Raw genomic sequence first — 72,089 nt, forward strand, 5'->3', positions numbered from 1 at the left:
ATATATAGTGGAGGGGTGGGAGGGCAGCCGCACCTCTTCCCTGGCGCAGCCCTCCCTCCTCATACACCTCCTCCTCCTCCTCCGTAGTGCTCAGCGAAGCTCTGCCGGAGAACCACGAGCTCCATTGCCACCACGCCGTCGTGCTGCTGGAGTTCTCCCTCAACTTCTCCTCTCCCCTTGCTGGATCAAGAAGGAGGAGACGTCCCCGGGCTGTACGTGTGTTGAACGCGGAGGCGCCGTCCGTTCGTCGCTAGATCGGATCATCCGCGATTTGAATCCCTGCGAGTACGACTCCATCAACCGCGTTCTTGTAACGCTTCCGCTTAGCAATCTTCAAGGGTATGAAGATGCACCCCCTCTCTCTCGTTGCTAGCATCTCCTAGATTGATCTTGGTGACACGTAGGAAAATTTTGAATTATTGCTACGTTCCCAAACAATGTTTTCAAATTCAAGTACTGTCATTCTACTCTGTCGCAATGCCATCTGCTTAGTTTGGACATCATGCTTTTGAATATCTTATGCATTGTTATTCATCAGTATGTACTTCATCTGTCTACCATACCATGTTTTTTACATTGAAGTGATGTTCTAGTGGTCTGTTGCAATGCCATCTTAGTTTCCCAATCATACAAGCATATGTTGCCTTAGTGTTTTTCTGTATGTATTCCGCTATCATACAGTTTTACATTCAACTAGTGTTTTTTTACTCTGTTGTCCTGTCGTATCCATAGCTCTTACATCATACTCCCTCCGTCTGGATTACATGTCGCAGAAATGGATAAAAATGGATGTATCTAGAACTGAAATACGCCTAGACACATCCATTTATTTCCGGATGGATGGAATACATGTCAATATGTCATGCCTTTCTATTCTTCAGTACCTATTCCATCTCTCTGTCATAGCATGTTTCATAACTGAAGCACCATTCTTTTATATAAGGCATGCAAGGGGAAGATGGCTATCTTAGAATCTGAAGGGTTACAAACAAGGTCTTTGCAAAAGATCGAAACGCCAGGTGATAGTAAACCAACTCCAGTGTTCATAGATACTTCTCTAGCACAGAGAAACCCAATTCCTAATGATAATAAGAAGATTCAAGTGGACAAAGAACTAGTCCGCTCCAGTCCAGCAAAAATATGTCAACTCCGTTCTAAAAAGCATGTGTGTATCCTCACATCATGAAATTTTATAGCATTCAGATCATATTTTCTACATGTTTCTTACCCATATCTCTTTTATAAAATAAGCTTGAAGGATAGAAGACTTTCTAAACTGGGATCGTGTTCGAGGAAAGTATCTTACGGGAATTCTCTGTGCTCCAATGCTGATGTAAGTACCTGTTGTACATCACTAAATTTTTACATCAGCATGTATTCTGTTAATCGGCGTGAATCCAACCTTTATCTGATCTAAATTTACTTGTAGAAAAATGTATAAATAAAGGCAACAATGTTGGTTTTTATAAGGAAAATTGCCTGGTAGTTTTGCATACCGAGTTGCATGAGTGTACTATCTCATATCATGCACATTACTAAATTATAGTGTTGTTCTGGTTGCCTAATCATTCATTGTGTCAATGTTGCTTTCCTATTACCTTACCTGGCTCATGATAGTTGTGCCATATTGTGTTAATTCGGTGTAGGCCGGTGTGGTCCGGTTGCTCAAACGTTCGTTGTGTCAATGTTGCTTTCCTATTATCTGACCTGGCCAATGATAGCAATGCTAGTGTGTTAATTTGGTGCAGGCTGCTGAAGATAAGAAGACAAACTCTGAAAATAGCAAGGTAACCCCATTGTTTCTTTCCAATTAATCTAGGCCAGGTAATATGGCAATAACTCTTGATTAATCCGTTCGGTTCCCCTCCTAATTTATGTTATGATGCAGTGGTCAAGACACTCTCCACTATCAATAATACAAGCCTACCAAAATCGCCATCCGAATCTGTTGAGTTTCCTCCGTCTCGAATCCAACGGAAAAAATTATGTTTGTGAACGAATTACTGGATGAAGCAATCATGGAGGAATCAGAGGTGCACATTCTTGCGCAACAACAACTGATCAATGTTTTCAGAGACAGTGTAGCAAAGAAGGAAGAACTTGCTCACATGCTTATGGGCGTCATCCGCGCTGAGGTTGCAGATTGTGAGGTTGTAGATCGTTAAGTTATGTTAATCTATTTGCACTAGCATCAATCTTTGATTGCCCAGTGGATGTAATTTCCTGTAATATATGCTGGATGTGCAACGTTTTTCCTTGTATGCCGTACGTTTGCTTAGTGCGCCTCGCATTCCAGCTAACTCGCTAGGAAGGCAAAAAAAGCAGTGAAATTATTAGTTAGCACGAACAGTCGTGGGCCCAAATGAAGGAAGCGGCCCACTGCCCTTAATGGGCTTTCCTATTGGGCTCGCAGGGGCCAAAATTCTCATAGGCCTTTGATTGATCGGTTTTTGTCCTGTCCATAATTGCTCATGGTAATGGGCTCAAATTATAGTTGGGCCAGAATCGACGTTATCTAATTGGGCCTACAGACATGTTTCAAGTCTACTGGGCCCATTATGTTAATGGGTCGTAACCAGGCTGAAAGCTCTATTGGGTCGCTATATTGAAACGAGCCAACAGTTAATGCTCGTCCATGTTACCTCCCGGGTCGTTAACAGGCCGACATCAAAGCAGGCAATAAGTGGGCCCATTTGATTTCACGGACTGTTAACAGGCCGATACTAAGGTCGAGCTATATAGGCCCAACTGTATTGTGGGGCTTTAGCAGGCTGAAAGTGACAGCGGGCTCGTACTCGACCATGAAGAGCATGGGCTGCTAAGAGGTCGAAAGTCAGGCCGGGCTGTATATGGCCCAACTATGTTGTGGGCCTTTAGCAGGCCGAAAGAGAAACTAGGTTGGTATTGGTCATGAAGAGCATGGGCCGTTAAAACTCAGGACCGACTGCAAATGGCCCAACTCATTTATGGGGCGTTAACAGGCTGAAAGACACACCGGGCTGGAAATTGGCCCAACACTTAAATGGGTCGCTAAAAGGCTGAAAGACGTACATCCAGAAAATTGGCCCATCCCTTGAATGGGCTGTTAATAGGCCGAAACTACATGGGGCCGATATTGAGCCCAAATATATTGCGGGCCGTTAACAGGCTCGAACTGATGATGGGCTGCAATGGTGTCAAATAGTTAACGGGCCGTTAACGGGCCGAATTGGCACATCCTGTATGGGTTGTGGGCTTAAATGGACCAGACACCAGTAGGCCCCATATGGGCCGGCCTGCTAATTTTGACTGGGCCGGCCTCTTTCACCTAAATGGGCCACTGTTGGGCCTTGCCACGTGCCAACGTATCATAGGCGCCTCTCGTACAATGAGTGGATGACATCTGTCCCAACGCTGAGCCTACACGTGGATCCTCCGGCGAGTAAGAATTTTACACGTGGAAAATCCCCATTGGTCGGGGTTGTTAACGGGTTATTGGATCCAAACCAGAACCCGGTAGCTTAACGGCGACCCGTTGTCGTGGATGCCACGTGTCGGTTACCCTTGACAAAAACACTTCCATGATGCGCCATTTATCGTCATGGAAGTGGACACTTCTGTGATGATAATTTTGGTATTACCATGGAACACTTCTACGACAGCACATATATGACTATCTTGATTCTGTCATAAAATCATCATGGATGTACATGCATGACAGAAAACATGACCTACTGTGACAAACACGTATCATCACGGAAGTGTTTTTTTGCAGTGGGTAGTCCCTAGAAGTATCGGTTAGTCCATTATAAAAGATATCAAGTATTTCATTTTTCTCGAGAGGATGATCACACAACACATTAAGTAATTGGATAAGCCTCCCCCAAGCTTGAGGGAGATTCTCTTCTTCAATTTGCACAAAGTTAAATATTTCCTTTAAGGCAGCTTGTTTCTTATGAGCAGGAAAATATTTTTTAGAGAAGTAATATATCATATCTTGGGGACTACGCACACAACCAGGAGCAATAGTATTGTACGAAATCTTAGCATCACCCTTTAACAAGAAAGGAAATAACTTAAGAATATAGTAATAGCAAAATTTTTCATCATGAGCAAATAGGTTGGCTATATCATTTAATTTATTAAGATGTGCCACAACAGTTTCAGTTTCATAACCATGGAAAGGATCAGATTCAACCAAAGTGACTAACTCAGGATCGACAGAGAATTCATAATCCTTATCAGTAATAAAGATAGGTGAAGTAGCAAACCTAGGATCATATTCCATTCTAGCATTTAAAGATTTTTCTTTCAACTTGACTAACAATTTTTTTAGATCATGTCTATCCTTACAAGCAAGAAAATCCCTACCTACCTCTCCATCCATAACATAACCTTCAGGTATTTTAGGCAATTCATATCTAGGAGAGCTAGGTCGAATAGGTGTTTCATAATTTTCAATTTCAATAACTTCATCAGTTTCAGTAATTTCATCAGTTTCAACATTCTCAATTTCTTTAGCTCTAGCAAGTTGTTCATCAAGACCTAGTGGCACATTATAATCAAGCAAAGTACTAGCATCACCAATAGCATCATTCATAGCAGAAGTAGCATCATCAATTACCTGCGACATATCAGAATTAATTGCAGGTGGTGGTGTTGCAAGCTTACTCAAAACAAAGGGTGAATCAAGTGCAGAGCTAGATAACAGTTCCTTACCTCCCCTCGTCTTAGAGGGAACGATCTTGGTTCTATCATCCTTAAGATTCTTCATAGTGATCAACAGATATAAATCCTAAGTGACTCAACAAATATAGCTATGCTCCCGGCAATGGCGCTAGAAAAAAGGTCTTGATAACCCACAAGTATAGGGGATCGCAACATTTTTCGAGGGTAGAGTATTCAACCCAAATTTATTGATTTGACACAATGGGAGCCAAAGAATACTTATAAGTATTATTGGTTGATTTGTCAATTCAACCACACCTGGAGACTAAATATTCACAGGAGAGTGATGAGTAGCACAGTAGTATGGTAATTTGATAGTAGTAGCAATGATAGTAACAGTAACAGTAGTAATTTTGTAGTAGTTGTGACAGTAGCAACAACAGTAGTAACTTAGCAAGAAACAATATGTGAAAAGCTCGTAGGCATTGGATCGGTGATAAGTTGGATAATATTCATCATGTAACAGTCATAACCTAGGGCGACACAGAACTAGCTCCAATTCATCAATGTAATGTAGGCATGTATTCCGTAAATAGTCATACATGCTTATGGAATAGAACTTGCATGACATCTTTTGTCCTACCCTCCCGTGGCAGCTGGATCCATAAGGAAACTAAGGGATATTAAGGCCTTCATTTAATACAGAACCAGAACAAAGAATTAACACATAGTGAATACATGAACTCCTCAAACTATGGTAATCACCGGAAAGAATCCCAATTACTGTCATGTGGGGGTATGCGGATCATAACACGTACAGGTGCATATAACTTGCATGGTAGGATCAAGAACACAAATATATTCATGAAAACATAAAGGGTTCATATCTGAAATCATGGCACTCGGGCCCTAGTGACAAGCATTAAGCATAGTAACATCAATCTGAGAACATAGTGGATACTAGGGATCAAGCCCTAACAAAACTAACTCAACTACATGATAAATCTCATCCAACCCATCACCGTCCAGCAAGCCTACGAAGGAATTACTCATACCCGGTGGTGAGCATCATGAAATTGGTGATGAAGGTTGATGATGATGACAGCGTCAAATCCCCCTCTCCGGAGCCCATAACGGACTCCAGATCAGCCCTCCCAATGAAGATCAGGAGGTGGCGACGGCTCCGTATCGTAAAACACGATGCTTCCTTCTCTCTGATTTTTTTCTTGGTGAATAGGTACTTATGGAGTTGGAGTTAGGGTTGCGGGGGCTTCTAGGGGCCCACATGCCTGAGGGGCGCGCCCTAGGGGATGGTCACGCCCTGGGCTTGTGGCACCCTAGTGGCCCCTCTCTGGTAACTTCTTTCGCCAGTATTTTTTATATATTCTGAAATAATTCTACGCAAATTTTCAGCTCCATCCGAGAACTTTTATTTCTGCACAAAAACAACACCATGGCAATTATGCTGAAAACGGCGTCAGTCCGGGTTAGTTCCGTTCAAATCATGCAAATTAGAGTCCAGAACAAGAGCAAAAGCGTTTAGAAAAGTAGATACATTTGGGACGTATCAACTACAACAGCCTCCGTGGCCATTGCCACCTCTTCTCCAACCTCGGTGTCTCTCTTCGACTCCCCCAACGAGAATCTCATTACCACCCCAAGTGCCTCATGGCAAAAGGCGTCAACAAGATAACCTATAACATCAAAACTTCTATCTCCACTAATCCTTCCTTGATGGATTGTGTGGATGAAAGTGAGGGGGTGAGGGTGGATGAGAATGAGTTTGCTAGGTTCTTGGGTAAGCTCAAAGGTGAGACCAAGAAGCACTTTGTTGCCCTCTTGGAACAACTAGGGAAGGCCAATGATATCATTGAGTCCCACGATGAGACCATCACTGAGATGGAAGGGCATAGTCATGATTATGCCGATGAGATTGCAGAGCTTTCTCATGCTCTTGAGGAAGGGTAAGGTCTTCGAGTGGCTCTTGAGGAGTCACAAAATGATGACCTTGCTAAATTAAAGAAAGCTCATGATCATGCTCAAGTTCTTGCACGTGTGCTTAAATCCGAGAATGTTGAACTTAGGGTTGGCCCTGCTATACTCAAAGAGGAGTTCGAGTTACTTGACAAGGCTCACAAGGCTTTGAAAGTGCTCGTGCTACACTCAAGGAGTCTCATGATCAACTCCAAGTGAAGCTAACTAAGGAGATAGTCATGTGTCCTCCTTTTGTTTTAATTGATAATGCCCATGCAACTAACCCATGTTGTGAGTTGTGAGCATGTTCATCTTGTGGAGGAGAATGCCAAGTTGAAATAGCAACTTGAGAAGGGACTTGTTTCGTGCATTCAAGGTGGGAAGAACCTCAACAAACTTTTGAGCAATCAAAAATAAGTTGTGGCAAAGGAGGGACTTGGGTTTGCTCCCAAGTCAAACAAGAAGAAGCCAAAGAAGAAAAGCAAGACCACGCAAGCTCTCCCTCTCAAAGAGGTATTTGTAAAGGAGGGAGAGGGTGGTCCTAAGGAGAAGAAGAACAAGGTGGAGGGTGGTGATGCCAAAACGGGCAAAACCAATCCTTCCAACAAAGTCGGCGACTTTAACCCTTCTTATGTTTTATGTCGTGCTAGTGATGGGCATGTTTATGCCAAATTTTTTTGTTCTCCTTATGAGTACATTGAGTGTTCTATTTGGGTTCCTAAGACCCTTGTTATTAACATCAAAGAACCCATTAAAAATGTGTACCTAAATCCAAGCATTGATCTTATGTAGGAGTTTGCTTCTGATGGAGTGTTTTTCTATAGTGGAGAAACAAATCATATGACCTGGAGCAACGACTTGGTCGTGGACGTGAAACCAAGCCCATCTATGCCCACCCATGTCCAATTTGGTGATGCTTCATTATCCAAGGTATTGGGTCTTGGCAAGGTTGTCATTTCTCAAGACTTAACCATTGAACATGTTATGCTTGTTGAGATCCTTGCATACTATTTACTTTCCGTTCGTCAACTTGCACTTATGGGCTTTGCTACATTCTTTGATCTTGACACCGTGTCCCTTTTATGGAGCAAGACTCTTAAAGTAGCCTTTGCTGGGCATGACGAGAATGGTCTCTATGTGGTTAACTTTACGGAGAGACCCACTAAGACCGCAACTTGCCTAATGGCTAAAGTTGATGTGGGGTGGCTTTGGCATCGCTATTTAGCCCACGTCAATATGAGATATTTGCAAAGTATCCTCAAGGGGGACCATGTCCATGGACTAACAAATGTTAGTTGTGCCAAAGATCGTGCTTGCAGTGCTTGTATCAAAGGAAAGCTACATGAGACGACTCACTGACCCACGACTATTATATCATCCAAGAGGCCTTTGGAGCTCCTTCACATGGGTCTCTTTGGGCCTCCACCATTTGATAGTCTTTGGGGAAGAAAGTATTGCTTGGTGATTGTGGATGACTACTCAATATACACATGGGTATATTTCTTCAAGAGGAAGAGTGAGACCCAACAAACCGTCATCGACTTTACAAATGAAGGTCAACGTAAACATGATGCAATGATATTGATGATTAGAAGCGACAACGGCACCGAGTTCAAGAACTACACCTTGGATGAGTTTCTTAGTGATGAGGGGATCAAGCACCAATATTCCGCACCTTATACCCCTTAGCAAAATGGCGTGGCGGAGAGGAAGAACCGTACGTTGATGGACGTGGCAAGGACCATGATGGCGGAACTAAAATCTCCGTACAACTTTTGGGCCGAAGCCATCAACACCGCATGTCCGCATGGCATGCATCCAATCGGCTCTACCTCCGCAAAGGCTTGAACAAGACTCTTTATGAGATACTTACTGGTAACAAGCCCAACCTCAACTACTTCCGGGTGTTCGGTTGTAAGTGTTTCATTCCCAAGAAAGGTGCTCGTTTTCCTAAATTTAAAACTAGAGCTCAAGAGCGCATATTTGTTGGTTATGCTACAAACTCTCATGCTTACCGTGTTCTCAACAAGTCCAATGGAGTAATTGAGGAGACGTGCAACATGGAGTTTGATGAAAATAACGGCTCCTGAGTGAAGCAAAGTGGTCTTTGTGATGTAGGTGATGAAATTCCTCCCCAAGCCATAAGAAGATGGGAGTTTTCAAATCCTACTCCTTGAGGAACCCCTTGTGGTCGAAGGAGAAGGACAATGTTCTACGCAAGTGGAATCATCACCAATACTTGACCCACAGGCTTCCAAAGAACAAAGTGAAGGTCCTCAACCAAGCAAACAAGATCAAGAGCAAGATCAACCTCATGATGAAGGTGATGCACCAAGTGATGCCCAAGATCAAGTTCATGACTCTGAGCAAGCTCAAGTCGATGCTCAAGATGATTAATATGTAGCTCCTCAAATTCCACTTGAAGAGCAATTGGAGTATCGTGCCGCCAAGATAGCTTCCAATCTCAAGCATAAAGGCCACGTCTTGGAGAACATCATTGGAAGCTTAAGAAAGGGGGTATCTACTCATAAACAATTAACAAACTTTTGTGAGCATCATGCATTTGTTTCTTGTGTTGAACCCCAAAAGGTCTATGAGGCGCTCGAGGACCCGGATTGGCTAGAGGCCATGCATGAAGAACTCAACAACTTCTAGCGCAAGAAAGTGTGGCAATTGGTGGAAAGGCCAAAGGATCGTAATATCATCAGAACCAAATGGATCTTCAAGACCAAGCAAGATGCGCATGGGATTGTCATCCGCAACAAGACAAGATTGCTGACTCAGGTTACTCCCAAGTCGAAGGTGTTGACTATGGTGAAACCTTTGCCCCCGTTGCTCGCCTTGAATCTATTCGCATGTTGCTTGCATATGCATCTCATCATGATTTCAAGTTGCAACAAATGGATGTGAAGAGTGCATTTCTTAATGGTCCTATTCATGAATTGGTGTATGTCAAACAACCCCCGGGGTTTGAGGACCGTACGCCATTGTAGAGGCGATCAAAGACATTTTTTCGCATCCAGAAGCACCAACAAAAATTTTCAGTGAATAGGGCATTGGGGGAGAAGTAGTCATCCATCAGCGTCAAAATGGCCCCGTGCCTTGTTCCAATTGAGCACTCGATGACCCTTCATCGAATGAAATTGAGAACGTACTCTTCCGCATGCTTCACGTCTGCAAGGACTGCCTGCATCATCACCATGTCATCCGCATGGTCCTTCTCGTCGGACGACTCAACGTAGTGCTCATATATGTACTGCATGTCGGATCCATTGCTTCAAAGAAGGGACAGAAAATTTAGCACATGCATTTCTCCAAACACTTGTCGGACGTGGTGGCCCTCGTAAGGGCGGATGGTACCTGCACGGCGGACATACGAGAGGTGTGGACCGGCGGTGGAGGACAAGCGACATGGAGGCCGGGTATAGTGGTGGAGGTCGCAGAGTTCTAGGAAGGGCTTGTCGGGTTGGCGAGGTGGTTGAGTGGTGGCAGTGACGAGAGAGAAAGCAGATGAAAGAAGGAGAGGATGAAAACACGGGTCCGATGGTCGGAGTCCTACGTGGCTGGTGTCCGGAAAACGGACGTCTGAACTGGTCCACGGACCGATGCGGGACTACGTTGAATGGCGCACTGCGTCCGAACATGTTCGTCCAGACGCTTGCGGAAGATTTGATGGCCCACTTTGGAGATGCCCTAAACAACTTGTTGACTCACTCTATATGCAAAGTAGCACTGGCCATGTAGGGTCCAAGTTGTGAATCTTGGCGTCTGCTACCTAATGTCAATGGAGACAGTATATTGATGTCTTGGTCTCTCCATTTTCCTTGTGAGGTCATTGTTTGACGAATTAATTTGTAATAAATGATGTGATAAGTGAGGCCATATGCATCTATAATGCAGAGGCGGGGGTAATACAAGCTTTTATTATCTTAGAAAAATACAAGGTGTAAAAAACTTTTAAGAGCTTTTGGCCGACAGGAGATACTACCTGCTTTCTGGTTAAAAAGGCTCACATGTACCCCTAGGTCAACAATTTAATCAAAGATAACACGAGTTATATATCATAAAAAATATATCATGGAAAACCTCAAATGTTATATTCTCTAATGGTATATATTTAAGTTATATTGATCAAACTGATAATCCAGAGACGCAGTGGGTCTTTTAAACCAAAAATGAGGAAGTATGTGATTGAAACTCGTTGAGTTGATTAGGGTAAGTGGTCCACACATAGTGAGATAGTGAGAATGTCCTCCAATAAAAAAAGTATATGTGGTTGCGAAAACGATACGAACAAAACACATGCCAAAATAAAAGCCAAACACATGCCTATTTTTTTTCCTAACATTTGCCAAATTGTTTATTACACCCGGCATTCTCCTGAGCCCTTCTGTATTTCCGGCATATGAGCCCTTATGACTGCCCAGATGCATGTGATTTGTTGGAGTGTCAAGAAACTCCAGGGCATGTTCCCTACAACTTACAACCTACATTGCCATGTGCTGCCCTTTTTAACAGCACGTGCAACAATTTTCAGAGCAGCAGCGACACATAGAAATACTATGCATACAGACAAGGTTCTAAACACACGAGAACTGAACGCAGTAAAATGATAAGCATTAGATTTAGTCAAACACTGCCTAGTTGCATTGCTAGTAGCATGTTAATCAGTCCATCAGCTAATCCCATAGAAAACTAGAGTAACAAGATTCATAAACAACTAGAACAGTTCAGCAGTTAATATGATGCCATGTGACCATCTTTGTAGACCACATTGTTAGATTGCTACAAGCCCATTCGTCTACTGTGACACTGGGTGATACTGATCAAGCTGGCTGCCACTGGGCTGGCTCATTACCTCCGCCATCTCGTCGAATTTGCGTTTCTTCTTGTTGCGCTTCATGACCAATTTCTGCCGATTCTCTTCGGCTTTTCTTATCTTGTTCTCCACCGTTTCCAGAACACTCTTCTCTGCGTTCATCTTTTTTACTTTGGTGAACACATCCTCAGGGTCTTCCAGAATGTCGGGAGCATCAGGCATGACAGGAAATATGATCTCCGGGTCACTGTGAAATGATCAGATGATAAGTATGGACCGCATAGATGATGTCACAAAACATCAACGACAAAAATTAAGAGCGGATAGTTCATATTTTAGTACAAGTACAACTCATGGTGAAATATATTTATGAATGCCAAATCCAAACCAACTAATGTCGAAACAGTCGAAGGTCAACCAGCAAACTGAGTCTCATTTGACAACCTGATTAATAAATGGGCAACTTGGGAGAAAATCACCAGTTCATTCTGCCTTTGTTCAAAAAACGTAAAGTTAACTGACCTGTAACCAAGCAGCAGCATACCATCACCCTTTATAATCCCACCATCCAAAGATATAGCCCCATTCCTCAAATGAGGCATAGCTTGCCGCATGTCATTCCGTGTTTCATAAACTTGAAGCTCTCCAAAGAGCCTATAAAATAAGGTTTCACGGAGACCATGTCCACTACTTGTGATTATCTCCAAGTTCTCTGCAGAAAGATTGATCAAGTTGACCGCAAGCCCACGAAATCCCTTGTGCGTCTTCGAATGTGGAAAAGGCAGATTTAGCTTTTTTTGCCTTATGTTCCAAAAGACGTCTCCATTATATGGCCTGTCAAATAAACATTAATTAAAAATGCTGAGTTATCTATCTTGTATGGCCTGCCAAACAATTGAATTTATGCGATAGAATTGAATAGACAAATAATCACCTCATAGAAGAAATTGCACAAGATTTCGTTTCTCAAAATTTTGACAGAGAAATGTTCTATCACTATTTTTAACTAGAAACATTTATCTATCTTGTATGGCCTGCCTAACAATTGAATCTATGTGAGAATTGAATAGAACAAATTATCATCTCATAGAAGAAACTGCACATAAAATTTATTCTCAAAATTTCAACAGTTTTATATATTAGTACTTTGTGTTAGATAAGATAGGTAAATCCACATTTTGTTGATGATACGAGTAAGATTATCACCATATGGCAATCAGCAAACTACGTTTGCAACTTTTACACATACACTTTTTCATATTAGTCATACACAAGCAACGGGGGTTCAGGGGCTTCTGCTTATGGCTGGCTATGAACAGGTTCAGGGTTCAGAAGACTGTAAACCAGGAATGTTTGAGTTTACTGATGCATTAGCAGCACTCCTGTTTCAAATTTTCTAACACCCAGAAATGCATCTACAGACCTGCTAAAATTAAGTAAATATAGATATTACCTTATTTCATCCAGGCATATGATAGGAAATCTCCTGCTTATTGGGACTCCTAGTTTAGCTGCTTCCTGATGAATACCAAAGCGAATATCCACATTTCCTTCAGTGTCATATTTTTCAAAGTAATTAGCAGCATCCTGAGTCTTGCAAACCACTGCAAGCATGTTGTCTTCACCAAGATACACAGAAAGCATCCTACCAAATGAAAAGACAGAGATTCAGATGAATAAAATTATGCATCATGTTACAATACATCTGACATAAATAATGTAGGAGTCTGCAAATTTACCTACTGAGATCTCTGTTAGCAACAGTTCCGAGAAGAGCAACAATACCAACAACTTCATCCTTGAAAGATCGCCCTGGTTCATATGCTTTATGGTTGGAGAGATTACATAGAACAGCAGCAGCAGTACCAACATTCTCTTCAATTTTATGACGAGTTATCTCTTTTGCGCCAACTCTGTGGCCAATCTCATCTGCATACATGAAAATTAAATTATATAAAGCGACGAGCGGGGAAGACAAGTGCAGGTATAAGAGTAATGTAACAGAGCCCATTATAATGAGACCATGCAGATTAAGTCCATACTCAGCGAAAGACAAAAGCAATAATTTTTTTGCACAAGCACAGAAAATAACCTTTCAGACTGGCAATACGATTCTCCACAGATTTCTTTTGAGAATCAAGAAATTTAATCATTTCTTCTTCAGAGCGTATATTGGAATCAATTGATTCAATCTCATCAGAAACTTTCTGAAAAAAAGTGACAAATTAAGGCACGGACAAGCTAATAATAATATTCTGCAGGTCAAAAACATTGTAACCTCTAATCAAGCTATAACAACCTTTATTCAATGGTGTAAGTATCATAGATTTTGAATCAAAATACACATAATATTTTCAGCTACCAAATAGTTATTAATTTTATGAATAATTTAATGATTTATTCTGTCGGAAGGTTTGTATTTTTCTTGATATACACAGGAGAAGGAACCCCTGTAGCGTTATAATAAGCAACAATTCAACTCAGCTTTACTTCATCAACAATTTAATGATTGGATGGTTTCCATCAACCTTGTATTTTGAGTTTTGCACAATATACATTAGACTAACCAGGATAACAGAGGATGCTCAAAAAACAAATCACTGCACTAAATGGTTATTATGTTTCCATACTGACATCATAAAGACATGTATTGACCCACGGTGCATCATATGCAAATAGCGATAACCTTGGCGCTATTTTGTTTAAATCTGAGTTTGTAGTTTTCTTGAAAAAGGTTTGAGTTCAGAAAACGTTCTAGTTTGAATAATGTATTCCTTAGTAGTTTTTTAAGATTTAAATAAGCCAGAGGACTTCAGCAACACTAGAAATGTTAAATCAAGGTATTGAAGGCTTTTACCCTCAGAGCATCCTCAATGTATCTAACAGATTGACAAGAAGCAAGTTGACTTGGAGATAAAAGATCTTGACTTGATAGAGATGAAGTTGGGTAGCTGCATATAGGTTCAAAGTCGTTCTCCGAGTTTACTCGCACTAAATCAAGAGCATAAACATGAATCTGCCAAAGGAAAATCCAGGACTTCAGTCTGAAATAATTATAAATTGTGCAACAAGAGCTACCTTGTAAGATCGGAACCTGAATTATTGTTTCCAGGTCAGAAAAATGTGTATGATATGCCACAAAACTGACTGTTCCTGGTTCATTAGGAACCTGTGCACGAGGAAGAACACATCTTCCATGTTCAAATGCATATTGTGCTCCTTGCACATCTTTTAATTGATTCGACCTGATGCTAAGTGTATGTTGGAGTCCATGTATTGACTCGTCAATCACTCCATCACAGTCAGAAACTTCAAATATTATGTTCTCCAAGAAGGTCCCAGCAGGACAACTTTCCGGAACCTGACAAATAATAATAATCATGAGGCTTCCACCTCTTGAACAAAATTAAGCACCACGACGTGACTAATAAGAAATCAAATGAACGAATCAGTATTACTACCTTAACAGCTTTCAAATTCCTGATAGCAATTTGAAATGTTCTATTGAAAATCTTTTTCTTGTGATGAAAAATCGTCAAACAAGCTGCACAAACATGCACATAATTATTAGAATGAAAATGTACCAGCAATATTGGCACCACTATGTGACTGACCTTCTGAACCAAATCCGCTAACAACTTTAAGCATTCCACGTAGGTCAACAAATCCTTCGCTGTTTACCTGCAAAATTAACAATATAGTTTATATGCCGACAGACTCCAACTGTAAAATTGTCAAACAATTTAAGGGCTCCCAAGATGGCTGAGACACGAGGTAGAACATAGGCAACGGTTAAGTCCCTGTTCTACAACGATAAAATTGCTATAACACAGTCAAGAAGCAAAGTTCCACTGAAAGCCTTAAATACCGTATTTTCTGTATTTGTAATGAGGCTACAAAACCTTGCATTAATATGTTTTTTTTGTTGAAAAATGAATGAGTCTTCCATATGATGGAACCATAGATTTGGAAAAGAATAGGAGTGCAGGAGATAAAAGGGTGCTGCATCATCCAATCAATTAGAGCCATGTAATTAACAAGCTACTCTTAGTCCCTCATCAGTCATCATAATGTCAAAACAACGGGGTTTGGGTGGGCATAGCTCTGGGTTTCGCCAATGCTTCTAGTCCGGTTGAGGGTAGGCCAAGTCAGGCTTAGGTAGGAATTGGACCAGACCAGGCTTAGCCTCGTTGAGCCAGTCCATTTGTCAAAAATCTAGTAATTCTCCAACCGCTCCCAAATTCAGAAGCAGCAAATCCCAAAGCATCGAAACTAGAGGGGTAAAGTCTTTAGTTTCCTGTTTCCCTGCATACATTTTGCCGCTGTTAAAATGTACTTACTTACTAAGCCTTTTGTCCCAAACAAGTTGGGGTAGGCTAGATATGAAACCCTTTCACGAGGACTTCCCAGGAGGTCACCCATCCTAGTACTACTCTCGCCCAAATGGGTTTCATATCCAAAGGACTAGCTAGTTTTTACGTTGGCTTGCCAAGCCTATCACAACCCTTAGATATGAAACCCTTTCACGAGGACTTCCCAGGAGGTCAGCCATCCTAGTACTACTCTCGCTCAAATGGGTTTCATACCCATGGGACTGGCTAGTTTTTTCGTTGGCTCGCCAAGCCTATCACAACCCTCCTCCTTTACCCGGGCTTGGGGCCGGCTATGCCTAGAAGACATAGGCGGAGTTGCCCCTGTTAAAATGTAGCAGCTCAAATTTTTTCCACCTCATTGACAACTCTGACTGGAAGTCTATTTTTACGTTACTTAAATTACATAGAAGAAAATAGCAAAATACAGCACGTGCAAAGAACGATATTTTTTTAACAATCTCCACTTCAGGACTGTTACCGAGCGCACCACATCATTCTGGCTAATGTTAACCTGGTCAAAATATACATTTACTAGCATTACAAAAATACAGTTTAAAACAAACGATTACCTTTCGAACAGGTCCGCATTTATCTACAAAGGAGAGTCCAACAGTATTGACAATAAGTTCCATCCCTTCTTCAACATGATTGCCACAATGATCGAGCACCTGCGAATGGTTGAAACAGTATATAGAGGATAATTTTCGGAAACTGCATACGAGAAATTAGTAAAACAAGCCCCATCGCAAAAGGTAAAAAAATTATTACATAGTAAACCTAATAAAAATGGTAGAAAAGTTATATAAATGCCATTACAAAAATCCAAGTCTGAAAAATGCCACTACAACCTCTCATACTCACTCAGATGCGATTATCCATCTTTTCCCTCAATTTCAAGTCAATACAGGTGAGTATTTGACCTAGTATTTTTGTATGGACAATAATCCCCCTAACCTAATTGCTTTAGTCATCCATCTAGCGTATTTTTGTATTTTTGCAGCAGCGCACGACATGGCAGCATGCAGGAGGCAGGCTAGAGAGCATTGTGGGGTGAGATGAGGGTGAGAGATGGGGTAGGGCATGAGGGTTGTTGGGTGACATGTATGGACTATTTAATATTGTTCAACATAAGGATGTTGTTCTTGGAGTGGAGAACCCACAGGCTGACTTCTGACAGGCTCTCATTGGTCAGCATTTGGCAGACTAGAATGAGATCATCCTCAAGGTTGCCGAGGTGCAACTAACTCAAGAGCAAGATGGGTTTAAGTGGGGCCTTCATACTGGTGGGGATTTTACTGTGCACTCCATGTATCAGTTTAGATCTAAGCAATTTTTGGGTCTAAAAGTATCATCAAAGATCAAGGTTTTCCTATGGTTCATATGCCAAAAAGTCAAACTTATCAAGGACAATTTCATTAAATGCAAATGGCAGGGGACGCACGATGTAGCTTCTGTTATGAGCAGGAAACCATCCAACGTCTCTTATTCAATTGTGTTTTGGCACGTATTGCATGGCAAGTTTTATAATTAACTTTTAATGAAGACGACTAGGCTCATGCCAACAGTACTTTTCGGGAATTTTTAGCATACATATTTATATATACTGGGAAAAGGAGAGTACCATTTAGGCATGGTAACAGTACAACTATCTTTTGATGAAATACGTAGTTCTTTTAACTTCTAAAAGGTTCTCAAAAAGGGGGTAATTTTTTCACAAAAGCAAGGGTCAACGAAGCAGGAGCAAGAATGTCCGTCTGAGTAACAAAAAACATCAAAATATCATTGTTCTGGTTGCTGAGATACTACAAATCGAGTTATAGAATCAACAACTGAAGTACCTGAAGCCACAACAATCTAGGATACTCTTTCTCAGTAACAAAAACATAAGTTTATGAATCTGAAATATTGGATAGACAAACTAAAGGAAGATCTGATGTCACTATAAACCAAAAAGAAACAGAAATTTGTGCCGTTCATCACTTCAGAAATTATGCGCAAAGAACTAAAGAGATATGGCTTTGTAAGGGTAGATTTCATTAATATTAAGAATGAACCAAGAACGGAAGAAACACACCATGTTATCATACCAAAAAGGCAGAAACCATCAGCCAAAGAAAAAATATAAAGACAACTTGGTGGTAGACTTTAGCGATGGTGCTATACTGGGATCTTACAAATCTTTCGTCAATTAATCAGGTGTGATAGTTGTGTTATCGGAACTGCATGAGAAAAATTGGAAGTGTGGAAAAAAATTGTGGCAGACGTACTTTGTATTGACTGGAAGAAATTGTGGTGAATTCTATGGTGTTTTAGTACCCAGATATTCAAATCGGCTCTCAAGAGTGTATGCTCCCAGGGTGAAACAAATGGTGTTCCTGAAGTCAAAAAATTCTGAAACAATCTACACATGTACATCTCCATGTTCCTATATCTACATATAGATTTACATGGAAAAAAAAGGCAAGTTTTGTGTCCTGCGCGAAAAAAATAAAGTTGGCGCTTCAAAAATTGCCGTTTCAGAGCACCGGGTTTGGTAGTTTTTTTCCCACAGCACAATATATGCCATTTCTTCATGAAAATTTGCATGCCAATTGAAGATGCAAACATATATGACAGGGGACGCTTCCCTGAATATTCAAATCGGCTCCCGAGAGCACATATTCCTTGGGTGAGACAAACACTACCCAAGACAACAGAGTAACGACGTACCTCTAGAAGGGCATCATCAATAACTTCTCCAGGAGTTAAATTCTTCTCCCAAGCAAGGGACATATCCATATTAATTGTTGACGGAAGACCTGGCTTAACTGCGTGAAATATATGTGAACTCTTAATAATAGTGAGTAATCCACATGACGGCAAGAAAAATCTCTCATGAAAAGATCAGCTCAATAGGAAATATCCATCTTATTTCTGGGTATAGTTCACCCACATCTCATATACTACCATGTGTATAATAGCTTATCATTTTTAGTATGTTTTTATACCAATTTCCAACATACCCCAAAGTGAGATACACGAAAAAACTGCAGGTGCGGCCATGGTTTTGGCATATTCACGAAATTCCTTCATTTTTTAATAGTCCCTTCAATTTCTACATAAAATAGTAGTATGTGAAAAAATTACACATGCTACCAGTAAATTATATGCATAGGTATGCTACCTAAGTGGTCTTATACACACAAATACTGCCACTACTGCACTACATACTCCTAGTTACGCTAGATACTCCCTAGATTGTACAAAATGCACATGGGTGTGACTACACTGGTAGTAGCAAAATGGCTTGCATTGCAATATATGAAATGTAACCGGAACATGCAGAACTAGTTTTTTCTAGAGAACGTGCAAAAAACTTGTAGCAATTCTTTCCATTAAGATGAGAAGCATGATAAATATGAGTTTAGGAGCAGGCCAAACAAGTGTCCACACGCATACAATCTCATAAATGTAAAACAACATGAGAGCTTGTCATCTTACCTTTACATGGATGAGAGAGTTCACTATCAGATAAAGAAATCTTTAACATCGCTTCATAATTCGGCCTTACTCTGTCCAATTTGTTGGTTTTGAACAGAAAATCCTTCATGTGTAGCACAATAACATATATGATTAACATGGAAATGCAGTGGATTCACTAAACTTGTGACCAGTTCTATACTTAAAGAGGTACATATGGCTCACTCTGATATACAGAGTCAATAAATCTGTTGAGAGATCCACTTTGATGTCCTTAACCTGAGCCAGAATATCATCACCACCAAGTATAGTTATGACGGCCTTATGTACATCAAGGAAAGGAATTCCGTTCCCATACAAATCATGGCTTCTAGCTGCAAGACATCTAACTGGCATTCCAAGCCTGCACACAATTTTATAAGTAGCTGCAGGTATATGAATGTACGAAAGAAATATAACAAATCAGACAACACAATTCCAGCATTCATGCCGGACTATGGAGTGAGAATTTCGAGGTATTAAACAAAATAAGGGCCGGGCAGCTTGCTTGATCTATCAAAATTAAGATATTGAATAAATAAGGCACTACTGGAGTACTTCAATAGGACGAATTAGAGAATGTAACATTACGGGGCAACAGACGATGCGTGCACATCATTTTTTTCAGATAGACAAGGCATGGACCCCTCCTTCAGTTGAAGACAAAGGTTGCTTATGATGGAGACTGCTTAATCCAAAAAATGATGGATGGCCAAATTCCAGGTGGTGCAGCTTTGGTGGAGGTAATAAATGTAATGATGCTAACATAAGACTTGACTGATCATTTGCACAGGAAAAAGACAAGGAACGAGAAAAGAAAGGAAAAGAGTACACTAAGGTGAAGCAAAGCTGACATAGTCCCACCAACTAACAGAATGTAACACATACTGCAGAAATATGACAAGTAATAAAGTTTCTATAAGTTGAAACAAGCCATTCTATCTTTTATCCTTTATCAGTTTGAACTTAGGACTATTCGCTAAGCTGCCGCTCGCAGTAAGAGAGTGGACCAGAACAACACCAAGTTTCACGGGCCAAAATGCAACTCATCTCCATCACCAGTGGACATGAAAAGCATTTGGAAATACGAAATTTTGAGTTAGTAGCTAACCTTATATCTACTACAGCATTGTCAGCAGACCAATCAGCATCGCAGGATAACTGCCAATGTCTAGTATTGGAGTTTGGACGAACTGTTATCCTCGATTCATGCTTAATGACAGTTGAATCTCTGCACCTCTACATTTCAACACTTGACATTAGGTAAGAAAGCAAATATTTCTTGCTCGTTCAACTGGAAATGTTATCATACTTACAACTGAGAAAATAAAACTGTAAACACCAGATTTAGTAAACATGCTTGTCTCTTCGCTCAACTGAAAGATATACAGTCCATTTATGCTATTGCACGATGAGGGTTTCTTGAGCTTTTTATAAATAAGCTTTGCACGAGGATGATCTTTGCTTCCAGGCAGATGATAAATCTCCATTGCCATCTCTAGATCATCATCCTTCACAATATATCTCTTGTCAAGGAGGCTGGTGGAGCAGGTTGTAGCGTTTTGTGGCCGGATTACAGCTATAATTTCACGTGGATGGTTATAACCAGCCGCTATAACTTTTTCAAACGGTACATCCTGTGACAGTAACAGATTAGATCGAAAATCAAACATAGTATGAACACAGAAAATTAAAGGCCAAAAATTTCAATCCTGAAAATTTTGCAAAGATTTAACATAAAGATAAAAGTCTGTCGACTACCAACCCCATCTATAGCAAGATCATTGCCTTGTGAATTCCGTAAGACCTCAATACACGCTGGAGCCTTTGCACTTTTCTTTCTAAGCATTTGACACCACGAATCCTCGTCCATGGTTTGACACTTCCATGTGTACAAAAAAACATAACTATAAGCATAACATGCTCAAAGAAATTGCACCAGTAGTATGAACTATTGAGTACATACCTTGTTATCATCTATCACGCTGATAGGGAAGGAGAAAGATTCCTTGATATTAAGGTGCACACTATCTTGACCTACCTCGAGTAAGCAACCTTGATCACCAGGGCACTCAATAGACCTTGAAAACGAATTCATTTAGCACTTGAAATTGAAACAAATTTCGTATACAGAAAAAATGAAGGCAAAAACCTGCATATAAGTCGAGCTTCACCTGCCACAAAAGAATAAGGTATTAGTGAGGAGATATCGGGCATGACGAATACTTCAGACCATGAAGTGAACTAACCACAGATATCTCCTCGAAGTCCTTCAACAACAACATATTCCAGTGTTCCATAGAAATTGCTTTTCGATGAGTAGAAATTGTTTTTCATTCGTGCAACTACTCTTGGTTGGATTTTCAGATGATCTCCTCTTCTCCATGTTTTTCCTTTTCTGCTAACCGAGGTGTGAACTCTAATAACTTCAACTGCATCATCGTAACGAAAGACAAGAAAAAAATTATATAGCTACAACAGCATGGTTTCTTAACTGAAAAAATAGAAGAATAAAACTAAAAAAGTGAGCATAACAAATCACATGGTAATCCCTCACCATCTTTAGATATTCCAAGTCGCTCCTTGTTGCTTGGGTTGATAATAACAGTATGCTCGTCGTCCCCTCCGTCCATTTCCACGTCATACTTTGCATGCATATTATTAATCCAGTCGTGATACTGCTTCTCCAATTGCGTGCGATTTAGTGATCTTTCACCTTTACGAGCATCAACACTAACCTCCTCAACTAGAAAAATAAACATAGAAGTACAACAAAGATTAGAATGATGGAGATTTATTCATATAACTGACTAGTATATCAGCAAGTTTGAGAGGGAAAAAAACCTGAGCTGTCATTATGACAACTGCCATCAAAGCAGCGAAGTGCCTTAGTAAAAACATCGTGTTGTGCTAAATCAGTCTGCAGTTGAATACAGCTTTAACTAGTTAGACAATAAATACATACTGTGACACTGTAATAAAGAGAACTTGAGTTATGTGCAGGAGCACATAATTGCTACAGATGGGAACACGGATTTTTCAATTTGATCAGACCATACATGTTTGAAAATATGCATACGGCATTACAAAAGATTCGGAAAAAAAATGATGATACGACAAAATAATAGAACTTTCAAAACTAGAGAAACTAAATTGTAATAAAATCTTTAGGAAGCAGTAACATTGTTTAAATTACAAGTGGAGACGATTGTTCTGCTTACAGAGCTAAAGTCAGAGTGAGGGGAAGCAGCCACATAGGGTTAGGGTTTGATCAACTTTGAGCACGCCTATTAGATGTGTATATATTGATGCTGTGCATATACAGAGGTTCCATGCATACTTTGCTCACTTGTACCTCTATGTAGGCTTTTGGCCTTGGACTAATACAAGCCACATTCCTTGTAACATGGTATCGGGCCAGATTAGGTTTTCTTTCTCACCCTCGATCGATTTCCACTGGTCTCCAATCTCTCATCCTAACCCCCGTCCCTATGTGGTTGGAGGGTACTCTTGTAATATTTCTAGATATTAAGAACACAAGCTTTGCCCACTCTCCCAAGCCTCCATTTGAACTAATCCTAGAGGGTGGGTGAGGGGATTTGAGAGGGGAGTGAGCACCACTTGAGCTTCAAATTTTCCCCCCTTTTGCAAGAGCATTTGAGCAAGTTATAAAAGCATCCTCATGCTTGTTTCTCCTGGGAGTTTGGGGACACCTAGATGGTTGGAGTCCACCAGGAGCATCTGAGTTGTGGATTTGCCAAGGGTGCAAGTGACGTCATGCATTATCTTCGATTTGGGGCTTCTTTGGTTTGCGACAATGGTCACCCCCTAGAAGCTCCAGTTCAAGTTGCATGTCAATCAAACTAGGAAGATCTCCTTAAGCTTGGGCCTCAAGCCAATTGGAGATAAGATCTATGATTTTTCTTACTTCGATCAAACTGTTAGCCCTCTATATAAAGAGGACCCAATGAGATAGAAAAAGCAAGCAAGAATTAGAAAAATAACAACTCTTCTATCTTGCCCATGGGGGCGAGAGCCTACCCCCTACCCTCCCTAATCCAAGTATACAACAGTTCATACACCAAATCAACATAACACAGAAAACAAGGAAACATAAGGAAAAAGCACGACATAAGCAGCACAAGACTAAACTCAAACAATTGTACCTTAGAAAGAGTTGGATTAAAACCCGCATCCGTTTCTGCAAACATAGAAATAACAATGAAGAAAGCACTAAAGCAACAAAGAATAGAGTTTTCTGGATCTTTCAGATATGAACTTAAAGTAATATTATGAAAACCTCACCAACAAAACATTTCACCCTCTTGCAGCATCGCTTCAGGAGTTCAGCTTTTTGTCCTTTATTCTGTTTAGGTTCCATGAAAGGAAGAGAACCCTGTGGCAAACAAAATATTGTCAGTAGATATCTCCAGCAGTAAAGATTAGCAAAATGTAAAAAAAAATGGAAGTGACGACATGGAGAGAGTTCTTTGTCAGTGTCTGCAAAAGTACACAACCAACCACATAAGAGAACTTCGTTCTGAACGAAATTGAGCAACCGTTTCATAAAGCTAATTTTCTGTTTATAGGGCATAAGATGCAAATGTGGAGATTAGAGTAATAGAGAATCCTTGACACAAGTCCTCTGTTCATAGTACCAGTCAGAAGATAAGAACATCAACCTGTAGCTTTTTTAATTAAAAAGAAACTGAGGCAGAGATGATTTATGGACGAGTTTAGGACACGACCTGTTGATCTTTATGAACCCACAAATGCCTAGTGGTGTGAAACAGAAAGAAATACATGAACATGTATTTCATTAAGTAGCAAGTACAATATGACCAAATTATAAAACTTGTTAAAACTCGTAAGTATAACAAAGAAAAGTTCATCTAATATCTGGGATTTTCCCTAGCATGAATCATCCACAGTATCTTACAGAAGTCGACCGCCTAGTTTCTAATCCCTCTGTCCCATAATATAAGCCGTTATTACATTCAATATACTCACATTGTAGACAAATATTATGGGACAGAGGGAGTACGTTGTAGACAAATATCACTGAGGTACTTATAGTAGCATGTAAAAGACAAAAGTTAACAACATGACCTAGTATTTGAGAAGCACCAAACTGAGAAACAAAACTTAGTCCTGAACTAGACAGGTCTAGGAGGCTAGAGCAGAGTTTATAACCATTATGAGCAGCATCATTATTAGATGGTGAGAAATTCAAATGACACATAACATATTAAGCAAGAGCTTCTGTAGAGAACCAGCTAAAATTATCTCATGAAACGAGGCCAAATTAGATAATGAAATGGTTCACTAATGAAACAATGTTTTAGTACTATTTCTGATAATAAAATGAAAGGACTCGCAGGCAGAATTATTAACAATTGGCACTCTTAATACTTCTAACAAGAAAAAATTGGCAAGGGTAAGTGAAAAGTTGAATATATTTATGGGAATATTAAGATGACATTATTATAAATGAAGCTGCCCATGAATCAGCTTACCTAACACACACAGAAATAAAAGAAAACATAGTAGTAATACTGACAACGTGGAAAAGCACACAAATCGATCAGATTAGAAAAAACAATCATTGAAGTACATAAGAAAATGCTGGAAGATTACAAAGACGGAGAGGAAAAGATAAGCTGTAGAAAAAACCCAGTATGGCAGACATCAGAATAGCCTTATGCAGGCACCAAAGATACACTTGCTCACTTGCTATGTGCAATCATATGCTCACTTGCTATGTGCAATCATAATCAAAAGAAATGTCTATGAAGGAAACATCTTATTGGGGTGGGTTTTCGAGTACGAGTAGCGTACCCATCTTGCATCAGGGAGTAACCGGCCAAGTCGGCGGACTGACACACGTGAAAAATTGTCAAAGTTTTCTTTCACCCCCAAGGCATTTTCGCTTAACTTTTCTAAAATAGAATCGATAGATTCTTTTCCCTGTGAAAAGAAATTGTTGTCATGGTAGGAAATTATAAGATAGCTGTTTAATAGTAATTCCATTATACCTTGACAATTGGAAAGTATACACACTTGATCCGAGCATGTGCTTGGCGACTAGCTGTGATTCATCATGAGTATAAATTAGGGAAAGACATGCATTAAAAATATATGTTTATATTTAAGTTAAAATAATTTGTTACCTGCATTTGTTGAAGTACAAGCAAATTTTAGATGCAGATCGAAATCAGGACCATTAGAAGAGTGCAGATTAGTAAGTGTCACTTCACTTTCCTGTATTTCTGCTAAATCTACACCATTCACCTGAAGATAAAACAGATCCAGAAAATACAGCTATAAAAACAAAATATACATAAGGCCCCTGGACATAGCAGAGCTATAGTCAGTATTTGATCATAAAGTAGACAAATCTAAGACAAGTAATTCGGGATGGAGGGAGTATGTCCATATTACATAAATATAGAAAGGCAGATCGTAACACAAGCTTGCTTGATTTCCTGGAGAACTCCGTTCATATTACTCCCCTGCCCCCACCCCCCTTTCTAATTTTCAGAAGTCCAAATTACACCATAAGAAATAAACTGCTCATGCCTTTTAACCAAGTGCAAATTTCATCCACTTGGACAATGACTACTCCTTAGTTGAAAGGAACATAGTGCAAACCAAAAATTCATTGGAAACAACACCACATGGGTTGCTGAAATCAGTATCCCGTATATGTGTTGTTATGTTTTGTGGGTGAAGGCCAGGGACAGCCCCATAAGATGCATCGTGTCTAAGGCTAGGGGTTTTCAAATTTGTCCAGTCAATTAACTCATCTCCCAAAGATAAGACTAGATTTCTCTTCCCAAGTATGTTAGACAACTGCAGCGACTTCCGCGGCCGCGCCTTCGTCCCGTCTGTTGAAGGAGACGACCAGGTCATGGAAGCCATGGCCAGGTTCGATGAGGAACTGCCGCTCATCCAAAACCCTACCCCTCCGTCCCCGCTGGCGGTCGAAGCCAGCAACGATCTTCTGGTCACGCCTCCTGCGGCCACAATCTCCGACGTCCAGCTGCCTCCTCCCGCAGCTTCCCCGACCATCTTCTACACCCGCCGGAGCGCTCGCATCTCCAAGTCTGAAGAGCCAACCCGTCTCTCAATGCTGGAGAAGGCCAAGCTGCGCAAGAGGATGAAGCTGGAGGGCATGGAGGGCAAGAAAGCGGTGAGAGGGCCGGATCTGCTGCTCCCGGAGGTGGAGCTCCTTGAGATCGCCGGGGAGGGGGAGCCACCTATCCCGCGCGATGACGCATTGTGCTGGGAAGGTGCTGCTCCCGGAGGTGGAGTTCCTTGAGATCGCCGGGGAGGGGGAGCCACCTATCCCGCGCGATGACACCATTGTGCTGGGAAGGGCTTGCGGCGTGCCTGAGATCGACCTCAACAAGATGCCCACAAGTGCTGATGTGTGAACTCCTCTACTACTTTGCTAGCCTGCTGCGCGGACGCTGACTATCTCTCCTCGCAACCACGCTTCCTCCATCAGTTTTAGGCGTGGTTCCTCATTCAGCTTGCGCTCCCTCCAGGACTACCACTATCTACCCCTATGTTTCTTTCTCTTCGTTTTCCCTTTCTCTAGTTCGATCAGCACCGCCCGCGGGCTGGTAGTCGTGGTACCCCTCTACTTTTTCCATTGTGTTGTAACCGACTGTTCCACAGCTTGCTTGCATGTTCCCCCATGAATCTATTTTTCTGCCGTCTCTAAGTGGACCAATGAATAAAAACCTTATTATCTCCTCTTGGAACGTTAGGGGCCTAGGGAGGCACGCAAAATGCACCGATGTCAAGGCCAGCATCGCCGCAACCAACTGCTCGATTTTGTGCTGCCAGGAGTCTAAGTTACAAGACATAGATCAGTTTAAAGCGATGACGTTTCTGCCTCCAACCCTTAGAGACCTAGATTTCATCCCATTGGTTGGTGCCTCAGGAGGTATCTTAACCGCTTGGGATAGCAACCTATGGGAATGCTCTACCATCTCTCCTGCAAGTTTGACTCTAAAGCAGACGACCTCTCTTTCACTATAACCAATGTTTACGGCCCATGCGACTCTGCTAACAAGAGTACCTTTCTAGATTCTCTTGTTGACCTGTCTCTGTCAATTTCCGGGCCTTGGGCCATCCTTGGAGACATCTTGCGGCCTTCTGAAAAATCTACGGCCAACTTCAATTCCCACAAGGCTCTTCTTTTCTCTAACGCGATCCAAAACATGCAGCTCCAGGACCTGCCGCTCCTGGATAGACTTTTCACCTGGACGAACCAACAAGACGCCCCCATCTTAGTTAGACTTGATCGTGCATTAGTTAATATTGCCTGGGTTCCGAAATTCCCAGACAGCTCTCTCACTTCTGCTACGAGATCCACGTCAGACCATGTTTCCATCCAGCTTACCGCTGCCACCCACATCCCGAAACCTGCGATTTTTCGCCTCAACAACCCTTTACTGGCTAACCCCTCCTCCCAAGCCCAGGTGGCCTCTAACTGGGCCAGCGTTGGCCCACGGCATGCCGCGAGGGGTTCCGCTGGCCTGTTTGCCCTACGCCTCAAGAGAACTAGAGCTATGGCAAAAAAGTGGTCGGCTAGATTTCGCCTCCCGACAATTCTGGCCAAAAACTGTCACACTGCCATCAATCTTCTTGACAAGCTTGAAGAGTCTCGTCCGCTTTGTGCTATTGAGCTTCATCTTAGGACTGACATGAAGCTTGCTCTCCACCGTTTCAACGCCGATCTTGCGACATACTGGAGGCAACGAGCTAAGATTAGGGACTGCGTTTTGGGTGACGAGAACTCTGCCTATCTTCACGTTTGTGCGTCTGTTCAGTATAAAAAGAACCAAATTAAAACTCTGGTGTTGCTGGCTCTATCTAAACCTCTCACACGGACAAGGAACGCATTCTGCTAGAATTTTACTAGAATTTGGTAGGGACCCCCACCCAGTCAACCTTCTCCTTCGACCTTGCCTCTCTGATGGACGGCTCGTCGCTCTCTGCCTCGCAAGCTAGGGATATAGTGCGCCCTTTTACGCTGGAAGAAATCAAACTCTCTCTTTGGGGGATGGACGTAAACGCTAGCCCCGGCCCGGACGGCTTCGGACCCGCTTTCTTCAAAGCAAACTGGAACCTAGTCAAAGATGACTTGCTCTCCCTTCTCTCTGATTTTCACAGCTGTTCGGTGGATCTGCGGCGCATTAACAAAGCTTATATTGTCCTGGTTCCCAAAAAATTAGGGGCAAATCAACCCGAAAACTTTAGACCGGTCTCCCTCCAGAATTGTGCAGTTAAGATTGCATCTAAATGTTTAGCTAATCGGACGCAAGTTGTCATTCCTGATATTATCCACCAATTCCAATCTGGTTTCATTAGGGGCAGAGGAATCACGGATAATTTTCTCCACGCCACCGACATCAACCAGTCGTGCTTCAAAAGGAAAATTCCCTCCATTGTTTTTAAACTAGATTTCCACAAAGCTTTTGACTCCGTTTCCTAGGCCGCTCTCTCTGCTATTCTTTGTGCTAAAGGCTTTCCTGGGCTTTGGGATAGATGGATCAAACTTCTTAACGGCACCTCTACCTCTGCTATCTTGCTTAATGGGAGACACGGGTCGTGGTTTCCATGTCACTGCGGGCTTAAGGCAGGGTGACTCCCTCTCGCCCTACCTATTCATTGTGATCGCTGACCGGCATGCTTTCTCACCCCCTAGATCCCACTCTGCCGTGCCCAGTTTTGCAATACGCCGATGACACACTGATTGTGTTGCCAGCTTCTGCAGACCAACTCCTTCCCCTCAAGCGACTTCTCTTGCAATTTTCAGAGGCCACTAAACTCACTATTAATTTTAGCAAAAGCACCTTCTCCCCCATTCATGTTGACGCGGATACCTCTCGGCATCTTGCCACGTTGCTAGCTTCCCTCTATCCTACCTGGGTCTCCCGCTATCTACTTCAAAGCTAAATATGCCGGCCTTCTTTTACATCATCGACAAAATCGATCGCCGGCTCGCCGGTTGGCGGGGTCTGATGCTTTCGCTTGCGGGTCAGGCTATCCTCGTTCGGGCTGCTCTTCATGCACTCCCTATTTATACCATGGGTGCGCTTCCACTTCCTGTCGGGACTCTGCAGGAAATCGACAAGAGCTGTCGGGCCTTCTTCTGGTCAGGGCAGGACAAAACTATGGGCGGTCAGTGCAAAGTGGCTTGGGACCTGGTGTGTGCTCCGTTCTCCCATGGGGGTCTAGGTTTCGCCTCTCTAAAGCATATGAATGTATGCCTCCTACTCAGACATTTGGCTAAACTTCATGATACAAACTCCTTACTGGCTCCCACCTACATCCTGAACAAGTACGGTTGGTCCCCTGTGCATGATTTGGGTACCGGGGGCGTCGAGGTAACACCAGTTTGGCGTGAGATTCTCAGGCAACTGGATTTCTTCAGGTCCATCACTTCTGTTCGTCTTGGCAATGGGGCTTCCACCTCATTCTGGAATGATCTTTGGCTTCCAAACCACACGACTACTCTAGCCTGCCAGTTCAACGCTCTATACACTCACTCCAACTGGCAGTCGGCATCCGTCGCTTGGGTGCTAGCTTCCCCAGAACTGCATCTCGACCATACGCCTAGCTATCCCGGGTGGCGGAAAATGAGCTTCAGTTAACTTGGATTTGCACGTCTCGGACATCAGGACCAGCAGGCGGGAGGGCAAGGCTCTCTCTACAAAATTGGCTTATAATGCGCAATCTGGCATGATCAACCATCCGACCAGTTGGCTGCGGCTATTTGGAGAAACTATGCGCCGAATAAATGTCGAATCTTCATTTGGCTTGCGCTCAAAGATCGTGTCTACACCAACGAGCGGAGACTACGCAGATCAATCGCCACTTCTGATGCCTGCCCTTTCTGCGGTGTCTGCGAGAGCATCACTCACCTACTCCTAGACTGCGCCTCTCTGCGACCTCTTTGGGAGGAGCTTGACAACCTCCATGTCGGGGCGCTCGACAGCCTGCGCGACGTCTGGCTGCGTGCTGCCACCGATAAAGTTTGATTCTACCATTCTAATTGCTATTCTTTGGAACACCTCGAAACGTCGCAATGCTAAGGTCTTTCGCAATGAGACTCTCCACATCCGATCAGTTGGCGGTGGCTATTTGGAGAAACTATGCGCCGAATAAATGTCGAATCTTCATTTGGCTTGCGCTCAAAGATCGTGTCTACACCAACGAGCGGAGACTACGCAGATCAATCGCCACTTCTGATGCCTGCCCTTTCTGCGGTGTTTGCGAGAGCATCACTCACCTACTCCTAGAGTGCGCCTCTCTGCGACCTCTTTGGGAGGAGCTTGACAACCACCATGTCGGGGCGCTCGACAGCCTGCGCGACGTCTGGTTGCGTGCTGCCATCGATAAAGTTCGATCTACCATTCTAATTGCTATTCTTTGGAACACCTGGAAACGTCGCAATGCTAAGGTCTTTCGCAATGAGACTCTCCACATCCACCGCATCGCTAGGATTGCGGCTGACGAGCTGCTGCTCTGGTCAAACCGCTGCAAGAACCCCCAACGTCAGGCGCTACTCCGAGACTGGGGATCCATGTTGTCACATCTTGCTGCGAGATTGTAACCATCCTGTATATTTTCTTTTGGTTTCTTTTCTTTGTTTCCTTTCTCTCTCTCCCAGAACCCGCCTTGTACCCTCTTCTATGTCTCTGGTACAGTTGAGTAATATATGGTTCAGGCCGGCGTAAGCCCGCCGTAGACGTGTCAAAAAAAAGTATGTTAGACAACCCAACTTGGTGTAGAGACGACTATGATGGTCGGCCTCTACAGACTGAACACGGGAGATTCTTTCACCCTGTTTTTAGTAGTGCGAGGAGGATAGAGCTCCCAGCAACGAGTGATTGTTAGTACGAGCGAAGGAGCGAGCCGGCTGTATTTTGCTAGGACTTTACTACCTCTGTCCTGGTTTATTGGCCCTCTTCGTATTTTGTGCCAAAATTTGACCATAAATTTAACTGGCAAAATGTTAATGCATGTCATCAAAAATTATATCGTTGGATTCGTATTTGAACGTAGTTCCCAATGATACTATTTTTTGTGACATGCATTAACATTTTGTTAATTAAATCCATGGTCAAAATTTGACACAAAATACTAAGGGGACCAATAAACCAAGACGGAGGTAGTAGTTGTTAATAGGCAAGCAATTGATCGATCGACTTCCATACCCAGTCCCCTTTCTCTACTCTACCATGGCTACAACAGCCATGTGCCATTAGGCTTTGGGACCGGCACTAGGTTGACTACCCAATCAGGGTGGTTGAGGTTCGATCTCTTCTTGATGGCTACCTTTCAGTCAAGGGAGAACCTCGCGAGCTTATGCTACATCGGCTTTGCGTCGGGGAGCACATAGGTATGTTTTGCTACTTCTCGACGGATCCCGACATGTTCAAGGCACTCCAAGCAAGTGCATCCAGATTGGCCTGGGCGAACATGAGGAGCTCTTGCTCACGCCGAGCATCAAGCTCCGCTCCAATCTTGATGAATCAGGAAGGGTCTAGCGCAACCTTCCTTAATTCACCATGCCACCACCTTAGGTCCGGCCTGCTACTTTATGCCTGAGAAGCCAGGGATGGTGATGACTAGGACAGATGTCAGTCGAGCCGCCATGTTGTTGTTGCAACAGATGGAGTTGCGTGTAGAAAATATAGAACCTACAATATTCGTTGTATTGATCTAACCCTTGTGTAGGGTATATATAAGAGTACATGTGAGGGAGAGACTTGGAGTAGAGGGCAAGTCGTACATGTTTAAACCTACTCTATCTCTAACTCTTATCTCTATCTCAAACACTATTATACTTCTAACATTCCCCCTCAGTCGTAGCGGGAGTGAAGCGGACAATGGCGACTGAATTTAAAGTCTTGTGCTTCTGTCATCTTCTCGGATGCGCCATCATCAACTGTGTCTCTGATGGTCGACACTTAGGGCGGTGACTGCGTCCCCTTCTGGTGCCTTCCTCATCTCTCTATTCCCTCCCGCAGTCACAGCAGGAGTGGCGTGGACGCTGGTGACGACGCGGACGCTGGTGACTGGAATTGTTGCCGATGTGTTGTTGTAGACCAAGCCATTAATTTTGATGTCGAGGTAGCCGATCATGATGATGTAGCTGTGGTCGAGGTAGTCGTGGTCGATGGTGTGGTTGTGTCATGGATGATGAAGCCGCACAAAGCCGGAGGCGCAAAAAAATGCGCTATGACAGAGCTGCAGACGTGGACGATGCACCTTGCAAATGTCAGAGGGTGCCGTTGGCGACGAGTTCGCCGGTTTTGCCAAGACCGGTGGATGCCCATCGAGCACACATCAGTTTTGCCAGAACTATGTGGCCATGTAGGGTCGTTACTGTAGTGATGCCGTGTCGATGTGCTGTCATGGATGACGCGGCCGATGCCGTCGTCGTGACGCGGTCATTGCCGTCGTCGTAGTCGCGTCTTGCAGAAAAGTCTGCCGAGCCTGGGGCACGATCATCTGCCGAGCCAGTTTGATTTTGGTCCAATTTAAAGTCTCGTCGATCGCGCGCCAGGAGATCGGCGGCGCTGGCCGCCTGCACCTGTTTCTATGGGATTTTCTTCACCGGATTACGATCATCTGCCGAGCCAGTTTGATTTTGGTCCAATTTAAAGTCTCGTCGATCGCGCGCCAGGAGATCGGCGGCGCTGGCCGCCTGCACCTGTTTCTATGGGATTTTCTTCACCGGATTTTTTTTCTAGGATCAAAAGATTTATTTGGTGGCTACGAAAAACTAATCTACTGGAATTTTGATAATCAAGAAAATTTATCTAAGCTAATCTAAGAACCAATCTAATCATTGACTGATCGGGTGCCGCGCCCCGGGGAGAGAAGATAAATCTCCCCGGGGGCGGCTCGCTGCGGAAGTGGTGGAAGGTCCTAGGATCGGCGTCGCTGGACAAAGCGCTTTGATACCATGTAGAAAATATAGAACCTACGATATTCGTTGTATTGATCTAACCCTTGTGTATGGTATATATAAGAGTACATGTGAGGGAGAGAGACTTGGAGTAGAGGGCAAGTCATACATGTTTAAACCTACTCTATCTGTAACTCTTATCTCTATCTCAAACACTATTATACTTCTAACATTGCGGATGATCCGTTCGTGCCCCAAGGTAGGCGCCAAATATCGATGATTAATGCACCACAATCTGACAATCTACTGGAGATCGTGGAAGACAGTAGAGGGAAAGGTGGTGCCCGATGAGGGTGAGGGTGGCGCGATGGCTTTACCTAGGTTCATCAAGGCTTCAGATAGGTAGAAAGCCTATGTCCTGCTTACAGTGTATATTGATCAATGGGAAAACAATGTGGATGGTTTCCTTTTTTTAATAACAGAAATAAGCATTACACCAAATCAATGTCTTTTGGCCTTCCTTACTGTTCACCTTTGTCCATTTGTTGTAGCATACAAGAATCATGTGGCAACTTTTAGAGCTTACATGAAGATGTAAAACTCGGCACAAAGTCCCATTGTTCATTGGAGGTTGTGGGTGCAAGTAACTAGGTGTGTGTGTGTGTGTGTGTGTGTGTGTGTGTGTGTGTGTGTGTGCAGGCAGGCGATGTTTTCAGCTAAAATAACCTATTACTCCCTCCGTTCCAAAATAGATGACCCAACTTTGTACTAACTTTAAAGTTAGTACAAAGTTGGGTCATCTATTTTGGAACGGAGGGAGTACTATTTTGTGCTTGACATTTGAAAAGAAGCCAATGTTGACAGGTTCATTCTGGCCCCTTTTAGCAATCATCTAGCATCCTTGATATAGCTAAAACTGGATACAGATGGCCATACCATTCAAGTAGGCCAACTTTTGGCTAGCAGAAGATCTTGCACTGCACAATTATCTAGATATTACAAAGATAAACATGTAAAATAAATAGCTCAGCATTTGATGAATAAGATGCCACTAAAAGAACAAGCTGAAAAGATCCACTCAACAATCAAAGGGGCAAGAAATAAAGGAGAAAAATCACATGTTTCCAGTAGTAACTATATGACAATAGTCTTATTATTCAAGCCTACAGTAGTGATAGGAAATTCTGGACAGACCTCAAATTGAACTGGCCTCCTTGTACTCGCAGATCCATTATCCTCGTCATACTAGAAGAATTGACAAGGTATTTCAGTTAGCATAACTTGTTGAGGTAGGTAACTGCACCAGTATGAATTTTAAGAACTTTGCACACAATAATTTTAATTCACTTGAGCTGAAAAATACTGAGTTGTAAACCTGTAGAGAGCTCCCAAAATGGCTTTGGTTCAACAAGTTATTTGAGATTAGCTCAGACTTGACTTGCCTAAGGCACAGAATTCGTAAATTCAAGCTGTGCTTCACTCATCATCAATTCAGAATCAGCTTGGACTAGATTTTTTTTGACTCGTGCTTGAACTAGATTAAGTACATATACATACTATATTATTCTAAACAAGAGGGCAGAATTGAGCTAATCTTGAGCCACATATGTTTCTACTTTGATCTTCTAATACTCCCTCCGATCCATATTAATTTTCGCTGATTTAGTACAAAGTTGTACTAAATCAGACAATTAATATGGATCGGAGGGAGTGCTATTCTTTTAGTTCGAACCAATTTCTCGTTTTGAGCTTGAGATATTATTTCAAGTGAAAGCATGAACTTTAGTGGGCTTGGTCGAGTTCAGCTTGTTGAAACCCCAGTACGATGGATAATTGAGACTAAATCAAACAATATGACAAAATATATTTGACAGCTGCACTGTATCATTGCACTGTACATTCCAACCACATCAGTGAATTGGCCAAGACAAGGAACGAGCATCGTGACATAAATTCTAAAGCAATGTCATATTGCTAGTAAAATCATATGTTTTTCTCCAACATCCACAGAACTGCAAAGTATTCAGCATGTATGTTCGTTTATTTGTACTTCCATCTCATTCAATCAATGCTTCAATAAATGATTATGGATTTGTTCAGAAAGGAACCTGTATATATGGAAAATATATGTCCTTCAGAAATCCTCGAAGTTTAGCTGGCTCCAAGTGCCTATTCAAGCCGTGGATTTCCACCTGTAAATGTTGACAGAAGCATGTGCGTGGACACACATAAGTGTCGCATTAATGAATTTAACAAGACTAGCAAATTTTCTTTTATCATCAAAAGAAATCCATGAATCTGGAGAACATAGGTTCCTGAATGCCAAGAACCAGTACTGTTTTGGGTCTAGTATTTGAGTTTGATAAGTCAGCAAAAGCTAGATCTCTACATAAATCATCTCAGCTTTAATCGTAAGATATAATTAACCGGTGCATGACTCTCAACAGAAAAATAGCAAGTTACAAAATCAGAAGTTATGTGTACAAGATATTTGCAAGTGTTGCATAATCCTAGATAGTAGAGCTAATTTTGTTTCCTTAACCGTAGGTATATACAAATGATAAAGCTTTCACATCGACAAGGATAAACATGCCACATCAAACCATAGCCCTCATGCCAAACCTCATACAAATGGGTGGTAAGGAATATTTCTGCATAAGACATCAAAGAAACTTCAATATACCATTGTCTTTAGTGAAAATTCACTTTGTGTTACTGTGATTTATTGGTTTTCTTAAATGAGTACTTCCTCCAAAAATGGAATGGGCATACACAGGAGAAACAATGTATTTGATTTAGGGAGAATTGATTCTTCAAGTACATACTTGAACCAATGGGCTCACGCAGAGCTAAAAACAGAAAGCTTTCCCTAAAAAAATCCTTGTTCTGGTACTAAAGCACGAAAAACAATACAGACCACAACATTCTGAAATAAGATTTGACGTCCTGAATTTTATCCACACATCAAGAAACAAAAAAGGCATATTATGCTTGAATAATTGCTTCACCTTATTGTTTTTTTCTAATTTGACTTTGTACTACCACTCACACCATTGCTTGTTCTTTTTTGTTCCTCAATGTCTACGTCGCAATTAGACTTCAAAATTTGCATCGCGATATATTTATTTCGAGCCAATGTTATGTTGTTAATCAAATACAGAATTTGTCGTGAAGACTTGAATTACCTTTTGTGGTTTGGTACAAGAAATACTACAAGGTTTTACAATTTCAGATCCTATGTTTGAAGATGTCTAAGAGATGGAAATGCATCTCCTCCACCCAGAGAAAGTGCCCAGTTAGGCAATGATCAATTGCAATTGGACTAGTTATCTTGGTTTTCGGCCAGAACAGGTCTTTTGACAGTTTTCTGAATCCAGACCTCAACTACTGAATCATTGAGGTTTTCGGTTCTATAAAGTAAAATATGATGATAAATCCTAGTGAAAGAACATATGCCTGTTAAGATTTTATCAGTATTGAAAGAAATTTTAAATTAAAGAAACGGTGAAGTAACAAATACTCCAATAACCAGGAAATAGGTATCAGTAAATATGGAGATTTCATACTTATGACCGTTACTTGAGATGAATTTGTATCTTGGTGTTCTATACCAAACATATGAAACATGCAATCACAACTCAGATATCAATTTAATGGGCTGATATTGCAGGGCATCAGAACATATGCCTGTTAAATCCAGACCTCAACTACTGAATCATTGAGGTTTTCGGTTCTATAAAGTAAAATATGATGATAAATCCTAGTGAAAGAACATATGCCTGTTAAGATTTTATCAGTATTGAAAGAAATTTTAAATTAAAGAAACGGTGAAGTAACAAATACTCCAATAACCAGGAAATAGGTATCAGTAAATATGGAGATTTCATACTTATGACCGTTACTTGAGATGAATTTGTATCTTGGTGTTCTATACCAAACATATGAAACATGCAATCACAACTCAGATATCAATTTAATGGGCTGATATTGCAGGGCATCAGAACATCTAAAAGACAGTCAAGATAACTGGATCACCTGTGTAAAACTTCGATGTGGCGACAGTGCCAACTCTTCTTCAGATGGATCTCTAACTCCTCCAGCAGTCTGCAATTCAATCGTGCTGATGTCTGCTACTTTGCCAAGGTACAGGAATATATTTAGAAAAACAAGGGGGTTGGCAGAACACCTTCCAGCTGAGTTTAGATGAAGACTTCTCCAACAGAGCCTCCCTCGAAAGATGCAAGGTAAACACTTTCCTTGATTCCTTAGTTTTAGAAGAAACTATGGCAGTTCTATTGTAAAAGAAAAAACATGGCAATCAATTAAACTGAAAAACTTCAATCTTTGATATAGATTAGCTGGTAAATTCATACCTTCCAAGATGCATCGATGCAATAGTTCCACCATAGCCAAACATGCCAAAGAAAGGCTGTAGATATTCGATAGAGTAACAAATCAAGTACTCCACATATGAATTTGTCGTCTATGAATATTTCATTTTAGTAAAGTACAGTGTATTTTCACGTGAAAAAATATATAGACTGAGAAGCAATGTAAAATACAGGACCAAGCAACTTCTAAAATCATAGTTTGTTATCTTCAAGAATTGCATAAAACTGTCCAGAACGGGCAAGACAGCAATTATAAATTCATCCCTCAGTTGGCCTGATAAGCCAAATAATCGAAATGGCATACACCTCTTTATTTTGCCAACTACGGAAAATAACTGATACAGTAAGTGATATAGCAATCATAACATGCCCAGCTATACTTTAAAAGGTAGCATAATGAATTAAAAAAAATTGAGGAAGCCATACAATCACAATGGTAATAAATGATGTATATGAAAAAATCGTGCTTCTTTCTCCTTTAATTCTGTTAATCCCATCCAACAGAAGCTGAAACTCATTTGTACTCTCTCCTTTGAATAGGCATAGACATACTGCTAAAGTACATGATCTGTTTTACGGTACATCATTTAGAAAGTTTCAGCTGCAAAGGTAAATTCAAGAAAAATGAAGAGACTCCCATAACATCCAATGGTTACTTACAGAACATGTCCAAATGGAAATCATATATTAATGCAACTTAGATAAATGTCACTGAAGGATTGTTGATAAGGCAAACAAAATGCATGAAATGGAATAAGTACGATCCATATGTTAGTGATATATAATTGCTCACCACTAAGTATGGCGCTTTCCCGCCGATACCTTGTTTCCGAAATACTCTGTGGTTAGAAGAACCCATTGTACCCCTAAATAAATAAGACTAAATGAGATCCAAACTATGTTGCATTAGGGCTTAAGTAGGATGGTTGTGCAATCGAACTCTGCGTATGGAAACTATGAAGAAACATAATAAAAAAACAAAGTACAAGTACCCTCCATATAAACAATATTAATATCAAAAGGGCATTCAAAATGTTCATAAATTAAATAGTAATAACCATTTTTCCTCTTTATATCGTTACTGCTCTTAGAAAACGAAACACTAAATTACCCCCGCCCCCCTTTTATGTTTCTCTTGTGCACTCCAACCTCCAATTTCCCCTAACACATTTGACAGAGTGAATATTTAAACTTCATGTGGTAAAACTTTAACTAAAGAGTGTTACCATTTAGAGATAGAATTATCTTCTGAACCGTCCATCCCCCTACCAGTATCAAAAACCACAATCTTTTCTCCATCAACAGTTATCCTGCAACATGATCCAACACTCGTGTGAAAGTGATTCTGAGAAGTAATGAATCAAAGATAATAACGTTTGTCGGGAAAGGAAAGGGGAGAAGAAAACAGAGTAGATTGATGTAATGGTATAAGAGAAAAAACTGAAACCCAAAGATTCCATGCAATGAGCAGCTTTCCTTTTCTTGGTATATTTATCATTATGTTTGCGATGAGATCCTACTTGGAGGGTAATTTATACATGATTACATCTACTTAAAGCCAATTCTACAGCTAAGTATCTAGTGCTGCAATGGAAAAAAGACAAAACTGAAACTACAACCTGGAGCATAGCCCAGTGCATTATGAAAACTGCCTTTGTGCTTCAGCTGATAGTAACTAAGCTTTGATAATATATTATATTCTCTCCTGTATTTGTGACTAACATGATATTACTTGTGTAACCAGTTCGCTTTGCATTATGTGCAATGCATAGAGCATTTAATTCAGCAGGGAGTTATGAGGGAAACAGAGACATAGACAGGTCCAAAGTGGAATTGAAAGGGAAACAACCCAGCAAGGATAGCTACCGTCTGATACCATAATTGTAAATTGGGATGGCGATAAATGGGAACTAACCTGATTAACTTTATTTCTTTGCTACCATTTGACCACAAAGCCTGTAATGAGTTGTCCTGATGACAGGAAAAGACAACGAAGGTCAGATCTTCACAGGTGGTCACCTATGAAACTGAGGAGGCAAAATACTCGGACAAGAAAACTAACAACAAGGTCTGCAAGAGCACTCTCAGTGCTATATTCTGCCGGAAGCTCTTGAAGCAGTTCAGTCGGAGGTGTAAGGTCCCACATATTCTGAAGACAAGCAAGTAAACACATAAGCACAACGAATGTAAGGATTCATCTACATCATTTTCTTGTACATGTTAACTGTGCCACGGCTTGGGTTTGGCACAATTACACCAATCGTTTATGAATAGTGAATGACACCGCAAAGATTATAGGATCCTCAAGGGATACTAAATTAGGGACTGTATCTTAGCATGATAGAATGACACGCTTGCGCACTTTTTAAGGGGGACAATATCAGTTTCTTGAAAGAAGAACAAAATTCTCAGTGCTACATGAGACAGATATGGAGTAAGATTAGTTCAAATACCGACCTCATATGTCCGGACAAATTCTTCACCATCCTAGCAAAGTAAATGGATAGAAAGAAAATGTGTTAGATGGTCTGCAGTCATTTCGGGAATCAGAACATGAATGAGTTGGGAGCTTACCTGGAGTCTTAATATGTTAGTACCCTTCGTGACAAAATCACAGAACTGCACTTTCTTGTCTATCTTTCTGTCCAGCAGGTCCTCTAGATAAACATCGCCATCCCATTCAATTCCCCGCCTTTGACCACCATATGCGGAGGCATCGCCCAACTCTTCCCGAATACGATGTAAGAAATCAGGAAGCGGCATCTCTTCTCCAGGATCGCGCAGCTTGAGGCTGGTGCTTGTGCCATTTGGCAACAGGATCTGAAACCGGTAGACTTTGGTTGCAGGACCGTGGTGTCCGTATTGCACCACAGCCCACTTCTCGGATGCACTGCTCGCCATCTTCACATCAGGCGACGGGACCTGCTAAACACCAACGACAGGTTACATGATTTCCATACATAGAAGGAGGAAAAAAAAACCTCAAAGATCACAAAAGGGGACAAGAAGAACAGAGGAAAAACAGGGCAAGAGCCCCAAAAACACAGAGGAGGGGGTGAAATTCCAAAATGAAATCGCGCATTCCAGATAGAAGAGAGACGGCTTCCCTCAATAATTGCAAAAAAAAAAAGAGCAGAAACGAGACGCGGCAAACAAAAACCCCAGGAGGAAAAAGGTCGATCCGACGAAGAGAAGAGAGAACGTATTGATCGTTCCAGGGCAAGAAGCCTAGCAAAGCAAAATCAAGGAACCCTCGGCAGAAAAACGCCAAAAGAAATGCAAAATCAAGAAATCGCCGGCAGAAAAACGCCAAAAGAAATGCAAAATCAAGAAATCGCCGGCAGAAAAACGCCAAAAGAAATACAAAATCAAGAAACCGTCGGCAGAAAAATGCCAAAAGAAATGCAAAATCAAGAAACCTGGGGGGAAAACGCAAAAAGAAATGCAAAATCAAGAAACCGTCGGCAGAAAAAACCCCAAAAGAAATGCAAAATCAAGAAACCGTCGGCAGAAAAAAACCCCAAAATAAGGAGAAAAGGAGACCGGAAGGGCAGAGGGGGCGCAATGGCGAAGAAGCAGGACGAGGAGACGGGTCTGATGCCGCGATGAACTCCATCGGAACCAAGAGAGAAACCCTACCGTACCAGGGCAAGAAACCGATGAGCGAAATCCACCCCCAAAAAATGCGATTTCTCTCGCGCAGCACAATCGAAAAGGGGGAGCGGGGTGGGAAGGGGAAGGGAATCCAAAACGCACGCACCAATGAGAAAACCCCAAAGGGAAGCACGTTTGGTGAGGAGGAGGAGGCGATGGAAAAGGGAAAAGACTTGAAAACAACCTTAAGGCGCGCATCAGCCGCCTGCTGCGCCGTCCGATTAAGGCGCCGTCTGATTACGCATCGTAATGACGCGTGCAGGAGATGACGGACGTGTGTGCTGCCTTCATTTGGTCCTTGCGCTTGTCATTCACATCGGTACATGGTTATTTTGATTAGTGGTCGCTACGCTCGTCATCCCCACCAGTGACAGTATGAGAGTGGCTTTTGGGCTCCTAGGTGTAGATACACCTATTATGGAATATATAGAAAAACTTTTTCAAAAAAAGGAAATATGTAGAAAAACACATTTCAAAATGTTAAAAAAATTCAAGAAAAAACCCGCGTGTACATCCCGACATCCTATGTTCCCACACAAATTTTTGATGAAAAATTATATATTTTGTGGCAGTATGAAAAAGATAAAAAATGCCTTGTGAATAGCTGTAATCAAGCATCAAAAATTGTCTTTTTTACACAAGCCATAAAAAATGTCCCTTTTCATAGAAACTTGGTGCACGCACATGTAATGTCCGGACTTCCACGTGAGATTTTTTCTCAAAAAAATTTAACTTTTAAAATGTGTATTTAGACAATGGGTGCATATAAACCTATGAGCCAAAGTGAATTTCCGGTTGTTTTGAATCTTCAGCGCTTCAGACGATACTTCATCGCACTCACTGTACAATATAGCTAGCAAACTGGTACAGTATATTGAAAAATAAATTAAACCATTGCTACTGCCATTAACTTCAGAAAGAAAGACTACACTGCTACAAGCAGTCATTTTGTGTATATTTCTTTTTTGAAAGCATGTCAGATCCACTGTCTGTGCCGCTACAAGCTCATGTTGCAAGGGCACCACCGTACTGCTAGGTGGTGCAGCAAAGGCGCCACCATGCTACGAGGGGCCTATGTCATGCTACAAGGCGTGTCACAAACTGATGCTGCGGGAGCATCATCGTGTTGCAAGCCGTTGATATGTGGGGCACTGCCTTGCCACATGAGTATCGTCAATGCTGTAATCTGATGCTGCAACGACATCGCCGTACTGCAAGTTGATCCTACGTGGGGTGCTAGCATGCCGCATGAGTGTCGCTGGTGCTGCGAGCTGTTGATGCGAGGGTTGTCGTCATTGTGCTGCAAGCCGATGCTACGTGGGGCACCACCATGCTGGAGGAGTGTCATCGGCGCTGCTAGCCAATGCTACCGAAATATCCGCCGTGCTGCAAGCCGATGCTACATGGGGTGCTACCATGTCGTATGAGTGCAGTTGATGTTGTGACGGTCATCACCGTGTTATGTGGAGTGTCGTCGTGCTTTGTGCATGCTACAAACCGGTGTTGCGAGCCATGTTGTGGGAGTGTCGCTGGTGTTGCGAGCCATGCTGCGAGCAGCAACCGCAGGTGTTGAGAGGGGGATGAGCGGGTGGGGAAATTATGGGATATTCTAAGCATGATATGCATTCTTGTGATCATGGGTGACGGCTGACCACACTGCAAGGGATGGTCATTGATGCTGCAAGCAGCGATGCACAAAGCTGTAAGGGTCGGACACCCACCATCACTATTGCAAGCCTTGACGCGTAGATTCTGCAAAAGGGTCGGGCATCATTGTTGCAAAAGAGTACATGTGATGTCGCAAACCTTGTTTGCTCATATCTAGCGGGTCACGAGAGCCACTCATTTTGTCCTCCAAGCTCGATCACCTTTCATCCCACATCTCTCGCCTCCTACTGCTCTCTCCACCATACCCCATGGAAGCGTTCCAACCACCACTGCCCAAGCTCCACGCGCCAGGTGCTGCGATGCGGCACTCGTCGGTGATGTTGGCGCTGCGATGCGGCACTCGTTAGTGGACGCTGGCGCCGTGATCCTGCGCTCATTGGTGTTGTCAGCGCTGCGATGCGACGCTCATTGGTGGACGCCAACACTGCGATGCCATATTTGTTGGTGTTGTCGGCCGTGCGATGCAATGCTCCTCGGTGATGCCAGCTCTAAGCTGCAATGCAACGATCATCGGTGATGCCGACACTGTGGTACGGGACTCGTCGGTGGGCGCCGGTGCTACGATGTCGCGCTCATTACTGTTGCCGGCGATGAGATGCGACGCTCGTCGGTGAATGTCGGTGCTGCGATGCAACGCTCGTTGGTGATGCCGGCGCTGCAATACGACACTCGTCGGTGGACGCCGACGCTGTGATGCCGCGCTCGTTAGTGTCAGTGCTGCGATGCGACGCTCGTCAGTGACTGTTGGGTGCGGCGATGCAACGCTCGTCGATGATGCCGGCGCTGCAATGCAGCACTCGTCGGTGGACGCCGGCGGTGCGATGCCGTGCTCGTTGGTGTTGTATGACGCCGTGATGTGACGCTCGTCGATGACTGTCGTCTGTGGGTATTGCGATGCAGTGCTCGTTGATGATGCCGGAGCAGCTATGTTGCCCCCGTGAGGTTACCAGGTGTGGCGTGAGCTTTTGCTGGCTTTGCTTCCCGTTGAAAACAACCCACGAGGTGCAACTACCTTCACACACCCCATCGCGTATGTGTACATGTGTGTGAAAGCAACATGTGAGAGAAAACGTTTTTGTGTGGTCGAAAACACCGGATTGCCTTCGTGCATCCAAGCGACGGAAAAATCGAACGGCTGGTAGGACCGGATCGTACGGCTTGCGAGGCGGATGAAAAAGGCTTAATTATCATCCGGCTGATCCCTAGTACTCCCCGCATTCAAAACCCCCAGCTGCTGCCTGCGCCAAGGGCTTTTCCATGGCGAGTACTAGGGATCAGCCGGATGATAATTAAGCCTACACCAGCGACACTCCCACAACATGGCTCGCAACACCGGTTTGTAGCATGCCACAAAGCACGACGACACTCCACATAACACGGTGATGACCGTCGCAACATCAACTACACTCATACGACATGGTGGCACCCCATGTAGCATCGGCTTGCAGCACGGCGGAGATTCCGGTAGCATTGGCTAGCAGCGCTGATGACACTCCTCCAGCATGGTGGTGCCCCACGTAGCATCGGCTTGCAGCACAATGACGACGACCCTCGCATCAACAGCTCGCAGCACCGGCGACACTCATGCGGCATGCTAGCACCCCACGTAGCATCAACTTGCAGTACGGCGATGTTGTTGCAGCATCAGATTACAGCATTGACGATACTCATGTGGCAAGGCAGTGCCCCACATATCAACGGCTTGCAACACGATGATGCTCCCGCAGCATCAGTTTGTGACACGCCTTGTAGCATGACATAGGCCCTCGTAGCATGATGGCGCCTTTGCTGCACCACCTAGCAGTACGGTGGTGCCCTTGCAACATGAGCTTGTAGCGGCACAGACAGTGGATTTGACATGCTTTCAAAAAAGAAATATACACAAAATGACTGCTTGTAGCAGCGTAGTCTTTCTTTCTGAAGTTAATGGCAGTAGCAATGGTTCAATTTATTTTTCAATATACTGTACCAGTTTGCTAGCTACATTGTACAGTGAGTGCGATGAAGTATCGTCTGAAGCGCTGAAGATTCAAAACAACCGGAAATCCACTTTGGCTCATAGGTTTATATGCACCCATTGTCTAAATACACATTTTAAAAGTTAAAAAAATTTGAGAAAAAATCTCACGTGGAAGTCTGGACATTATATGTGCGTGCACCAAGTTTCTATGAAAAGGGACATTTTTTGTGGCTTGTGTAAAAAAGACAATTTTTGATGCTTGATTACAGCTATTCATAAGGCATTTTTTATCTTTTTCATACTGCCACAACATATATCATTTTTCATCAAAAATTTGTGTGGGAACATAGGATGTCGGGATGTACACGTGTGGTTTTTTTTCTCGAATTTTTTTAACATTTTGAAATGTGTTTTTTCTACATATTTCCTTTTTTTGAAAAAGTTTTTCTACATATTCCATAATAGGTGTATCTACACCTAGGAGCCCAAAAGCCACTCTCATACTGTCACTGGTGCGGATGACGAGCGTAGCGACCACTAATCAAAATAACCATGTACCGGTGTGAATGACAAGCGCAAGGACCAAGTGAAGGCATGCACTCCCGTGTTAACGCAGCACACACGTCCGTCATCTCTTGCCCGCGTCATTACGATGCGTAATCAGACGGCGCCTTAATCGGACGGCGCAGCAGGCGGCTGATGCGCGCCTTAAAACCAGTCAGTTGTTTTCAAGTCTTTTCCTTTGAGAAAATGCTGGGAAGGGAAAAGATGGGGTGGTGGGAAGACAAAGGGGCGTCAGTCTCAGCCGTCACTCGGTCCGGTCAGGTCAGGTCAGGGGACCAACGCGGAAGCTTAGCCTCGAGTCCTCTCTGTAGGCCGCGCAAGGCACAAATCTAAATGAGAAGCGTTCGTTACGGGTCTTAACCGGCGGACAATTTTTCTGCCGTCCGATCCGAGCTGACTCTCTGTCACAAAACCCGCATCTCAACGAAATTTGCAGTGTCACGGTTTGCGGGATATGCTAGAGATGCTGCCAGATCGTATTCCTCCCGCGCTGCGACACCTTCTTCTCCGGCGGCGGCCGCCTCCTTTGTCTCGTACCACGCACGCTCCACCTCCCGGAGTCGCTTGAGAGCGGGCCAGAAGATATTGTTGAGCCGGTCAAACTTGCGCCACGCCCGCCGGCCACCGCTGCGGAAGTGCGCGTCGCGCTCCCGCGCATGCACTTGGTACCACTCCTCCACCAGCGGGCGGAGGGAGAAGCTTCCCGCCTCGTCGTCATGGCGGCGAGCCGCCGCGCCCCCCTCAGTCACCCCTCCCACGACCAGCGCTCGATATCGCGAGGAGCTCAGTGGAGGGGGAAAGGGAAAATGATGGATGCAAACCCTAAAATCGGGCTGCTTCATTATATATGCGGGAATCAGGGGTGGTTTACGGGCCGCACGTAAATTTTTCTTTACGGGTTAGGCCGTTTTTAGGGTACTTGGTTGGCCATTTTTTCACACAAACTATAAATTTGTCGGAATTTTACAGGCCGGATTTGCTAGCATCTCTACAAGATTCTTTATATCATGATAGCGTAAAAGGTCAGCCTTTTTTCACGCAAACTATAAATCCGTCGAAATTTTATGGGCCGGATTTGCTAGCATCTCTACAAGATTCCTTGTATCGTGATAGCGTAAAACAAAGAAATTTTTAAAATTGTTTTACAGTACCACGCATGCTGTGGTATAACATATAAAAAAATTATTGTAAAAACAAATATTCCATTTGTCGGTATTTAAAAACATATCTTTTTTTTCATGTTCATCTTCGTCCCCAAATCACCCGCTCCAGCAGCCGTCCCCAATTGCAACTGCTTCTGCCGCTCCATGGCTGTCGGGCCCTGATGGCAAACTCGAGCCCACATTGAACGGTCACGGGCACCCGAGAGCTCGAGGGGCGCGATGGCCGTCAGGAATGAGGCGAGGAAGGGAGGGGGCGTCGGCTAGAATCGGGAGCTGGCGGCGGCGTCGGCTGGAATCGGGAGCTGGCGGCGGCGGCTGTTGACGTCTGAAAATTTTCTCTCCAAAACTGGATATCTTAGGTATGAGATTTTTTTTAGGGGGGAGTTGTATATTTTTTTCCAATGTCAACAGTTTTGTGGGATCTGAAATGAACATTTTCTGTGCCCAAAACAGTTGTTATTTTACCATTTCGGGCCTTTTATGGATATGCTCTAAGGGCATCTCCAATGCCCTTCTCTCAAATAGGACTCACTATCTGTAACCATAACTCAATACCAAAACATGAGAGAAACTCTATACAAATGCCTCTGAGAGTTTATCAGGATATTCAATGATCCGGCGTAGCAATGACATAAAAACGGACAAGTCATAAAAATATCATGCTAGCCATACTATGATCATGCAAGACAAATGACGAACATGTCTTTAGTCATGTAATGTAATATGATGGTAGTGCAAGGTGATATACTCGAAATGTCTATGAAAATGCCATGATAGATAGGTATGGTGACTGTTTTTTGTGGAGATGCGGGGTTTTTGTGTAGAAGAACAAGAGAAAGTGCTCCCATGGAATTGGATGTACCAGTGAAGTATGCACCAAGTTCTAATGTGAGAGTAGGCAATGCTCCGTACCGTAGAGGCTGGTAATAGAAGATGAACGAAAGTGCAAAGGCTTTGAACTCGCTTTATTCACAAAGAATTCAAACACTACACAAGAGTGTCGTAGTGTCATACTGCATAAGACTCAAAATTTGAGTACCCGGCGGGGGTGGTTTGGCAGAGGGTTACCCTGTTAGGCATCATGGATCTACTAAAGTCCTTGGGTTTATCAGCAGAAAACCTCTACAACATTTGATTGCTAACCAAGCCACCCCTAGAGTCCCCAACTTATGTGATTAGCTGAATTTCAAGGGATCCCTTTATTGGTATTTGATAATAAAAACATGACAATGTTGTCAGAAGCTAACAAGATTTCCTCACATAAAACAAATGCAAAGTAAGCATGTCAAAACAGCGGAACACACTTGTAACATCCCAAATTTTCAATTTGGAATGTTATACATTAGATCATCCTTGCATATCATATTTTATTGCATTTTTGTTTGATCCTAGAAATTCTACGCAACTCAAGGACCCGCGGAGAGAGTTGGGGATTTCATTATTTTCATATTCGAGTTTTTCTTAAATTTTAAAAAGAGGATCGTTTGATTTTAATTATTTTTCTCTTGAGTATTTATTTTATAAACATAAAAAGAGAGAGGATAAAATGACTTCCTAAAAATAAAGAAATATCGGAGATTTAATATTAAAATCAAATAAGATTTTTATTCGGAGTTTTGTCGCTATTTTATTTGAATTAGGAAAAATATGCGTTTTTCAAAATTGCATTTTAGGCCCAAATAAATGTTTACCTTGTCCAGCCTATTTTTAGAGGACAGGGAAAATTTATTTCAGGATTTTTGGAGTCCGTTTAGTATTTCTTTTATTCGTTTTTCCGAGCGGAATTATTTAAAAAAAGGGAACTGACCTACGGGCCGTATCCGGCCCGGACTCCTCCCAGGCCACCCTTTATAAGCCGCCGCCCCAGCCCACCCCGCGCCAACCCTAGCCGCCGCCGGATCTAGCCGCCGTTGACCGTCGTTTGACCGGTCGGTTTTCTTCGGTAAACCCTGGTTTATTTCGTTAGATCGGTTTTATTTTTCCGGTTTAGTTATTTAGCGGACGTTCGTCCGTACGTTCGTTTTAACAAACGGTTTTCACCGTTTAGCCGCAGACAGCGAACGTTCGTTCGTTAGCCTGTTCGTCAGTTTTTCTTTTTCTCGGATTTTCCGCGATTATTTTCGATCGCGATTTCTGATTCGATTTTCGTTTTAGCGTAACATTTCGCTCGTTTATCGGAATCAGGCGATTCAAGCGCCTAGAGTTTCGTCTCGAAGCTCTCTTTCTGTTTAACCAACTTAAACAAGTTTTTGCTACTGTAAAATTTGACTTTAGTCCAGATTAGTAAACGAAGTTTGTTTCTTTCACCGTTTGAGTTTTGTTGCTTCGTTTGATTTGATTCTTTTTGGAAACCGGAGCTCTTAAGTTGAACTTTCTGGTTAGATCTCTTATTTGAGTTTTACCCGTGCCCTTGCTTGATTGCTTATTGTATGCTTGTTTGTTTGCGATAGAGTATCCGGAGTGCGAAGCGTGCTACTACGAGTCTCTAGGTTTCGCGGATCATCAGCAAGGCAAGTAACACTTTGATCATACCTCTTTCATACCCAGTTTTATGCATTAGTTTCAACCCTCAAACATTGCATGGTTAGGATCTGATTTAAATTGTGGGTTTGGGAAGTAGATGAGGTAGTACCTATTCACCAGTTTATTATCAAACCTTTGGGAGTTACTTTTACATTATGCTTATATTGCTATGCTATGCTCGTAGACGTGGATTGGGTTTGAGTGTATCCATGACAGATGTGAGATTGTTAATTAATGGTTCAACTTAAGGTGGCAACTTAAACACACATCTGGGTGGATTGAGGCACCTGGGGAATCCGGTGATTGCCTGTATTTTTGGAAATCCCAGGGTACCGTGTGATTCTCCTATGGACTGCCACCCAGGCTCAAAGGGATCCTAAGATTATTCATGCTAGACACTTCCGTGTGCAGCCACAAGCCATTATGGGCTCTGGCATAGTTGATTAAGTCGTGTGAACTCTTACAGTGGTAGACTAGCAGATGTAGGGGATGCAGGTGGTACTGTCTACCCATCGTAAGGTGCTAACACTTCTGAAAGACTGTGTCTCGGTCATCCGTTTCTCAATCACCATGTAGTGCGAGAAATCCAACGGAGGAGATCGAGTCTTGTGGGGAAAAGTGCGCAAACCTCTACAGAGTGTACAGACTAATCATGGTTAGCTGTGTCCTCGGTTATGGACGTCTTGAGTATTTGGTTCTTGGATTATCATGTTGATCTCATCACTCTATAATTAAATTGTTGGGTTGTTAATGATTACTTGTAATTGGGATTGAGATGGGGTTTACCATTCTCAATGTTTAACAACCACCATGATAGTTAAATAAAATATATTCCTTTGTTGTAGGAAAAAATTGGCTTTTCGCAAAACATATTAACCATACAGCCTCCACCAGCCATATATGCATGTAGTGATAGCATTATTCTGTTCATTACTCTCTTGTGTTACATTGCCAGCATATTCCATTGCTGACCCATTTTCGGGCTACAACGTATCATGTTGCAGACTTTTCAGACGACGAGTAAGGAGCCTTAGGTCGTGGTCTTTCACTCAATGATGCCGTTGGAGTTGATGGACTCACTTTATCTTCCAAAGCCTTCCGTTGTTATCGTATTAGATGGCCTCAAGCCATATTTATTGTAATAAGTTCTCTTTTGAGGCATTCGTTGTAATAAGTGTGTGATTGCTACTCTGTTATAAATCCTTCAAGTACTGTGCGTGTCAGCATTACCGATCCAGGGATGACACTTATGCAGAGAGATCAGACTGTTTGAGGTTTTGTCGCTACAACACTATTGCACGAAAATCTTATGATGGAGAGCATTGCATGAGACACTACACATGCAAAAATAACATCCCTAGATTTTGGGCTTTGCAATATTGAATTAGCAAAAATTAAGAAAGTGAAGAGAAAATATAGTTATTAAAAGAGAGCATAAGAAGTGATTACCTCACCAAGCTTAATTAAGTAAGGGTTATACACTTTTACCATTGAGGCACATATGGCCTCTCCTCTAATAGATGTTGACCTTACTTCATCAAATCTCCTTGGTGTGGTCCAGCGACTGCCCTCCGGTAGAACCTGCTAGAAAAAACTAAAAGGAAAACGAGGTATTTTTGTGCTTTTTGGGGTTTTCAAATTTTTATAGCACAAAGGGTTAGCAATGATTGGTTCATCTACCTGAGCACATCGCTTAACATGATAAACTAAGTCTAGAAGTGCTCTCCTAGGTTGGGATGAAGTGCGTGTGAGACAAGATATTAAACACGAGCGTGCAGCTCCTAAGTGCCTAATTAAAAAGAGAGATCCTCACTTAAGGTGAGAAACTTCATACTAAGCAACTTTTATTTGAGCAAAGTTCGTATTAGCAAACATTACCAGGCACTTGTCGGTGGAGTCCGTCAAGTTGAAGCAACCAAGTGGCTCGTGCGGATCTTTTATACGGTTGGCATTAGAGGGAGGAAAAGATCAACCCTAAGAGGTGCTCCCACTCCCATTTATGTAGACCTCCGAGGTGGGCTCAACACTTGAGCCCACTAGGAGTCAACACCCATTTTCCACTCGAATCCAATCTGAATGGGATGCGGCCTCTTAAGTGTGCGACCCTATAGGTTCCCGTACACATGGACATGACCCAAGTTGATAGTTGGTAGCGGCCCCTAACAGAACGTGCCAACTCCCATGGGTGTGAAAAGTCGTTTGATGAACCTCGAGAATGTGTCATATACAAAATTACATTCCTCTTGCCTCATGATATATATTATCGAGTGTCACCCTTGTGGTAGCTCGACCTCTCTTCTCGAAATCGTGATACAGTCCCAAACCGGGTTAACTCTTAACCCAAGTCGCATGGCCATGCTTTTCGAATTTGATCACTCAAGAGGGCCCAGAGAATATCTCTCCGTATGGGGGGGGGGGCAAATCCCATCTTGATCAGCCATATCTACCCAATTACAAAGTAGCGTTTGATAGACCCTAAGTGAGCGGATCCTCATCCTGAGAACATGTGAGGACCTCGGGCCTAGGACATGGCATATACATTGTACTTGAGACTAACAAATGACAATATCTCACTACATCTCAAAGTGGGTCTGTGCAACTCGGTGATCTCCATCGCTGAGTCCATACTATCGATTTAGCACCTCTATGCCCATGACTTGTGAAACATAGTCATCAACTGAATGGTATACTAGTCAATGGGTATGTGTCCACATAACCTTATCAACTAGGGACCATTAGAACAATCACCATACAATATATGGTTTCACAGACAAGTCACATGCTTATTGATACATATCATTGATGATGTTCAAAGACAATACAAAAGACTCATGAATACATAAGGAAATATCATCATCACATGATTGCCTCTAGGGCAAATCGCATGTTGGGAAACATAGTAGAAAACAAAAAATTCGCCCTATGATCACCCAGGAACAATATGAAGATGCATAACGGTTAGTGATCAACAATCGTTACCGACTCTGGAAGTGCAGCGGAAGTAGACGTGTCGGTGTAGATCGCACTTGAAGTCCCTTGAACGTTGATGACGATCCCGCGAACCGCCCACAAATGATCCCTCATACGAAAGACCGAAAGCACGTTCTCTCTACTTGGTTACAAGTGTACGGTCTTCATGATCCGGCAACGCTTTGCCGTCCAGAGCTAATCATTGCCGAAGAATTAGAGGGAGGAGATTAGAACCACACGAGGCTTCTAATTATGAGGATTAGAGGTGGCTAGGACTCGCTCTAATTAGTCAACTAGGACCAACTAGAACGTGCACTAGATCAACTAGAGGAGGCTCCAAAACTTGTGTCTCAATAGGAAGAAATCCTCTAGTATATATACGTTAGGAGGGGAGGAGAGGGCAGCCACCAAGGGAGGAAAGCCTCCCTTGGTGCGCCAGCCATGGGGGGGAGCCTAACTCCCATCCCAAGTAGGATTTGGCCCCAAATAGGAAAGGGGGGCGCCACCTCCACTTGGGCCTTCATGGCCCAAGTTTCCTTCCACCTCTTGGTCTTATTAGGACCATTGGTATTAAATTAAATATATATTTGTTCTAAACATTTTAGACCATTATATATATAATTTAACATCCCCAAAAACATTTCCCACCTATCAAAATCTTGGATAAATTGATTTTTTCTGGTCCAGTTATGATTTTTAGTACAAAAATGTTTGAGATTTTTAGTGAGGCAGTACCATGCTAGAATTACTTGGCTGCATTTTTTTGTTTCTTTGATGCAATGTAATCTTTGTTGTTCCTGTTATCAGTGAATTTTCTAGAACAATGGGTAAGCAACTACCAACTATGAATGGAATAAGTCTAAAAAGAAAGATATTCCAGAAAAGGATGAGAAGAGCCTCAAACTGCATCGGTTCATACTATGTATGAACCACAGGCCGGCCAAAGGCTTCTTTCGAGTCTCTTTGTCTTAATTTTCGCTACCTGCAAGGGTCACTTATTATTTGTAGTTTTGCACTATAGACTCACAATCCTAAGATTAATCTTTTTGGTTGACTAGCACTGCATTTCTTATTGTGACCTCATTCTTAAATAGTTAAATTTGGCAGGTTGCAGAAATTCAAATTCACTATCTCTTGAGAATCAATGTCTATTTTGTGGGGGTTACTGAATGCTTCTTTGCTTTGTGGAATTTTGCTGCTTACATTACTAATACTTATCCTTGATAGCTATACTATGTTCCTTCCATGTTGGTCATGCCAATAAATGTTCGGAGACAGGAAACATCATGTATAAGTCAATGTATAGAAAATATTGTTTACGCACAACTAGCTCCAAGGAATTGTTTCCTCTACTTGAAACATAGAGGTGAGTGTTTGATACTCCTTTAATCATGAATCTCCTTACAGAAATTGAATGTGATTTTTGTTGGCTTGGGGGAACGTCTGCACCAATCCACCACACTCGAATCAGGGGATCGCATACAATACAATGCGGTGGCAAAAATTGAGGTGATGATTCGTCAGTTTCGCCTCATATTTGTTTTTGGGAATGACTTAATTGGTCTCAGGCACTTCTTGTGGACTAGAAAATATCGCAAATGTTCAGCAGTCAGCCACCTCCCCCGCGATTGACTCCCTGCAGTTATCGCCATAACACGTTGATTGCTATACCCCATAAGTTGATATACCCACTTCATTCTTGCCCTATATATTAACCTATTGTCATGTTGATTCTTTTATCTATTTTGAGCATATGTGGCATGTTCTACAGGTCATTCAGTTTAGATTTTTCCTAGCGTGGATTCAGTTTTCCATTGTAGTTTGTGGGGTTATTTTAGTTACCGGTGTCGGTGTCAAAACCGGCGGATCTCGGGTTGGCGGTCCCGAACTGTGGACCTTGGATCGATGGGGAACAGTGGAACGATGTTTACCCAGGTTCGGGCCCTTTCTAAAAGGTAAAACCCAACGTCCTTTTTTATTATATTGCTTGTGTATAAGGGGGTTACAGAGTAGATCTACCACTAGATTAGACGAACTAAACCCTAACTAGTAGGATGGGGATTGTTCTTCTAGCCTCTACGGACTAAGCCCCCTATATAGACACCGGGGGCGCTAGGGTTTACAGATAGTCGGTTACATGAAGGAAACATCAGATCTTCCATCTTGACTTCGGGTACACATCAAGGCACAAAAGGTCTTCGGCCGGATACGGTGCAGCCCAACAGTGCCCATGTGAGATGAGCTGGCACCCCGAGGACCCCCTAGTCCAAGACTGCCTCAGTAGCCCCCGAACTAGCCTTCAACGCCGGAGCCCCCGAACTAGCCTTCAACGCCGGAGCCCCCGAACTAGCCTTCAACGCCGGAGCCCACAACTATTGAGCGTCCCGTTATTCCAAAATCTTCGGCTTGTGAAGCGAGTTCCCCGGTGTTCACTCTGTTCGGCTAACTTCAACAATTCGGTCTCCGATGACTCCTTGATCTATCCAGTCGTGTCGGGTCCCCGGGCCATTTAAATTTGTCAGGGGCGACCCTCAATTTTTGTGCAGTCGCCAAAAGGCGAGCAGTCTTGTGTTCTTTTACAAAAACACCCATCGGGGTTCAGAAGCTAAAACTGTCAAATAGGCCAGAGGCGCATGCGAGCAGCTATCGTCTCAAAACAAGAAATCTAGTCTTTCTCAGAAGAAATCCTCAAGAGACATGGCCGACGCCCCTAGCCCATCCACACACCCTCACGGCCAACTCCCTGGTGATTGGCGCAGTTGCTCCATCTCCTGGCTGCAGCTGTGCGACCTCCAACGGCAAGGGTATCTTCCAGCCGCAGATCTCGTGCATGTTCGCGCGGGGCTGACCTCGGCCGATGGTGAGGCGTTTGCAGAGAACTTCCCTAATCCAAATAAGGATGAGAGGGTATTGTAGGATCGAAAGTATGTCTAGAGGGGGGTGATTAGACTACTTGACCAAATAAAAATTTAGCCTTTTCCCAATTTTAGTTCTTGGCAGATTTTAACAACTTAGCACAAGTCAAGCAATCAACCTACACATGCAATTCTAAGAGTATAGCAGCGGAATGTAAAACAATTGCATATGAAGGTAAAGGGATGAGTTTAAGGGAGCAAACGCAATGTTGACACGGAGATTTTTTATCCGTGGTTCCGATAGGTGGTGCTATCGTACATCCACGTTGATGGAGACTTCAACCCACGAAGGGTAACGGTTGCGCGAGTCCACGGAGGGCTCCACCCACGAAGGGTCCACGAAGAAGCAACCTTGTCTATCCCACCATGGTCGTCGCCCACAAAGGACTTGCCTCACTCGGGTAGATCTTCACGAAGTAGGCGATCTCCTTGCCCTTACAAACACCTTGGTTCAACTCCACAATCTTGTCGGAGGCTCCCAAGTGACACCTAGCCAATCTAGGAGACACCACTCTCCAAGAAGTAACAAATGGTGTGTTGATGATGAACTCCTTGCTCTTGTGCTTCAAATGATAGTCTCCCCAACACTCAACTCTCTCTCATAGGATTGGATTTGGTAGAAAGAAGATTTGAGTGGAAAGCAACTTGGGGAAGGCTAGAGATCAAGATTTATGTGGTTGGAATGGAATATCTTGACCTCAACACAAGTGTAGGTGGTTCTCTCTCAGAAAATAGGTATTGGAAGTGTAGGCATGGTCTAATGGCTCTCTCCACGAATGAAGAATGAGTGGAGGGGTATATATAGCTTCCACACAAAATCTAACCGTTACACACAAATCACCAAACTCGGTGGGACCGATTCAGAGAACTCGGTTAGACCGATTTGGTTCATAATGTGACCGTTAGGTGTTTCGGTGGGACCGACATGTCAACCCGGTGGGACCGATATCATTAGGGTTAGGGCATAACGTAATCTCGGTGAGACCGATTACACAAACTCGGTGGGACCGATTTTGGTAATAGTCAAACAGAGAGTTGGTCAGGCAAACTCGGTGGGACCGATTCGCTCATCTCGGTTGGACCGAAACGTTACGAAAAGGAAACAGAGTGTTTGCATTGCAATCTCGGTGGGACTGATCGCTCATCTCGGTTTGACCGAAACGTTACAAAGGGAAACAGAGAGATTACAATCCCATCTCGGTGAGACCGAGATCCCTACCGGTGAGACCGAAAAGACTAGGGTTTCTAGCAGTGGCTATGTCAACTGAACTCGGTGGCTCCGGATAGAAAGAATCGGTGGGGCCGAGTTGGACTTGTGGTTTGGGACATATGTGGATATGAGAAAGTAGTGGAGGGTTTTGGAGCATATCATTAAGCATTTTGAGCAAGCACCTCATTAAGCAACACCTCATCCCTTCTTAATAGTATTGGCTTTTCCTATAGACTCAATGTGATCTTGGATCACTAAAATAGAAAATGCAGAGTCTTATGCTTTGAGCTTGAGCCAATCTTTTGTCCTTAGCATTTTGAAGGGTCCACTTTCTAATCCATGCCATGCCAATCATTGAGCTTTCCTGAAATATCTATCTTGAAATAGCATTAGCTCAATGAGCTATATGTTGTTAGGAATTACCAAAACCACCCAGGGATAGTTGCACTTTCAATCTCCCCCTTTTTGGTAAATGATGACAACATATAGATCAAAGCTTCGACAAATGATAAATAGTATTGAAAAACATCGTCGCTTTGAGAAGTATGTGATAAGCAAGAGCTCCCCCTAAATTTGTGCATTATTTAAGATTTGCTTTTGAATGCAAATGCACAATCGATTAGGATCATGGGTTACTCTTCCATGTCACATACATCTTGGTGGAGCGCTCAAAATGATAGAAGTTAAAGCATGCACTCATCACCAAAACAAGTGAATGATCATCTAGGATATAAGAGATAATATCATCCAACAAGCATTAAGGGTAGCATATGATCAAACACAAGATCAAACAAGTATATCACAAGTAGCTCACACAAGCACACAATAAAGTTTCAAACCAAACCAAATAAGTGCAAAGAGAGATAAAAACCAACACACACTCTCTCTCGAAGCCTATGATCTATACATTTTTCTCCCCCTTTGGCAACAAGTTACCAAAAAGTTCAAAAATGCATAGTGCTAAACGACTCTCAGGCTTGATCTTCGGTAGGAGGTGTCGAGAGAACTCCAAAAACGAAGGCTTATGATGAAGTAGCTGGAGCTGGTGGAGTAGCTGCTGGAGGTGGAACTGGAGCTGTAGCTGTAGCTCTAGTGTCCGTCACTGGCATTGTAGTAGATCTCTGTCATCTGGGCACTCTGGCAAAAGCATCCGTGGTAGACTTGCCCTTCTTCTCCTCTGCTTCCTCCTGAAGTTGCTCAACTGCAGTTTGGATCTTTGTCACCTTGACATCAAGGTCATAGAATTTTTGCTCAATGATCCTCTCCAGACTATCTTGGTTCTTGGTCAGGGTGGCCAAGCCCTTCTCAATCCTTAGGGTGGATTGGATCAGATATCCAAGCTGGTCTTGCTTGCTCTTCAAGAAAACCTGAGATGCCTCCTGTGCTGTTGGCATCTTTGCAGCCTTCTCTGCCTTAGCCCTCTCTCTCTTTTCATGTGCTTGAGCTTAAGATGGTTCATTCTCATTCATCACAATAGTGTTATCTTCAAATTCAGGATAGATGGGCAGGTGCTCCTTATCCAAGATGTACTTGCCTTTGCCCATCTTTGAGTTGATTAGCTCCTGAATGTGTGGGGCATACCCACAACTTCTCTTCTGATCAGCAGCAGTCCTCTTGATTGTCTCTACAATCAGGCTCATAACTTTGAACTTCTGTGGGACATCAAATATGTGCAGCAAGTTTATAGCATGTCCTCTGATCATCTTGTGATCGCCTGACTTGGGTAGCAGTGTGTGCCTTAAGATCCAGTTGATTGTTGGCAGACCAGACAACAGGTAGTGAACTGATCCAAACTTATGTGTATCCAAAGCAGCATCTGGGATCTCCTTGTACATGTTAGCCATACTATTGTGGTCTTTCTTCTTCTCTGCATAAATGTCCAAGTCATCCTCATGTTCCTTAGGAGCATTTATAAGCTTGGCCCACTCATCAACTGTAGATTGGTACCTAGTACCCTCAGACATCCACACAATCCTTCCATCTGGATAAAAGTGGGCAGTGGAGTAAAACTGCATGATGAGCTCATCATTCCACTTGGTGAGCTTCTGGGCAACAAAAGTATCCACTCCACATGCCTTAAAGCTATCAAGCACTCCAGGGAAGTGATCCTCATTCTCCTTGATGAATTCCCAGTCAACCCATCTCATATCACACACAATGGGCTTCTTGTCAAGCAAAACAGTCTCATAGAAGTCCTGTTGTTCCTTAGTGTGAAACCTGTAGTCCACAGCAGTCCTTCTCCTGATAGCATATGGATCAGACTGTCTCCATAGTCTCAATCCTGCATCCTTCCTGATCTTCATCTTCTCTGCAACTGGGTGTGCATCAGTTTGGTCAGGGATCTTGGGCTTCAGCTTCCTCAACACAACAGAATCATCATCTTCTTCTTCAGCAGCTTGAGGCACTGGGGCCTTGTTCTTTTCTTCAGCAGGGATATTCCTGGTGCTCCTCTTGGGTTTTGGCTTTGGAGCTGGAGCAGCAGCCTTGGGAGCAGCTTTGGCCTTTGATGGAGCAGCCCCTGCTTTGATTGCATCTCCCATAAGCTTTTGTGCTTTGGGTGCTGGTGCAGCATCCTCTTCCTCTTCCTCTTCTTCTGAATCTCTCCTCATTGAGGGCTTGCCAAGAACTTTGGCAGTAGTGGTTCTGGCCCTTTTCTTCTTACCATCACCTGCTGCTTCTTCATCAGATTCAATGGTAAACTTCATGGTTTCCCCTGTGGCAACTTTCCTAGGCTTTGACATTGGCTGTCTTCTTGCTGGCATCTTAGTTTTCATACCAGGCTTTGTTGCAGCTGTGCCATACTCTTTCTTTAGCACCTTCTTCTTTGAAATGGCTTCATCTTCAATAGCCACATAATCTTCATCTTCAGAGTCAGAATTCCTCTTCTTCCTTGTCCTGGTGGCAGCCTTTGGCAGATTGCTTGGTGTGCTCCTGCTGCCTTCATCATAGCTGCTAGAGGGATCTGAACCCTCACTCATCTGCACCTGTTGCTCAGACCTGTTCTGACTATCACTCTGGTCAGACATCTTTGCAAATACTCTGACAACAGACCCTGTGAATAGGTTATAGACAAGGTAGAGTAGATGAGCATCACAAAGTATAGGAGTTTTGCAAAATGGATGACTTAAAAACTTAGTTTTAGTTCTTCACAAAAAGCATTTCAGATATACCGATTTGTAAACTCGGTGGTACCAAATCAGCTTTTGGATCCTAAACTAGTGAACTCGGTCAGACCGAGTCACAGTTTGGTGGTACCGAGACTGCTAGGGTTTCACAAAGAATCAAACTCGGTCACACCGATTTGCAATTTTTGATCAGACCAAAAACGCGTGTGCTCTGGCCTAAGCCAAAATCGGTGAGACCGATTTCTACAACTCGGTCGGTCCGAGATGAATTCGGCGGAGACCTAACCCTAAATTTTCAAATCAAAACTAATCTACGGGATGTTTTCACTGGACAGGATGCTTTCAATCGTGGCAAAGATCATGGCAAAGCAATGTGCTAAGAATCGGAGTTAAGGATTAGCACAAAGATCAAGTTCGTACCCTAGTTCGGCGACGAACTTGCTACGACGGCAACGGCGGTGAAGATTTCCGTTGACGGCGGTGGAGACCAGCGGCGGGAGGTCGCTGGCGACGAGAGGACGATCCGGAGACCCGAAGAGGCAGAGTAGGTTACGCGCGGGCGAGGAGGTTCGGAAAATTTTCCAAAATTTGGCCCGTCGGTATATATAACCTAACCCTGTCGGTGTGACCGAGTGGAACGACTCGGTGGCACCGAGATGCAAAACTACAAGCAGTTACTGCAACTCGGTGTGACCGAAAGGTTCTAATCGGTTGCACCGAGATTGAAAACCCTAGATCAACTTAGTGACTCGGTAGGACCGAAAAGGATGAATCGGTCAGACCGAGATGCACAAAGAGGTTTTGGAGGTTTAAGTCTATGACGAATCGGGAACTCCGAGTGCTCCTCACACAGAGTGGTTCGAATCTGACTTGATCAAACTTTGTGATGTAGCATGAATAGAGTTTGAGACGAGGAAAGCATAGATAGCTAGAGGGAGTTCTTAGGCATTCTTGTCCATCCATTTGGCAAAAGAGAAAGAGCCAAACACTCAAAACAACAAATGGATGTCCTCGAATGAGTAAAATATCCAACCAACATGCTCACACAATAAAATAGCAAATGAAATATGTGACAAAAGCATGCACAAACACTCTAGCATCTATCAAGCAATTTGGCGATGACTAGGTCATCTATATATGAGTATATTGACCTAGGAGTCAAATGAGAACATTTGATCATAGGTCATACTCATCGTTTAAGCACAAGTGGGATTACCACTTTTTCATAAAGCATTGATGTGTTCACACCATTAGAGTTGCTTTAGCTCAATTGATTAGAGTAAAGCTCCCCTAGATGTGATATCCCCCCTAAGAGGGATGAACTAACCTTGGGTTTTGTCGATGATGACTTCATGTAGGTGTTGAAGATGTAGATGCTCGATGTTGATGTAGATCATTCGGAGCAATCCTTTGGAGTGAGTTGCACTTTCAATACCTACACGGGTTAGTCCCACAAGGAACAAACAAGGATATCCATAGACATAGAGTGATGCATACACAAGATGATGTCCATGAAAGCATTAGGTTACCTTGTCCCTTGTCTTACCAACAAGAGGGTTTGTGACTCCTTGAACAAGTGCAAGATATGGAAGTTGTTTGCACTTGTCCTTGCCAAAATGATAAGAGTGAAGTATGTTGGCGGAGTCACCCTCAAGAACTCTCTAGTTCTTCTTCTTCTGGATCCACACCATCTTGATGGGAATCCTTGGAGTTGTAGTTGTACTTGATGAAGTAGAACTTGATGTAGTCTTGGGAACCCACTTGACCAAGGCCTTGGGTGCTTCTTCAAATGCATCAATTTCCTCTTGAAGCTTGTCCTTGCCTTTTTGCTTGTGGTCTTGTGGTGGAAGATCATCTTGAGCTTGTGTCCCTTTGAAAGAAGTAGGATCATACTTCTCTTGTTGAGGAACAAACTTCGTCTTGGGGTATTGATCTTCTTCCCACTCAACTCCATTGGCATTGAACTTTCGTTCAAAACCAACACCTTGATTCTTCCGGTGCCTTCCTTGCTTACGTACAATTTCCTCAAATTGCTTACTTCCGCCAAGGCTCTTGTAAACACCTTTCTCTATAATTCCCTTCAATAAGCTATTTTCTTGCTCAAGTGTAACTTGGCTAAGAGAATCATTAGTGGAATCAAGAGAACTACTAGAAGCAACAACATTGGATTTAGCATGATTGTTGTTACTACTAGATGAAGAATCTTTCTTGCTCTTGTTGCTAGATTTAACTTGTGGCATGTAAGTAGACAAGAGTAAACGCTTGGCAATGTAAGAAGAACTTTTCTTGCAAAGATCATCATTGATTGCCTTTAAAAACTCATGCTCTTGCTCAAGGTTGAGCTTTTCAAAGCGTAGCTTATCATGAGTCTTTAAAAGTTCTCGATGATTTTCCAAGGTAGTTTCATGAGCTAACTTAAGAGTGTTTAGTTCTTTAGTTAGACGCTCAATCTCCTTCTTATCATCATCATTCATTTTATCTTGATTAGCATGATTAATTGACGTTTCATCATAGTTTTCATCACTAGAGTTGTCAACAAGTAAATCATCATCACCTAGCAAATCATCTTCATCACTATTGAAATCAACATACTCGGGATGTGTTACCTTTGGACCTTTGGCCATGAAGCATCTTCCAATTCCTTCATTTGGTGAGTCAAATATGTCGTAGGAGTTGGTTGACACAAGTGCTAGACCGGCAACACCTTCATCTTGAGTATATTCGGAGTCGGAGTGATTGTCGGAGTCGGAGCCGGATACCCATTCACCAACATGAGCTTGATGTCTTCTTTTTGTGTAGCTCCTTGATGACTTATCCTTCCTTTCCGAGTCCTTGCTTCTCCGAGAGGGTCTTCGTTCATAACGATCATCTCTACTCCTCCTTTCTCTTGGTGGTGATTCTTATCTTCTACTTCTCCTTTTGGGAGAATCTTCTCTTCTTTTGTAGGGAGCCGTACACTCATTGGAGTAGTGTCCGGGTCTTCCACAATTGTAGCAATTATGCTCATGACTAGAAGATCTTTTATCATTGTAGGACCTTGACTTGGAACTTATTTCTTTGCTTCTACTCTTGTAGAACTTGTTGAAGTTCTTTACCATTAGGCTCAATTCTTCATTGAAGGTTTGTTTCTCACTTGATGATGTGGGAGCATCACACGAGGCTTTGTAAGCACCACTAGACTTGTTGTGAAGCTCTTCCTTATCCTTGAGTGACATCTCATGAGCAACAATTCTTCCAATGACTTCCGTTGGCTTGAGATCTTTGTAATTGGGCATCACTTGGATCAATGTGCACACGGTGTCATATTTTCCATCCAAGCACTAGTAAAAAAAGACACATCCGTGACATTTTGGGCCGAACGAATTTTTTTTCTGTCATACATATGACACTTCTATGACGATAATTGTGACAAAACCCGGTATCATCATAGATGTGGTGGGCTCCTACTTCTATGACAAAAAATCATGACAGAAAATGGGCTTTTCGTCCTGGGCGGGCCGGAGATGCAGCTGCATGACATTCTTTGGGCCGTCCATGACGGAAAAAACCGTGGTAGAAGCAAGGGGGAGGAAAATTTCGGGGAGTTCTCGGTTACGATGGGAGGTCGGGGGCCGAGCGATGCACGTTTCTCTCATACATGTACGCGCGTGTGTGTAAGGCGTTGGCTCTAACTGAACCCGAGCGAGGCGTTGGGCTCTAACTGAACCCGAGCGATTGCATTGCAGGCTACGCGTTACTGAACCCGAGCGATCGATCGATGGCTGTTAACTGAACCCGATCGAGCGATTCCTTCGCTACTGCTGTTAATTGAAGCCGATCGATGCTGCCTCTGGGATGAACAGTGAGCGTTGCAGGGGGGTTTGTATGAACATTGAGCGGTGGCGTTGCCTCTGGATGAACAGGACCCCGTGGTGTGGTGGAGGGCTGGATGAACAGTAGACGGTGGAGGGGTGCCCGTGGAGGGGTGGTTGAACAGGACCCCGTGGTGTGGAGGGCTGGATGAACAGTAGACGGTGGAGGGGTGCCCGTGGAGGGGTGGTTGAACAGTAGCCGGTGGAGTAGCGCGCGGTGGAGGCTGGATGAACAGGAGCCCGTGGAGGCTGGAGGAGGTCGACGGTAGCCCGTGGAGGCTGGAGGAGGTCGACAGTGGAGATGAACAGTATCCCGTGGAGTCCCGTTTTGCGGTACGCCACACCCCTCCCGATGAACAGGACCCCCGTTTCGACCGTAGGAGGTCCGTTTCGTCCGTTTTGCGGTACGCCACACCCCTCCCGATCAACAGGACCCCTGTTTCGACCGTAGGAGGTCCGTTTCGTCCGTTTCGCGGTACGCCACACCCTCGCGATCAACAGGACCCCCGTTTCGACCGTAGGAGGTCCGTTTCGTCCGTTTTGCGGTACGCCACACCCCTCCCGATCAACAGGACCCCCGTTTCGACCGTAGGAGGTCCGTTTCCTCCGTTTTGCGGTACGCCACACCCCTCCCGATCAACAGGACCCCGTTCCGAACGTAGGAGGTCCATTTCCTCCGTTTTGCGATACGCCAGGCCTCGTTTCCATCGCATGTTCCGTCCAAGCCCTCCCGATGAACACGACCACACATTCCGTTCTGACCCAGCCGGTTGGCTCCCACGCGTTCCGTTGCCTCCCGATGAACACGACGCATTCCGTTGCCTCCCCATGAACACGACGCATTCCGTTGCCTCCCCATGAACACGACGCATTCCGTTGCCTCCCCATGAACACGATGACGACGCTGTTTCTCCGTTTCGACCCAGCCATGTACACGAGCCCTGGTCGTACGTATGCGCGAGTAGGCGTTCGAGACCCCGCCCGTATGTACACATACGTGGCCGTATTTTCTTTCTTGCACCCTGGCCGCTGTACGTACGTGTACATGCTACGTGCGCGCCTCTACTATGGCACGTGCGCGCCTCTACATCGACAAGTATGTACGTACACGTTCGCGACCAGAATGACAACATTACGTACGCTTCGACCAGGTGGGTCCCGACTGTCAGGCACTTCCTTGCCTGCGAAGATGTAGCTGGTGGGTCCCAGCAGTCAGGGGGGCGAATCGTTTTTTTTTCGGACGCACTTCCTTGCGTGCGAAGATGTAGCCGGTGGGTCCCAGCAGTCAGGGGGCGAATCATTTTTTTTGCCCGGACGCACTTCCTTGCGTGCGAAGGTGTAGCTGGTGGGTCCCAACAGTCAGGGGGCGAATCATTTTTTTTGCCCGGACGCACTTCCTTGCGTGTGAAGATGAAGCTGGTGGGTCCCAGCAGTCAGGGGGAAATGTTTTTTCCGTGAAATACAGTGGCCCGTCCGGTGGGTCCCAGCTGTCAGGTGGAGGAATCATTATTTTCCGCATAATAAGGAGGCACTTCCTTGCTGCGGCCGTGGACCCAGCTGTCAGCCTCTCCACGTACAGTCCACGTCCGATGGAAGTCGTTCCTTGACCACGTTAACCAGGCCGCGCCGAGAGCACCACAGCGGTGGATGACAGCGAGGCCTAGGAAGGGGACGACGCGGAGCCGGGGAAGACGCGGCAGTGGAAGCCCGCGCGGAGAGGAGTACGAGGGTTCACTGGTTCGGCTGCGGTGTGAGGCTGCCGTCGCCGCAGGGCCTGGCCAGCGGTGGGAATAGTAGGGGGTGGTGAGGCCTCCGCGGCAGCACAGCCGGCCACGGGAGGCAGGAGCATGCGGCACGACCGGCGCTGCTTTGGGCGGCTGGAGCAAGAAGACCAGAGGTTGAAGAAGCACTACGGCCGTTGGATGGACATCGTACGGTCACTGGAGCTAGAATCGTTCATATTGACTAAGTTGACAAAGCCCTCCGTCCCCGTCAACTTAGTTGGCCCACAAGTCATCCTCCCACTATGGTGGGTCCCAGCTAGCAGGGGGTATTCATTTTTTTGTGCGTAATAAGGAGGCACTTCCTTGCGTGCGAAGATATAGCTGGTGGGTCCGACATGTCAGCGGGGGGAATGTTTTTTCGCGAAATACAGAGGCCCTTCCGGTGGGTCCCAGCTGTCAGGTGGAGGAATCATTATTTTGCGCGTACAGTCCACGGCCGATGGATGTCGTTCGTTGACCACGTTGACCAGGCCGCGCCGAGAGCACCATGGCGGTGGACGACGGCGAGGCCTAGGAAGGGAACGACACGGAGCCGGGGAAGACTCGGCAATGGTTGCCCACGCGATGGGGAGTACGAGGGTTTACTGGTCCGGCTGCCGTCGCCGAAAAATAGCAGGAGGTGTGGGTGAGTAGAGGAATGGCCTGGCCAGCAATGAAGTAGGGTGGGGCGGTGCGGCCTGTGCGGCAGCACAGCCGACCACAGGAGGCGGGAGCAGGCAGTCCCACCGGAGCTGGTTTGGGCGGCTGGAGCAAGAAGATTAGATATTGAAGAAGCAGCACGGCCGTTGGATTAACATCCAACAGTCACTGCTGCTAGAATCGTTTGTGGACTAAGTTGACAAAGCCAAAGTACACGTCAACCTAGTAGACCCACAAGTCAGCCTCCAAATCTGTCCCAAACAGCATACAGCCCGAAATTTCTAGCCAGATTCAAATTAATTTTAAATCTAAATATACCTTAATTTAAATTCAATGAAATTTTACCCGCACAAAAACAATGAAATTTAAAACATCAAAATCTGAAAGAAAACAATATTTTGGAACTAATTGCTTGTTTGCTGTATTTTTTCATTTTACAGTCCATTTATTATTACTTATAGCCCATTTTCTGGGCAAAATGCATCCCTCCTCGTTTGAAAGATTTCCGGCCCAGCAGGGCATAGAAAAGCAAGTAGGCCTACGTTGGTTATTCTGCAAAAAACAAAATAGCTGGCTAGCCATTTTCAGAAAGAAAAAAACAAACTGGGCTGGTCATGTGCTAAACATATGAAATAAAAGCCTGGGCTAGACGGGCCACGGGTCCCGCACAACCGAGTTGATACCCTTCTCCGTCCCGAAAAAACAAAATTACTGCGCGCGTTGCTGGGTCCCTGCTGTCATCCTCACCATGTACAGTCATCTCCTTATTCCTCTCGGTTGTTGACCATGTTGACAACACCGGAGGGCGGCGCCGCGGCGAGCGAACCAAGGCGGAGGACGATGGTGAGGCCTCGGACGGGAACGAACAGGAGCCGGGGAAGATCATAGCCAGCCGTGGGAGGCGGGAGCAGGCGGTCCCGCCGGCGCTGGTTTGGCTTTGGCGGCTCGAGGAAGAAGAGACTGAAGAAACGCGACAGACGTTGAATGTCAATGCAACGGTCAAGGTTGGCACAATTGTTTGTTGACTAAGCGGACACCAAGTAGCATACTTTTTTATATATAGGAAGAAAACTGCGAGGAAAATGCGTTTGTCTGCCGTCCTCCTCACAGGGAACGTTCGCCACATAAGTGACTAGCACCCTTGGTTTTCAACCGAGAGGTCTTGGGTTTGAGTCCCAGGAACTCTCAATTTTGTCCTCCTTCCTTCCTCGCAAAAAAGGGAAAGAAAATCAAAGACTTGGGAAGGCGTACAGAACAAGCTAGTGTACCAGTAAAGAGATGTTGCCGAGTTTTAGAAAAAAGAAAGACGTGCTCCTATAGCTGGTTCGAATCCAAACCTAGACTATGACTATATATGGTGCTATGCTACTCTGCAAGTAATGAAACTGACATATCCAACGTTCGCTTCTCCTCTTCTCTACTTACTCTGCCTAGCATCAGAAGCTCTGGCCGCAGCAACCATGTCCGCTGGCTGCTCGTCCACCTGCTCTTCAGCAGGCAACAACCAGATATGCACCAAGTCGCCACCCGTACCATCGCCTGTGGGTCTCATCACACCCCCGCCGGCACGCGCACCGCAGCCGATTGCTCATCGCAACCCGCTGCCGTTGGTGTGGTGCCACTGCTGCAAATCACGCAGAGTCATCCGTCGCGTCTCAACCACAATCCGCAACCCTGGCCGAGTCATCTACAAATGCCCGAATCATGGGGTAATAATATGTTTAAGTGTTGTTCTGCTGCTTTCAGTTGCTGATTTTTTAATAGTTTGGTTGATGATCTTCCAATTTGATTCATGCAGAAAAGGGAAGATTCGTGTGATTTGTATTTCTGGGAAGTTGCTGATGTGGGGGAATGCAACTATGCTGATTATTTGGTTAGCCGAGGAATCCCAATACCAGCAGGTTGGGGTGTTGGACAAGTAACTGAAGGAACAACAAAAGAGGAAGATGCAGAGCAGAAGGTTAAAGATGCAGTTCCTCTGATCATGGCCAAGCAACAGCTGCTGAACGGCCTTGACAGCAATGAGGAGATGAAAGAGCTGTGAAGATAATGGGCAAAATCAATGTGCTCTGTAGGATGATTGTCTCTTTATTTGCAGTGTATGTAGCACTCGTGATGTATTCAGTGGCTACGACATGAGCACTTTGCTGAAACTAGTAATGAATGAAACCTGTGTAGCAGGCTGGGCATAATGTTGTGAACATCTAATAATTTCTATTAACGGAAATCAGGGGGTATCCCCTTTTGCTCATATAAATAAATAAATAGCAGAGGCCCTGTCGGGTCAGCTTTGTTCTCATTCGAAGACGTCGAGCAAATTGCAGTCCAACAGCAAACTATGTCATCAAATTCAAGTTTCACAGCCAAATATAAGTACAACTAAACAACAATGTCATCATGTTTTAGTTGTCATACAATCACCAAACACAAATCAGCATACATAACAAGTGATGTTCTCACAGCAAAATACTAAACAACATGTTCATCAGGTTTCAGTTGTCATAGCAAACACAATTTCACATAGTAGATAAAAAACGTCTTTTGACAGGCAAATACGACAAAAGCAATGTAATCATCATCCGCAGCAGCAGCGTCAACATCTTCGCCATGTGTATCAGTCTGAATCGTAATTCCCCACGGTGTCATCTTCTTCTTCGTCCTCAACGTCCTCGAACGTTGGCTTCTTCTTGATCAACTCTTGTATGTCCACAGCACGACAGGCAATCTTTTCGCCGGCGTCATTGACGTGATGGTTCTCAAAGATATTAGGAACATCTGTGTTATCTTGTACATCAGGAGCAGTGTAAGCATCTTCTTGTTGTGCAACTTCATTAAACGAATTCCTCTGCTCAAACCTTTGCAATACTCTCCAGTCATTGCTACGTGCAAATGTGTCTTCCAAGAAAAATATCTGTGTTGCTTGATTTGCCAAAATAAAAGGCTCGTTGGTCTGGTACGCCGCCTTGACATTGATGGATTTGAAATAATCATCAGCTCTCGGTTTTGCGATCCTGGAAAACAGGTTATAACAACGAGAGCACAACAGAACCACACACCGATGATCCTCGAAACTAGAGATATACTGCAACTGAACAATGTCTGTTATGTTAGCATACATTTCAGTTATCTCTTTGTCATACGTATCCGTGCTCATGATGGCACTGTTTTGTGTCTTCCTGCCTTCGTCTCGTGCAAGGGTGTTGTAGCGCACATCTCCAACAACGCAAGATTCATAATGTCTTACCCGAGTATCAGGACTCATTGCTAGTGAGTAAAGGGCATCATCAACTGCCTGCCCATCCTCCCGCATCTTCTTAACCTATGGTTAGAAAATAGACAAGCTGATCATCTTATGTACTCAATATATTAAAAAAACTGACAGTGCACTTCAAAAGCTTACATGGTTTCGCAAATCCTGCCATAACCAGTTTGTCAATGTTTCTTGGATTTTGCGGCAGTAACTCCTCTTTGTAGATGCTGCACAACATAGTGATCGCGTCAAACATCTAAATATATAAGAATGTGCTGCAAGTTTAGTAGATTACGATGTATAAGCTGCAGTACTGCACTTACTTGATATAAGGTAGTATCTCAGGACAGTTATTCAACACATACCAAACCATTTTGTCCAAATCTTTAGGTTTGTCCTCTTGTCGACTCTTCCCTGTAACTCGAACAGAATAATCGAAAACATTGAGCCCGGGATTGTCTTCACCCACCTCTTTGCTAAGCTGATCATCTGTTTCAATGTATTTTGAGCAGAATGTCAACGCTTCTGTAGCAATGTAGGCCTCTGCAATGGAACCCTTGGGTCTAGCTCTGTCCCTAACATAGCCCTTGAAAGTGCCTAGCCGCCTTTCAATAGGGTACATCCAGCCATACTGTACTGGACCTCTAAGTAGTGCCTCATCAGGTAGATGAACAGCCAAATGCACCATCACATCAAAGAAGGCTGGAGGATATATCTTCTCAAGGTCGCATCGGATAGTTGGTATCTTGTCTCTAAGACGCTCCAAAGCATCTATCCTGATATTCCTACTGTAGAGTTCCCTGAAGAATTGTCCCAACTCTGCAACTGCTCTGTATAAGTCAGGGCGGCCCAATCCTCTAAGGATAACAGGTAAAACCCTTTGAAGTAGGACGTGGCAGTCATGAGTTTTCAACCCTTGTACCTTGTTTCCATCTGCACTGACTCTCCTTTCAGGGTTGGAAGCAAATCCATGTGGGAATTCTTTTCTTTTTACCTTGTCCAAGACGTACACAGCTGGTGCCATATCCCGTGGTTTACCTTCATCTTGCACCTGCAAATCCTTTCTGATACCCAGGTGTGTCAAATCAATCCTAGATTTTAAGGTATCTTTCGTCTTGCCTTCAATATTAAGAAGTGTGCTGATAATGCTGTCACATATATTTTTCTCGATGTGCATCACATCAAGATTATGCCGCAGATCCAAATCTTTCCAATACTCCAAGTCCCACAAAGTGGACCTGCGGGTAAACAATAATATCTCTTCTACCCTGCCATGCTTCCTTTTCCCGCTACCATTACCAGGATGGTTTCCTGGTGTAATATGCCTGACCTTCTCTAATTCCACTTGCAACTCATCGGCGGTGAGCCTCTTTGGCGCATCATGGTTTTCATGCTTTGCATTGAACACATGTCTTCGGTATTTTCTAGGATGCGGCTTGTCCTTGGCAAGGAAACGGTGGTGTCCAATGTAACAGATCTTGCTAAGTATTGCGTATGACAGTGGATTCCTGTCACAGCGCACACATGCATTGTAACCATGTGTCGTTCGCCCTGACATAGTGCCCAAAGCCGGATAATCATGGATGCACCAAATTATAACAGCACGCAGAAAGAAATCAGCTGGTGGGCTGCTATATAGGTCTCGAGTGAGAACACCCTTCCATAGCTGTTGAAGTTCCTCCACAAGAGGCTCCATGAACAAATCAAAATCCTTTCCAGGACTTTTTGGACCTGGGATGAGCAAGGCCATCATGTAGTTTGATTCTTTGGTGCAGACATTTGGAGGCATGTTGTAAGGGATAACAAGCACTGGCCACATGCTATATGTGGCGCTCTGGTGGCCAAATGGGTTAAATCCATCTGAAGCTAAGCCAAGTCTAATGTTTCTCGGGTCAGCAGCAAACTCTTTGTGTTTATCATTGAAGCTTTTCCACTCACTACCATGAGATGGATGGCTCATTACATTCTGATCTCTGTACTCCTGGTTCCTAGAATGCCACAGTACATCCTCTCTTGTTTCAGCATCATGAAACAACCTCTGCAATCTTGGTGTAATTGGAAAATGTCTCAGAACATTATGAGGAATCCTCTTCACAGCATCGCCATCTTTCCATCTTGATGATTTGCATTTCGGGCATTCACTTAAGTTGGCATAATCCTTCCGGAACAGAACACAATTATTCTTACAAACATGGATCATATCATATCCAATTCCAACTACACGAAGGAAATTCTTCATTTTACTGTAGGTGTGTGGCAGCTCAGACGCATCTGGGAAAGATTTGCGGAAAGCAGCCAACATCGCATCGAATGATTTGTTGGGCATCCGCTCAAATGTCTTCACCTGAAGAAAGGTGACCATAGCTGAGAATACTGACAGCTTATTTCCTGGGGTGACAGCAACGTTGCATTGTTCCAACATGCGGGCCCACCATTTTTCTTCTGCAGGTAAAGTTCACGGAATGCACAAGCATTTCGTAGCATTGTTTCAATGTTGGTCAAACTCACTGGCTCCGCCACCACCACCTCCTCCTCCTCTTCCACCGGAGCATCAGGAAGATCAAGATGGTGATCTGCTGCTTCCACGTAGTCAATAACATTGACGTTCACAGCTTCACCATGATGAACCCACCAAGTATATGTGACCGACATCCCATACAAGTGTGGATGATTTTGCACAGTTGACTGGGGTCTTGTAACTGAATTCATACAACTGCTACACGGGCAGAGCACATCTGATTTCGGACCACCGTACTCAGCTCTGATAAAGTTCATGAAGTTTTCAACCCCCTCGACATATGCAGCGGAGAATCTTCGAGCAGAAGTTATCCAAGTCCTGTCCATCTGTTAGACATACAAATTAGTTCTTCTACTAGATATTACAGGAAAAACATATATGCTTTTTTATGAAGTCCAGAAAAAAAATACCTAGGTCGATGTCTAAAGCTATGGCAAGATATTTGGACGAGCATATCTAAGTAAAGAAATATATGTAAAGCTAATTCAGCAAAGAGATTTGGGTGCCAAATTATGGTAGTCTGTTCCAGCAGTCAATGAGGCCGAGCACACAGCCATCAAACTATCGAAGGCCATCGCAGCAACAAAGATCGAGTATAAAACGGTGTAGAGCTATTTCACCTAACAGATTGGCTACTATACCATGGCAATCTACGTC

General features: G+C 43.5%; 1 protein-coding gene across 5 annotated transcripts; it reads right to left on the reverse strand.

The window, feature by feature from the left end:
• Nucleotides 1–11,217: 11,217 nt before the first annotated feature.
• On the reverse strand, nucleotides 11,218–41,590 carry LOC109743344 (structural maintenance of chromosomes flexible hinge domain-containing protein GMI1). 5 transcript variants are annotated; one of them, XM_020302435.4, is made up of 38 exons: nucleotides 41,477–41,590; nucleotides 40,213–40,560; nucleotides 40,096–40,125; nucleotides 39,701–39,787; nucleotides 39,554–39,609; nucleotides 38,865–38,948; nucleotides 38,432–38,504; nucleotides 37,621–37,676; nucleotides 37,434–37,539; nucleotides 37,283–37,351; nucleotides 35,356–35,439; nucleotides 34,442–34,492; nucleotides 25,482–25,602; nucleotides 25,347–25,399; nucleotides 25,150–25,278; nucleotides 23,617–23,707; nucleotides 23,478–23,512; nucleotides 22,156–22,231; nucleotides 21,869–22,057; nucleotides 21,561–21,743; nucleotides 21,464–21,485; nucleotides 21,278–21,392; nucleotides 21,077–21,193; nucleotides 20,628–20,948; nucleotides 20,423–20,550; nucleotides 19,498–19,675; nucleotides 19,294–19,396; nucleotides 18,523–18,620; nucleotides 16,383–16,481; nucleotides 15,055–15,121; nucleotides 14,902–14,984; nucleotides 14,535–14,801; nucleotides 14,298–14,456; nucleotides 13,533–13,647; nucleotides 13,180–13,369; nucleotides 12,894–13,085; nucleotides 11,963–12,274; nucleotides 11,218–11,687 (listed from the first exon to the last, which is right to left on the reverse strand). In XM_020302435.4, the coding sequence occupies exons 2-38, from the start codon at nucleotides 40,537–40,539 to the stop codon at nucleotides 11,423–11,425; spliced, it is 4,731 nt and encodes a 1,576-aa protein (XP_020158024.1). In that variant the 5' UTR covers nucleotides 40,540–40,560; nucleotides 41,477–41,590; the 3' UTR covers nucleotides 11,218–11,422. The 5 variants fall into 5 exon arrangements, with proteins under 5 accessions (XP_020158024.1, XP_020158023.1, XP_020158019.1 ...); XM_020302434.4 differs by lacking the exon at nucleotides 41,477–41,590 and adding an exon at nucleotides 41,399–41,452; XM_020302430.4 differs by lacking the exon at nucleotides 41,477–41,590 and adding an exon at nucleotides 41,278–41,432.
• Nucleotides 41,591–72,089: the final 30,499 nt, after the last annotated feature.

Source organism: Aegilops tauschii, chromosome 7 (genome assembly GCF_002575655.3).
Source record: "Aegilops tauschii subsp. strangulata cultivar AL8/78 chromosome 7, Aet v6.0, whole genome shotgun sequence".
NCBI classification, from domain to species: domain Eukaryota; kingdom Viridiplantae; phylum Streptophyta; class Magnoliopsida; order Poales; family Poaceae; genus Aegilops; species Aegilops tauschii.

Excerpts from the sequence above, each read along its gene's own strand:
- LOC109743344 (XM_020302435.4), bottom strand. The coding sequence starts at position 40,539 with ATGGCGAGCAGTGCATCCGAGAAGTGGGCTGTGGTGCAATACGGACAC. Across the intron at positions 16,482-18,522 it reads TTGATGATGCCCTTCTAGAG|GTGCTCGATCATTGTGGCAA; the intron begins GTACGTCGTTAC and ends AACCATTCGCAG. Across the intron at positions 15,122-16,382 it reads AATGCGGACCTGTTCGAAAG|GTAAACAGCGAAGGATTTGT; the intron begins GTAATCGTTTGT and ends TTAATTTTGCAG.